The 72089-nt window shown below is 37.5% G+C and overlaps 1 protein-coding gene, 2 long non-coding RNA genes, 4 other non-coding genes and 3 pseudogenes across 17 annotated transcripts in view; all 10 read left to right on the top strand.

Moving 5' to 3' along the window:
- The window catches only part of LOC136206573 (uncharacterized), a 4904-nt gene extending 4645 nt beyond the window's left edge, over positions 1-259 (top strand). For all 6 annotated transcript variants that reach the window (XM_065997674.1, XM_065997676.1, XM_065997672.1 and 3 more), the window contains 2 exons: positions 1-27; positions 117-259. The exon at positions 1-27 is cut by the window's left edge and continues 28 nt beyond it. In XM_065997674.1, coding sequence (XP_065853746.1) covers positions 1-13 — 13 coding nt within the window. In that variant the 3' untranslated portion in view covers positions 14-27; positions 117-259. The remainder of the gene's footprint in view (positions 28-116) is intronic.
- Positions 260-31829: 31570 nt separating this feature from the next.
- On the top strand, positions 31830-34839 carry LOC136205424 (uncharacterized). The gene is made up of 4 exons (XR_010675946.1): positions 31830-32227; positions 32359-32462; positions 33635-33730; positions 33986-34839. It is a non-coding gene; the product is annotated as an uncharacterized lncRNA (long non-coding RNA).
- Positions 32018-32178, top strand: LOC136207733 (U1 spliceosomal RNA). The gene has a single exon (XR_010676861.1). It is a non-coding gene; the product is annotated as a U1 spliceosomal RNA (small nuclear RNA).
- On the top strand, positions 32780-32862 carry LOC136207841 (small nucleolar RNA snoR127; annotated as a pseudogene).
- On the top strand, positions 33227-33422 carry LOC136207527 (U2 spliceosomal RNA). Its single transcript, XR_010676673.1, has one exon. It is a non-coding gene; the product is annotated as a U2 spliceosomal RNA (small nuclear RNA).
- Positions 34840-60085: 25246 nt separating the features above from the next.
- On the top strand, positions 60086-67119 carry LOC136206964 (uncharacterized). Of its 6 annotated transcripts, XR_010676499.1 has the most exons (7): positions 60086-60576; positions 60668-60785; positions 62897-62990; positions 63692-63935; positions 65786-65956; positions 66069-66122; positions 66388-67119. It is a non-coding gene; the product is annotated as an uncharacterized lncRNA (long non-coding RNA). The 6 variants fall into 6 exon arrangements; XR_010676498.1 differs by having other exon boundaries at positions 66069-67119; XR_010676495.1 differs by having other exon boundaries at positions 65786-66122.
- On the top strand, positions 60295-60455 carry LOC136207618 (U1 spliceosomal RNA). The gene has a single exon (XR_010676750.1). It is a non-coding gene; the product is annotated as a U1 spliceosomal RNA (small nuclear RNA).
- Positions 61383-61519, top strand: LOC136207543 (U2 spliceosomal RNA; annotated as a pseudogene).
- On the top strand, positions 61994-62112 carry LOC136207859 (small nucleolar RNA snoR127; annotated as a pseudogene).
- LOC136207528 (U2 spliceosomal RNA) lies at positions 63167-63361 on the top strand. The gene has a single exon (XR_010676674.1). It is a non-coding gene; the product is annotated as a U2 spliceosomal RNA (small nuclear RNA).
- Positions 67120-72089: the final 4970 nt, after the last annotated feature.

Genomic DNA, 72089 nt, shown 5'->3' with positions numbered 1-72089 from the left:
AATAGTACCTTAAACATAAAGATTAAGGTTAGTTTATTTTATGTCAAATTAAGTAACTTCGTCCAATTATTTGAAACAAATGTACTTATTATTAATTTTTTTTATGTAATTGACAGGTCATCTGGAATGTCTCTCTAGACATTTTCCAACTACTATCTATATTTCTATCTTCATCTACTTTTGTATTGTATTGAATATTCAAGCATTGTACCTGCACTTACTTAATATGCTACTTTGCTGGAATTATTATCAATCTATTCTGAACAATTTTAAATTAAAAAAAATCAAGAATTGAAAATTTAGAATGCTAATTTATTGAAAATAATATCAATCTATTTTTTAACAATATTATTACAGATCGATATTTTCATACACTTATATATGTATCAAATTAGATGGTAATATAAACGAACTCCAATTCCACACATTATTAAGATTCGAGGACAAAATCAGCATCTCATTTATTTTTTGTGGCCTCCAACTGATCAACCACCTACATTTCTGGAAAATACATTTATCATATAAATAATGAGATTAACAAAAAAAAATTCAACTAATAACCAAACGAAATTTGTTTGGGTGAAAATATTACCTTCTCTAGATCAACGAGGACCAAGGACAATTTCAGGAAGGAAATAGGCGAATACTATAAGGAGGATGACAAGAAGAAGTTGTTGGTCCCTTATAACGTGACAAGGTTAGTTCCAAAGGGGGGGATAGGAACTATTTAAAATTTTATCCGTTAAGGCTGACTTCTTTTCTTAAGAAAAGGTTTACACAGCGGCGCTAAGTAGTTTCAAGACACAAGCTTAGTCAACTTGTGACTAAGTTTGTTTCTTTACTTAAGTCAGGAGATAACACTTAGAGTCTATTCCTGAACTCAACTTCTTAGTACACTCAACTCAGCGTGAGTTCGTTATTTAGTCAGTTTTATAGCAAGCAATATATAAAGGAGTTTAAGGGTTAGAAATATGTTACTCATCAGACATATCCTGGTTCGGCCTCTCCGCCTCCGTCCAGTCCTCGAAACGCATTCCGAGCTTTTTGAATTCTCTACTGAGCTCTTTAAAGGTAGAGCACGAAACCTTTTACAATAGAAGCTGAGTATACAAGAGTACCTTCCTCTATACCTCTACTCACTCCTATATCTACCGCTGAGTACTATAACCGAGTACTCATCCTCTCCTTTCTATTCTTCTAAAAATGATAAAGTGTTTGTCCTAAACAACAATTGCTAAGACACTTTAGATGATTGAAATCACTCTAGACTTTTACACAATAATTGGAAATTGGTGTAAGATTTTGCTTTGCTTTTCTCACAGAACTTTGAGTATGAATTTGGTCAGCGTTTCGACTAATTGAAGATCTGCATCAAATGAAGCAAATGAGAGGCCTTTATATAGTGACACTTGAGGCACCGGTAATTTCGAAATTCGAAATAACCGTTGGAGGGAAACGGCTTCCTGTCGTTGTCACTCAGTACGTGCTCAGTGTCGTTGGCCAATGAGATTCTTGCATCTTCTATCCACGGCAGTGCTCGGCAGCTTTTCGTCCGGTAAACAGAATGTTTCGACATATTTGGCAAAGTCTTCCAGACCGCTTCCTGCGCCTTCTGAACTTTACCCAAAGTAGAAATACTTTGTCTAGAAGTTGGTTCTTGTCTGCCGCTGTCTTATACTTCTTGTCGATACACTCAGCAGCTTCATCTTGAAGCAATTGAGAGAAGGCTTCTCGATCCTTCTTCATGCTGAGCTTGTGCTTTGTACAAAACGACCGCGTTTTGAAATCTTGGGCCGTGATGTCTTGATGTGTTGACTTGGGCTTGACTTCCACTTACGGGCTTTTAGACTTTATATCTTAATGTCTTATAAATCAATAAACTCAACATTGAACAAACACATTAGTATGAATAAATCAAAGCATTTAAATTTAATGTGTTAGAATATTTTTTTATCAATTACATAAATAATTTTGTCAAATCAAAATCATGTGGAAAGGTGTTTCAACAAACTCCCCCATTTTGATGTTGGCAAAAATATTCAGTCAAGAACTCAGTGTTGAGCTCCCCCATGATAGTTGACCTTATTTTACTCAGTATACTCCCCCGTAAGGGTTGAGCTGCTGACTTAGTTTTACTTTAAACATTTCAAGGTTTAATCAAGTAAGTCTAAGGTCAGTTTTCAGAATTAGGTCAGCTCATGGAACATATTCTTTTTAACTCAGTTTATGCGAAAGATTTAGATATCAGAGAGCGCTGAGTATTTCTTTGTTCAATGTGTTTAAGAAGACATATAAAAGAGGTCAACATATTGACCAACACAGCATACAGTCATAAAGCAATGTAGACAATTGATTTAATGAAGATGCGTTAACTATTCAGCACAAAACATAAGTAAGCATCACATAAGATTGGTCAATTTTAAAAAGGATAGATGCATGCATAGTTTTGTATTCTGGATCAGCACAACGAAATACATAAGGAAAGACTACAAGTTTTGAATCTAAGTCTAGCAATCCTAGCCAAGCTATTTTTTCTTGTAGTTGAGTTGAGCTTCATGCTCTTTAGCTTTTCCCTTTCCCTTGCATTTTTGCTGACTACCTGAAGCTTCCTCTGAATGATGAGTTCTTTGAGCTTGTTCTTTCTCCCCCGTTTTGCTACCATCGGGAGGAGGAGGAATGAAGGTGTCTTCAATGGCAGCTTGAGTTAGGCGTTTAGAGAATGCCTTAAGCTTTCGTGTGCTTTCATTTTGTCGCTACCGGATTTTTCGGGCACGAACACCGGAAGCTAAATCGGTTAATAGTTTTTCCTAATTAAAACTATTTTTTAGAGTCGCCACCAATCAAAATTAAGGTGTGATTGGACACCGAGAACTGTTGAATTTTAACGGATAAGGAGGTCTGCGAAATGGAGATTTTAGGTTCGTTTGTCGGTTACGTGTAGGGAAGAAAAACTTGATTAATCACCCTACCTCGCCCAAATATTGGTACTAAAAAATGTGATTTTTGTATTAAATTTATTTGATTTATCTCGATTTTATTTGTACTTAAACATAGACGTATAATTTTATTAATTTTTTATAACATCTAACTTATATTTCTATGATATAGGCATATAAATTAGTTCGTTTTAAATTTTATTACTTTTACCACTCTTACACACCCATAACATAGACGTATAAATTGAGGTATTCCGTTTGAATTAATTTTATTTGAACCACTTTCATACCCCTATGACAATAAAGGTATAAATTGATTCGCCTTAACTTCATTAGTGTGTACACTTTTGGTTTATATCTCTATGACATAGGACTATAAATCAAGTCGTCTAATTTTTATCGACTTAGTAACATTTTAATTCGTATTCCTATAATATAGAACTACGAACCATTTCGTTCACTTTTTCCATTAATTTGATGACGGTTAATTCATATTTCTATGACATAGAGCTATGAATCAACACATTCCTACATGATGTCATTGTCCAAAATCTCGAATCTTCATGGGTTTCAGCACTTTGAGTGCTCCCACCCTGTCGTTGAATAATGAATTTCGTCATCAGAATCAAATGTCATTTTACTTTGATGCTTCAATGATGCCCCCAAAGTGGAGTGTGCTGCAACTTTTGCATAAATCGCCATTTGCGTGTTTTCGACTTAACATGCCTTGATTGTTGCCTGAGTGATTCTTTGTAATTTTCTCACTCAGCGGGCTCTATTTTATTGCCATTTATTTTCTAGTTAGATTGCCCTTGCGGGTTTTCAACCTAACAGGCCAAATTTTCTTTTTTTTTCTTAATCTTTTTTTTTTGTATGCCCGCTTTTAAGATGAACTTACTCCATCCTCTGACTTGATTTATCTTCTTTCGATGCGTTGCTTGACTTCTTTGCACATGTTGTGAATGAATATACGTCATTGAACTCATTCATAGTTGTTGATCTTGATAAATTCTCAATAGTTCTAGAGTAAATGTTTTCCCTTGAATGATGAGAGTATTCCTTTTATCATTTGGCGAGGGAACACTATAACTCTTGCTCTTGTCTATGTGTTCATCTTGATCATAATTTCATCTTCCTCAATCAATGTTTATGATAACATGCAGTCTCAAATAAAATTTCGAGGTTATTGAACCAAATTAATTTTGCATTGAAACTACCATATGCTTATTTTTCATACCCCTCTCCACTAACCGTAACTAACATCATGATTAGGGATCGAAAGGACTTTTTAGGATTTGTAGGAGTTGGGGGTAGCAGTGTGCTAGAAGGGATGGACATGATATGTGAAATAAAAATGATGGATGACTTGAAAGGTATTATATCACCATAAAGGAATCCACTCTTTGATGTGAAAGATTTGAAGATTCATTGTGGTCATCATGTTGACTTCATACATCGTAGCATATGTTGTTGTCATCATATATATTCTTTCTTTTTTTCTCATTGCCTTAATTGTTGCATAGATTGTTCTTTGCGAGTTTCCAATCTATCAGGCATTTTCTTTCTTTTTTTCTCACCCTAACTGTTGCCTAGATTGCCTTTACAGGATTCAATCTAGCAGGCTTTTTTTCTTTGACTCGAGATTTTATATTGTCGAGGTGATCTCACTTAAATCGCTTTGAAGTAAGATTTTATGGTGTCAATGCTTTTTTCTGGTTCATGTCTTCTATCAATTGGCTTTCTCGCTTTGGAAAGCTTTTTTTATGAAAATTTGGTGATATGAAAGAAAGGCTATCAAGGCTCAAAGGGGTGAACAAAGGAATATAATGTAAGGGTAGGTTAAAGGTTGAATGTACGATCCAAAGAAGGCCTAGGTCATTTCCCTAATCATGATTAGTCAGGTATGTCGCCTCGAGGAATAATCAAATAAGTTCTAGAGTTTTGAAATTAATTTAATCCATTAACCAAGATAATTTTTCTAAAACATGCACAAATCACTAACATAACTATCTACAGTAGACTGAGATATCTGAAATTGAGTTTATGTTGCACATGCCTCCTTGATTTTCCCCATATTCGAGTCGATAGTCCTATGCACTTGTTCTCTGAAGATTCTTTTTTTTTACATAGACATATTCATGTATCAACACCAGTCGGAGTCTGAAAACGTCTTCACTCATCAGGCGTGCTAGAACAATGAAAATCTTACCTTTATTCCTAAACAATATAATTTCTCAAATTATTTATGGTCATTTTATAAGGTATGTACAAACATATGGCGAGTATTATGATAAAAATAAGAGAATGAAATACTAAGGCATGACATGGAAATGATAAAGTGCATTCATTATAAAATGATAATCTTGAGAACATTTGAAACGAACTCCCATTTTACAATTCTTTCCTTAAATTGAGGCAGAATTCCAATAAATCAGTGCCAATTATTTCTTCCTTTTTCTGAACAAAAAATATACAAGTTATAACCCCAAATTTGTATGGTAAGGAGAAATCAATTCTTTTCGTTCTATCAAATGTCTTGGTTCTTTCCTTTCATTTGGTTAACCAACAGAGCTTCAAAAGGCTGACGTACATCGCTCCGCTCTTCAACCAGATTCGTCATTATTTTTTCATGTTTCTCTTGTGAACCCAACATCTGAATATCTTCTCAATGTCGTCTTTCATTATTTATCGATGATCTTTGTTTTTTCCTTGGACTATATGAACGAGCCAAATAAAATGGTTATGTATTTTCTTTTAAAAAAAATTATTTATTTAAGTATTGAATAAAAAATAAAAAAAAATGCAAAAAGCTAAAAGAAATGTTGATGATTTTTTTGAAAAATTCCTCGAGAGTTTTTTTTTAATAATAGTTAGAGAGAAAAAAATTGAAGTTTCGAACCGCTTTTTATTAGAGATCTAAACTAGACTAATAGAAGATAATTTTTCATCAATCAGAACCTGACCGATAATGAAGTATATACATATTATGAGTAAGTTTATTTGATTTTTTTTAAAACAAATATAAGAGAAATTAAAAGAACACGACTTAAAAGTATATTAGTATAATTAAAATGATTTTTTTCTTTTTTTTTCGAATTTTCTCTTGAAATAAATAATAACCCACATTATGAAATCAAAGATTTTTCTTACATTTTCACGAAAGAATCAACAATTTATTAGTTAAATGAATTTGACATAAAAATGAAAAGTTACGATATTATACATTTTTTTAAGAAGAATTTAGAAAAAGTAAAATAACATATTTACTAAAATAATAATTATATAATAATTAAATAAACTAGTATTAAAACAAGTAAATAGATAATTAATGTATTTTGTCAGATATAGGACAAATACTATAATCATAATACAAATCCGGGATCCAAGTAATATCATCATAAAATAAAATAGTGCATTCTTAATGGGTATTATTGAAGAAAAATGGATAGCTTCTATGGAATAGCTTTTGGTCTAATTCTAACGGGTGGGTTCTCAAACCATTTTTTGATACTAACTCCCGAATCGGATTTAGTAAAATCTTTCCCGCTAAAACTTGGAAAGAAAGCAGTTTGAGTTGAGAACGTTTCACGGGCCTAACCAGGTTTCCCATGGCGGCACCCCTACTTTGTTCTCACCTAAAATCCTAAAAAAGGGTAAGACCAGAACCTAGCCTTTAAGTGTTCGTGTGATAATGAGGATTATGAAATATACTGAACAATGTGATAAATAAAAAATAAGATAATAATAAATCAAATAAAATAAACAAGCAAATTAACACAAACCACATCTTGGATTAGCTTGACAGTCCCCAGCAGAGTCGCCAGCTGTCGCTACCGGATTTTTCGAGCACGAACACCGGAAGCTAAATCGGTTAATAGTTTTTCCTAATTAAAACTATTTTTTAGAGTCGCCACCAATCAAAATTAAGGTGTGATTGGACACCGAGAACTGTTGAATTTTAACGGATAAGGAGGTCTGCGAAATGGAGATTTTAGGTTCGTTTGTCGGTTACGTGTAGGGAAGAAAAACTTGATTAATCACCCTACCTCGCCCAAATATTGGTACTAAAAAAATGTGATTTTTGTATTAAATTTATTTGATTTATCTCGATTTTATTTGTATTTAAACATAGACGTATAATTTTATTAATTTTTTATAACATCTAACTTATATTTCTATGATATAGGCATATAAATTAGTTCGTTTTAAATTTTATTACTTTTACCACTCTTACACACCCATAACATAGACATATAAATTGAGGTATTCCGTTTGAATTAATTTTATTTGAACCACTTTCATACCCCTATGACAATAAAGGTATAAATTGATTCGCCTTAACTTCATTAGTGTGTACACTTTTGGTTTATATCTCTATGACATAGGACTATAAATCAAGTCGTCTAATTTTTATCGACTTAGTAACATTTTAATTCGTATTCCTATAATATAGAACTACGAACCATTTCGTTCACTTTTTCCATTAATTTGATGACGGTTAATTCATATTTCTATGACATAGAGCTATGAATTAACTCGTTCAATTGCCTTTTATTAATTTGGATAACGTCCAATTCGTATTTCTATAACATAGACCTACGAACTATCTCGGTTAATTTTCCTTTTTTATTAACTTGGTGACGGCTAAACCGTATTTCTATAACATAGAACTACGAATTAACTCGTTCAATTTCCTTTTCATTTTTATTTTGGTAAAATTTAATTCGCATTTTTATAACATAGAACTACGAGCTATTTTGTGGAATATTTTTATTAATTTAGTAGCATTTAATTTATATTTCTATAACATAGGCATATAAATTAAGTCGCTTTAAATCTATATCTTTATGTGTAACATGAATAGAAGATTAGCTGATGTTTATATTCATGTTCGATTCTATACTTTATAAATGTAATTAATTGTTCTACATAAAAAGAAAACTCCAAATCTAATCACGTGATTACAAATACACTTGAAACATTATTTCATAATATATGTCTTCATTATACTTATCAATTCATGCCAATAAAAATTAAATGGGAAAGCAACAAAACAGAAAAATGAGGTAATAAAGGATTAAAGGAAAACGTTGTTTTTTACCTCTATTCTGGATCGGGCTTTCATCAAGAAGACCAACCCAAAACTTGATCCATCTCAAGTTTAGCTTAAACCCAACACCACAGCACTTCACTTTCAATGGTAGCTAATAGAACAAAACCTAATCTTCTCTCATTCACGTCGGCCCCCCTTCACTCTCCCTAATGTTAATTGTAATTTCCGGCATGCTTTCGTCTGTCTAGAAACGGTATTGCCTTCCCCTCCTAACACGAAGAAGGTCACCTTTGTTGTCAAATCCACCGTTGTGATGTAGTCATTCTGCTCCGCCGCTCTCCTGCTTAACGTCGGCGGCTTCGATTAGTGGTGGCTTCCTCTTGAACGGCGACAATGAGGGCTTCCGGCGACGACAGACGACCCCCACGATGACGACTCCTTCTTCCGATGGTTCCCCGTGGTGGTTCTTGTTGGTCCCTTGTTTAGTTGCAAGTATAGTTCCAAGGGGGGTTAGGAACTATTTAAACTTTTTTGCAATTTAGGCAGACTTCTTTTTCTAAAAAAAAAGGTTTGAACAGCGGCGCTGAGTAAAGAGTAAGGTACTGGCTTAGTCAACATGTGACTAGGTCAGTTTCTTAGCTTGAGTCAGGAGACAGCACTTAGAGTCTATTCCTGAGCTCAGACGTTCAACGCGCACAACTCAACTTGACCTCTTTACTTGGTCAGTTTTGATTATTTAAAGCAAGCAATATAAATAAGGAGTTAAGGTAAGAAATACTTCACTCAGCAGATTTATCCAGGTTCGGCTTCTTCTAAGCCTACGTCCTGTCCCCGGAACACGTTCCGAGATTTCAAATACTCTACTGAGCTCTTTAAAGGTAGAGCCTCAAACCTTTTACAATATCAGCAATTGAGTATGACAAGAGTACCTTCCTCTATACTTCTACTCAATCCTAATCTCTCCGCTGAGTACTTAAAATCGAGTACTCAGCCTCTCATTTCTATCTCTATAAATGATAAGTGTTTTGTCCTAATACAAAGATGTGCTAAGACACTTTAGACGATTTACAATCACTCTAGACTTTTACACAGATATGAGAAATGTAGTGTAAGAATTTTTGCTTTGCTTCTTGCTTGCAGAACTTGTAGATATTTGGTCAGCGTAATGGCTTGATCAAGTTCTGTGTGTTGTGAAGCTTGTGATGGCACTATTTATAGAGATGTCTGGGCGTCGGTCATTTCGAATTTCGAAATAACCGTTGGAGGGAAATGGCTATGTGTCGTTGTCATCCTGACTTGCTCAGAGCTATCGGCCAATCACAATCGTGTATCTTCTGTCCTCAGTCAGCTCAGCAGATGGTCTCTCCTTTTATGGTAAAGTCAACTGGACAGTATACTGTGTCATCTGAACTTTGCCAAAAGAGGAAACACTTTGTCTGGAAGTTTTCCTTTGCCAGCTGCTGTCTTGTACGCTTTGTCGAGACGACTCAGCAGCTTCATTGTGAAGTTGTTCCCGAAGGTCTTCTAGATCCTTCCGTTTGCTGAGTTGCGTTTTTGTTCAAAAACGGCAACGTCTTGACATACGCGGGCCGAGTGTACTGAGTTGTTTGACTTGGGCCTTGGCTTCCGTATTGGGCTTGGGCCTTTCGATTCTTATGTCTTATAGTATTTTAACTCAACATTGAACAAACACATTAGTAGAATTAAATCAAAGCATTTAAACTTAGTGTGTTTAGAATATGTATATATATTATACTTAACCAATTTTGTCAAATCAAAATTATGTGGAAAGGTGTTTCAACAAACTCCCCCATTTTGATGTTGGCAAAACTATTCAGCAAGGAACTCAGTATGAGCTCCCCCATGATAGTTGACCTAATATACTTTAGCAAACTCCCCCGTAAGGGTTGAGCTACTGACTTAGTTTTACTTAAAACATTTAAGGATTTAAATGAGTAAGTCTAAGGTCAGTTTTTAGGTATAGGTCAGCTATATCACATATTCTATTTACTCAGTGTTAAGCGGAAGTTTTAGACATATAGAGCGCGCTGAGTAATTTGTTGTTCAATGAGTTCTTATCAGAATGTTTCATAAGTACATAGGTTAATGTCAAACATGTTATCAGCATATCATTAGTCAATAAATATTATATAAATGAAGATACATAATAACTTAGTACTTAATAGCATATATCATAACTCAGTATTGGAATGAGAAAAATAAATATGATATATATTGAAAGAAGTCAGCAAGTACATAGTAAAAGAAATAAACTAGACAAATAGATTACACTGATATGGCCTAAGTTATGCTAGCCTATCTATTTCTTCTTCTTGTCCTGTGACTGACTTCGCTCGTACTGACGTCGCTCATGCTGAGCTCTGGCAGCTTGCGCTTTCTCCCCCATTTTGTCAACTTCAGGGAGCTTGAACGCATCGGTTAAGACAGCACGAGAAAGTTCTTGTGAAAGCTCTTTTAGTTTGTCAGCATTTTCATTTACGCCATCAAAGATGGCAACTCCATCAGCTGATACTTCGACTGGTACGCGAAGATCAGCAGCACTGAGCATATTTACACTGAAAGCTTGAGCTTTTGCTTGCTAAATGAGAGCTTCAGAGAGGCCAGCAAACACTTGGTGGAAAGTTTTCAAGAGAGCTGAGTCATAATGATGACGCTGGATATTATTATGACGGATGTGATTGAAGGATTGCTGTGCGAGAGACAACAACTCATTTTGCTTCAAAGTGTCAGTATCCATCTCTTGCTTGTTGAGGTTAAGTAGCCTGATGGCCTCACCGATTTGCTCGACTGAGCACTGACTATAGGACATCATTTGCTCATTTGTCTTAAGTTGCTCAGTATGAAGCTGAGCAAAAAACATCTTGAGTTCTGAGGAAGTGGCGTAGTCAGTGTTCACAGCAGACAACTTCTGAACTTGCTGATGGAGAGAGTTCAGATGTTGAATTGTTGACAGCTGTATCTCTGCCAACTTGGCAAGTGAATCCTGCTTAGCTTGCTGGGCTTGGAATGACAAGACGACATTCAGCAGATCCTTGAGTCCTTTGACTTCGTTGAGAAGTAGAGTGACCTGGGAGAGCTGAGTTGTCTCAGGAATTGAAGATCCAGCAGCAGGCGAAGCGGAATGTTGAAGATCGTGGATGAGTGCTTGCACTGAGTCAATGAGCTTTTTGCCGGACTCAGTGGCATCCTGATGTACATCAGTATGACCAGAAGAAAGTGGAGTGAAAGGAGTACCCTGGTCAGTGACTGGATGAGTTGGCTCAATCTGCACTTGAGTTGAAGGAATTGTTGATTGATCAGCAGAGAGGTTGTTGATGGAAGACATAACCCGAACACTGTCTGTGCTGACAGCAGAAAGATGGGGAGTCAGCACCATGCTTGAGGAGACAGTATGGACAGTGGTTGGTTCAACGTGACTTGTTAAAGTGGTTGAAGTGGTATGGTCGGCATGTTCCTGTTGAGAAGAAACAGAGGCTTGTTTTTCCAACGGCGTTGTGGTAAAACTCCCTTACCAGGTCAGGATATGTCTCATCTCTGACCGAGAACAGCCCAGTCCATTCGTTCTTGGAGATCCATTCGGCAAATGGTTGTTCATGTTGTACGAAATGCTCAGAGACCCATCTGGAGGGCTCAACCTTCCATTCGCGGACATTTTCGAAGACCTTGGAGTAGGTCCTGATCTTAACAGCTTTCCCTTTTCCAGAAGTTTAGCCAGTTTTACCCTTGCTCAGTGTAGAGGGGTTTTGTGAAGGTTCATCAGAGCTGGACTTTTGGTGGCCGGCACCGGAGACGTTGAAAGATAACTTAGTCATTCTTCGAAGATGGAGGAATTAGAGGAATTTGAGAGAAAAGAAGTTCTAAGTGATTTCTTTGCCTTAAGAATTGATTAAGCGTAAAGAGTAAAAGATGGGGAAATACCCATAATTTATAGACGAAATGAACGGTGTGGATCTTAATCGAATCCATGTGTCAGTTTTGCCTTGGGATCATGTACTGATAACGATCCTGGCATTTATGACACATTACGGCGAATACGTCATCCTAGGCTATATGCGTGCTTTGCATTTATGCTAACGGATTAATCACTCAGTATTTAGAATGTCAAGCGTTTGATATTCTGAGTGGTCAGTGCAATATTTAAGGATGATTTTAAGTTCAAGTTCTAAACTAAGTTTCTCAGCGTGCAAGTTTACTCAGTATTGTATATTCAGTCAGTTTCGATGAGTTACTCAGCAAACAATAAATCATTCAGCATGTAATTCACTCAGCATTCATATTCATTTAGCACAGGAATTTACTGAAGAGGATTAAACATACCAATTGCTTCTCTCAGTATGCTGAACTGCTCACGGGCCAGTGGCTTCGTGAAGATATCCGCAAGCTGTTCGTCCGTTGGGACAAAGGTCAGCTTGATCTCACCCTTGAGTACATGGTCTCTAATGAAGTGATGTCTGATGCTGACATGCTTCATTCTGCTGTGTTGAATTGGGTTCTTGGAAAGATCAATTGCACTTTTGTTGTAACATTTGACTTTAATTGTCTTCGTTTGAACACCATAATCTTCAAGTTGTTGCTTGATCCATAGGACTTGAGCAACACAATGACCAGCAGCGATGTACTCAGCTTCAGTGGTGGACAAGGCTACTGACGCCTGCTTTTTGCTGAACCAGGATACAAGACAGCTTCCTAAGAAGTGGCATCCTCTAGAGGTGCTTTTTCGTTCCAGCTTATCTCGTCCATAGTCAGCGTCAGTGTATCCGATGAGTGTAAAATCATGAGTATTTGGATACCACAAACCTGCGTTCACTGAGCTTTGCAAATATCTAAGGATTCTTTTTACAGCAATGTAATGAGATTCCTTAGGGTTGGATTGATATCTAGCACAGTAGCATACTGAAAACTGGATGTCCGGTCTGCTGGTTGTTAAGTAAAGTAGAGAGCCTATCATACCTCGATATAACTTGCTGTCTACTGACTTACCATTCTCATCAGCGCAGAGGACAGTGTCAGTGCCCATAGGAGTGGATATTGGCTTGCAATTTTCCAAGTCATATTTCTTTAAGATCTCCTTGGCATATTTGGCTTGACTGATGAAGATGCCATTCTTTCCTTGTTTAATTTGAAGACCAAGGAAGAAGTTGAGTTCTCCCATCATAGACATTTCAAACTCAGTCTGCATTTGTTTGCTAAACTCCTTGCACATTGATTCGTTAGTTGCACCAAATATTATATCATCAACATAAATTTGGGCCAGCAGGGTATCTTTACCCTTTTTCTTAATGAATAAGGTTGTATCAGCTTTACCCCTGACGTAATTTCTAGTCAGCAGGAAACTGGTCAGCCTCTCATACCAAGCACGTGGTGCTTGCTTGAGGCTGTACAGAGCCTTTTTGAGTTTGTAAACATGGTTTGGGAACTTAGGGTCCTCAAAACCTGGAGGTTGATTTACATAAACCTCCTCGTTTATAACTCCATTAAGAAATGCACTTTTGATATCCATTTGGAATAATTTAAAATTCATGTAAGATGCATATGCACATAATATTCTAATTGCCTCTAGCGTTGCCACTGGGGCAAAGGTCTCACCGTAGTCTATACCTTCTTGCTGACTGTAGCCCTAAGCTACAAGCCTTGCTTAGTTCCTGACTACGTTTCCTTGTTCGTCCATCTTGTTCCTGAAGAGCCATCTTGTTCCGATGGTCTTTTGACTCTTTGGATGAGGCACTAACTCCCATACATCATTTCTTCGAAATTGATCGAGCTCCTCTTGCATTGCGTTCATCCAGAATTCATCGTACTCAGCTTCAGCGAAATTCTTCGGTTCTTGTACTGAGACGAAAGCAACATTGCTGAGGTACTTCCTGAGTTGATTCCTCATCATCAGGGTATTCCCAGCAGAATCAAGGATTGCACTTTCGGAGTGCCCTCTTGGAATCCTTATTTCTTTGGGTAGATTTATGTCTTGTGTTGTTTCTATTTCAACAATCTCTGCAGAAGTAGATGGGTCAGTAAAAGTAATCTTAGGTTCACTCTTACTCTTGGTCAGCCTTTTCGTGAATGACTCAGTAGCTGGTTCTGGGTCAGCGATGGTTACTGAGTTTGGATCATCTTCGGTCAGCGGCTGGTATCTACCTGCAGGGTCAGTTTCATTGAACTCTACATGTATTGACTCTTCTAACACTTGAGTTCGCTTATTAAAAACTCTGTATGATTTGCTGTTTGTTGAGTAGCCCAAAAAGATAGCCTCATCAGCTTTTGAATCAAACTTTGCTAAGCTATCTTTGGTATTTAAAATAAAACATCTACAGCCAAAGGCACGAAAGTATCCAATATTGGGCCTTCGTCCTTTCCAAAGTTCATAGGGGGTTTTCTTGAGTATAGGTCTAACTAGAGCCCTATTAAGAATGTAGCATGTTGTCTTAACAGCCTCTCCCCAAAAATACTTTGGAAGCCTATGCTCATCCAGCATTGTCCTGGCTATTTCAACCAGAGTTCTGTTCTTCCTTTCCACAACCCCATTTTGCTGAGGTGTTTTAGGAGCAGAAAAATTATGGTCAATGCCGTTGACTTCACAGAATTCAACAAACTTTTGGTTTTTGAACTCTCCACCGTTATCACTACGGATATGAGCTAATTTTAGGTCGTTTTCATTTTCAATTTTTCTAACCAAATTTGAAAATGTCTCAAAAGTCTCATCCTTGCTGGTCAGCAAGATGACCCACGTATACCGAGAGAAGTCATCTACAATGACCAAGGAAAATCTTCTTCCACCCAGACTCAGCGGCTGGACTGGACCAAAGAGATCCAAGTGTAGCAACTCTAACGGACGTTTAGTTGAGACAATGTTTTTACTGTGAAAAGATTGTTTGGTTTGTTTTCCAGCTTGGCAAGCGTGGGATAATTGATCTTTTTGAAATTTAATTTCGGGCAGTCCCTCAACCAATTGCTTTCTTGCTAGTTTGGCCAGGAGGTCCATGCTTACATGACCAAGTCTCCTGTGCCATAGCCAGGAATTTTCTTCATTTGTTACTAAGCACACAGTTTTTGAAAACTTTTTCTCTAAGTCTAGCATAAAGACATTATCTATCCGAGGGGCAGTTAAAATTAACTCATTTGTTTTACCCTCATATATTTTACATCTAGTAGCATCAAATATAACTTTTCTCCCATTGTCACATAGCTGAGCTACGCTGAGTAAGTTATATTTGAGTCCGCTGACTAGGGAGACAGATTCAATAGTAGGATTACCTCCGATGGTTCTTGAGCCTACTATCTTATCCTTCTTGTTGTCTCCAAAACTTACGCTCCCTCCTCGTTTACGTTCAAACGTGATGAACTGAGTTTCATCACCCGTCATATGCCTTGAGCATACGCTGTCAATATACCACATCTTTGACTTCTCGGCACATCTCAGGCTTACCTGCATTGTAACTAGTTACTTTTAGGTACCCAATTCTTTTTGGGTCCTGACTTGTTAGGTGCAACAGGTATAGCATCATACTTTATTTTATGGCGGCATACATGGACAATATGGCCATTCTTTCCACAGAAGTCACAACTGACCTTCTGTTTAGGATTTTTTACTGACTTGTCAGCACCCCAGTGCTGAGCGTGCCAGCACACCTTAGTGGTGTGTCCTAACTTCCCACAAAAGTCACACTGGACTTTTCGCTGGGGATTCCATCTCTGCCGAGTACCTTGGTACTGAGTTCTCAGAGGAATGTTATTTTTATTTGGAACCTTTAGTTGGTTCTGGATGGTTGTGACGTCCTTCCTCAGTTTCTTTGAAACTGTCTGGACTTCAGAGACATACTCATGCATGATCTTCATGTTATCATGTAGAGTCGAATTGTCCTGAAGAAGGTATCTGAGGTCACTCAGTTTGACCTCTTCCACTTCGTCACAACGCCTGCTGAGTGCTCTAACTTTCTTATTACACTTCTTGACAAGTGTATAGAGATCACTCAGGGCATTAACCATATCGTTTCTGAGCTGGGGAAGAGAAATTACCTCATTTGATTGTTCCTCATCATCTGATGCGATGGATGGGTCAGCATGCTCAGAGACGCATGGCTCAGCAAGTTCGTCAGCCATGAAGCATATCTTCGCTGACTCGGTGGCCTCAGTTTCTGTGGATGAAGACTCATCGCTGTCGCTCCAAGTAGCCACCATTGCTTTCTTCCCACTTTTCTTGTCTTTCCTCAGCGTGGGGCAGTTTGACTTAATGTGGCCAGTTTGATGGCACTCAAAGCATGTAATGGGCTTTGAGCTGTCCTTTCTGTATTTGCTGTCACTTGAGTCAGCCTTATACTTATCAAACTTTCTATAAGGCTTTTTAGAGTATTTGTCACTCTTCTTGAATAGCCTTTTCATCTTCCTTGTGAACATAGCCATCTCCTCATCATCAGTTGAACTCCCGTCAGTGGAGTCAGCTTTCATGACAAGTGACTTCTGCTTGTTGTCTTCAGATTTTTCCTTCACCTCAAAGTTTTTCATGGATATCTCATGGGTCAGCAATGAACCGATGAGTTCGTCATATTTATAGGTGGTTAAGTCCTGAGCTTCCTCAACTGCTGTCTTCTTTACTTGCCAGTCCTTCGGAAGACTCCTAAGTATCTTTTTGACTTGTTCTTCCTCAGTGAAGATTTTCCCAAGTCTCTTGAGCTCATTTATGATGTTGGTGAACCTTGAGTTCATGTCTGAAATGCCCTCATCATTGTTCATCTCAAACAGCTCGTACAGTCTCATCTGCTGATTCACCTTGGATTCTTTCACTTTATTTGTTCCCTCGTAGGTGACTTCCAGCTTTTTCCAGATCTCTTGTGCCGACTCGCAACCTGAGATTTTATTATATTCTGCAGCATCGAGCGCACAGTGAAGCATATTGATAGCCGAAGCATGGTTTTGAAGCTTCTTAAGATCATCCTCTGTCCATTTGGCCTCAGCTTTTATAACTGTTTGGCCAGCCACAACCTCGGCAGGTACAAACGGGCCTTGGACTATAGATAGCCAGGCACTCATGTTTGTAGCCTGAATGAAGTTCTTCATCCTATTCTTCCAGAAGGTATAGTTTGACCCGAAGAATAGGGGAGGCCTAGTAATGGACAGCCCCTCAGGCAGTATTTGAGTTGTTTGGTTTCCAGGGAGAAATCGAGTGCTGTTTTCGCCCATGGTAGGGATCAGCTCAAGGTTGTTAGACCTTTTAACGTGAGCTTTTAAGCTCTGATACCACTTGTTGGTCCCTTGTTTAGTTGCAAGTATAGTTCCAAGGGGGGGGTTAGGAACTATTTAAACTTTTTTGCAATTTAGGCAGACTTCTTTTTCTAAAAAAAAGGTTTGAACAGCGGCGCTGAGTAAACAGTAAGGTACTGGCTTAGTCAACAGGTGACTAGGTCAGTTTCTTAGCTTGAGTCAGGAGACAGCACTTAGAGTCTATTCCTGAGCTCAGACGTTCAACGCGCACAACTCAACTTGACCTCTTTACTTGGTCAGTTTTGATTATTTAAAGCAAGCAATATAAATAAGGAGTTAAGGTAAGAAATACTTCACTCAGCAGATTTATCCAGGTTCGGCTTCTTCTAAGCCTACGTCCTGTCCCCGGAACACATTCCGAGATTTCAAATACTCTATTGAGCTCTTTAAAGGTAGAGCCTCAAACCTTTTACAATATCAGCAATTGAGTATGACAAGAGTACCTTCCTCTATACTTCTACTCAATCCTAATCTCTCCGCTGAGTACTTAAAACCGAGTACTCAGCCTCTCCTTTCTATCTCTAGAAATGATAAGTGTTTTGTCCTAATACAAAGATGTGCTAAGACACTTTAGACGATTTACAATCACTCTAGACTTTTACACAGATATGAGAAATGTAGTGTAAGAATTTTTGCTTTGCTTCTTGCTTGCAGAACTTGTAGAGATTTGGTCAGCGTAATGGCTTGATCAAGTTCTGTGTGTTGTGAAGCTTGTGATGGCACTATTTATAGAGATGTCTGGGCGTCGGTCATTTCGAATTTCGAAATAACCGTTGGAGGGAAACGGCTATGTGTCGTTGTCATCCTGACTTGCTCAGAGCTATCGGCCAATCACAATCGTGTATCTTCTGTCCTCGGTCAGCTCAGCAGATGGTCTCTCCTTTTATGGTAAAGTCAACTGGACAGTATACTGTGTCGTCTGAACTTTGCCAAAAGAGGAAACACTTTGTCTGGAAGTTTTCCTTTGCCAGCTGCTGTCTTGTACGCTTTGTCGAGACGACTCAGTAGCTTCATTGTGAAGTTGTTCCCGAAGGTCTTCTAGATCCTTCCATTTGCTGAGTTGCGTTTTTGTTCAAAAATGGCAATGTCTTGACATACGCGGGCCGAGTGTACTGAGTTGTTTGACTTGGGCCTTGGCTTCCGTATTGGGCTTGAGCCTTTCGATTCTTATGTCTTATAGTATTTTAACTCAACATTGAACAAACACATTAGTAGAATTAAATCAAAGCATTTAAACTTAGTGTGTTTAGAATATGTATATATATTATACTTAACCAATTTTGTCAAATCAAAATTATGTGGAAAGGTGTTTCAACAGTTCTTTCCTGAGGATCGAATCTACTTTCAACCTGCTATCTATTGTCTTCTCTTTGATGAATCTGGTTGAATCTCTGGTTTGATTGTTGATGTTGAAAATGGTTTTGTTGATAGGATTTTGATGTTGAAAAATGGGGGAGATTTAAGAGGGGAGGAAAAGAAAGGTTTTGCTCTGTTTTTTGACAGAGCTCCTCCCCAAAAACAGATTTTGGCTTGAAAGCTAGATTAAGGTGAAAATGGCGATTAAGATGAAGAAAATGGTGAAAGATGGAAATTTAGGAATGGAGAAAATGGAAATCACTGTTCTGTTCTCTCCTCAGAATCTGAAGAGCAAGATAAAACTCCTTCAAACCAGAACCCGGTGAAGATGAGGAAGAAAATGGTGAAGATGATGAGGGAAAAGAGGAAATTTAAGAAGGGAGAAGCATAGATCCTCCTCAAAACCAGAACCTGGCTTCAAGATGGATTAGGAAGGAGAAGACTTCTAAACCAGAACCTGGCTTAGAAGTAGAAGTAAACTAGAACTTGGCTTGAACAGATCAAGAAGAAGGAAATGGTGTAGGAGAAGAAAACCAAGATTACAATGAAGAAAAACAGAACTCGAACTAAATACCAAATCTTGAAGAAAATATTAAGAAGAAAAAAAGGATGAAGATGAAGGAGATAAGACATGAAGAAGGAGAAGGAAACAAAGATCACAAAAGAAAAGGGGAAGAATGAGAAGAAGACAAAGATTACAAAGAAGAAAAGCAGAACTCAGACCTGGTTGGGGAAGAAGACACAAGGAAGTTGAGGATGGAGAACTCCAGGCTTTTCTCCTCTTTTCTGTCTGATTTGGGTCTCTATTTATAGAGAACCAACAGAACTTGTTGGCTAAGTAGTATTTTTGTTTTATGTATTACTACTTGTATGTATTGTTATTGTGTATTTTGTGTGTATTTCCTATTTGAGCTTGTATTGTTTTTTAGTATTATTTGGTTGTTGTATTTCAGAATTCATAATGGGTTTGGGCTTTTGGACCCTTGTAATTTCTTAAGTTATTTAATAAACACTTATGTTTATTCATTAAGTGTTCATCACATAAACATTTAGTATATAAGTTTTATTCTTGTCTTTAATTACTTAATCAAGAGTTTACAACTAAAAATTGATTAGTATCTTATAACTTGATTATACATGTTTATATTTTTACTATAACTCTATCAATAAAATTAAATATTATTTCATTCATATTTAATTAAAGAAATAACATTCCTTTAATTAATAATGAACATCCTAATCAATCGAATTAATTTTTATAACATAAACATTTAATCGATTATAGGGATTATATACATAATTTCAGTTTCTTTTCGCAAATATTAGTTTATTAAGTAACTATCCATAATAAAAATATTTATGAAATAAATTGGTTAAAAAACGGTAAAATCACAAAATATGATAATTTACCCCGGACAAAAATGGGTATCTACACATTTATGCCATCAAAAACTGGAACACCATCATCCAAAATAGAACGTGGAATCCTGATAGCTGCGGCACTGAGCATACTCAGGATATATGCTTGAGACTTTCCAACCCAGTGTATACTGTCAGTGAGCATGGAAAATGCTTGATGAAACATCTTCAGCAAGGACGTGTCAAAATACTGACGTTGAGCATTTGAGTGGCGCACGTGGTTAAAAGTAACTCGAGAGTACTTCAGGATTTCGTTCGTTTTGAGCTGGTCAGTTTCCATCTCTTCCTTGCTTAAGTTTAGCAGATGTACAACCTCACTAATTTGCTCAATGGAGCATTGGGAGGAGGAAGAGAGTTGGTGATTGGTTTTCTCTTGCTCAGTGTGAAGCTGGTTGAAGAGTTGATTAACTTCGGCAGAAGTTGCATACATTGTGTTCGCAGTTGACAATTGATGAAGTTGACCCTGTAGAGAGTTCATGTGATTTACCATGGTCAGCTGGAGTTTGGCCAGCTTCGTTATTGATTCCTGTCTGGGCTGTTGAGACTGAAATGAAGTCATGACACTCAGCAGATCCTTAAGACCTTTGATCTCTGTAAGAAGCTGAGTGACAGACGGAAGCTGAGTTGGCTCAACATTAATAGACCCAGCGGCATCAGCGTTTGTTTGATGGAGGTCCTGGAGAAGGGCTTGAGCTGAGTCAATGAATCTTCGACCAGACTCAGAGGCAGTAAGATAACTGAAGGATCCATCATTTGTTGGCCCAGATGCCGGAAGAGGAGTAGAACCGAATGGAGGCGGTGTTTGGTTCTGCTCAATATTAGAAGTGCCAGCATGATCAACGACTGGTCTTGAGTTAAGATTTCCAGTGGAAGCTGACTGGATTAGATTCTGCACTTGGATTTATGGAAGAGGATGATCGGCAGAATGTGTTACTTGCTCAGAGTCAGGCTGAAGCTGACTGGATTTGGGAAGCTGAGGAAGTTCAGTAATGACCTGAGCAGGTATTTCCATAGATTGCTCAACATGTTGAGGAGCAAGAACTTCGAGCACTTGCTCAGGATCATCTTGGCTTAGGAGAGCAGTTAAGTCGGCATGTTCCTTAAGCTGAGAAACAAAGGCTTGCTTTTCCTGTTGCTCTGGTGGAGACTCAATAGGGTTAGAGAAGAACTTAATATGCACATCTGATATGTTAGTGATTTCGTCCCTCAAAGGCGAGTCACTCATTAGATCAATGATGGGGGATCTATGTGCCTTCTTCTTAAGTCTTCGCAGTCTCCTTGTCTTTGGAGGAGAGGGGTCAGCAGGAATAGACTCAATAGAGTCAGTAGGTGAAGTTTCCCTTTGAACAGTGTGTTCTTTTTCTGTTGGCTCAGCTTCATCTTCTTCAACCTCCTCAGTGTAGGTTGTGTCATGCTGTTCAACATCTGATGACTCATGTTGCTCATCATCCACTGTTTCCTCATTATCAAACTGACCACCCAGTTCTTTTTCATCTTGTTCATCCTGTGGTTGCTCAAAGTCATCGCCAAGACTTTGTGCATAGTGTGAATCAGCGGGAATGATGAAGTCAGTGAGAGGTGCATTGATGGGTCTTAACTCAAAAGAGAGTTTCTTCTTCTTCCTTAGTGGTTGCTCATCAGCATCCTCTCTCTTTTACCTCAGGCTCAGCTTGCCTTGGTCTTTTCTCAGCTGACCTAGGTCCATCCTGACCTTGTTGAATTTGGGGCTTAGTTCCTCTAGACACGAACTTAAGCTTTTTAGGTGGAGAGACAACGTCTCTAGAGGGGCTTTGGACATCTTTCCTCTTTCTTTCCTTCTTTCCTTTACGGGTCTGCATCCCCTCAGTTTCCTGGACAGCGACTGCTTTCCCTTTCTTAGGCACAATTGGTTGATCGTAGAATAGAACAAACAGTGCCGCTGCAGTGATCTTTGTTCCTATAGTGTGGATTTCCTCAACCAAGCTTACCCTGTGATCCTTGAGGATTCTGGTGATAATGGAGCCTAGCCTAAGGGTTCCAGTACTTCTTTGAAACCCACCGATTATGAAGACAGGCATGTTTATCGGCGTATAGGTCAGCATGTGCCAGATGAAGCACTGCTCAAAGTTTATCGCTGAGTTGGTGTAGTTGATCTTGGGGAAGATGAAATTGGTCAGTATGTAGTGGGCCATCTTCTGATTCCGACCCATGGAGGTACTCGAAATTTCCCCTACATGACCAAGAGGTTTACAGAACTCAACGGAGTAGTTGGTTTTATCTTGGTCACCAGATTTACAAAGTATTGCTCCTTCGTTTTTCAGCTTGAGTAGTGAGGCAAGATAAGCGGGGTTGATGAATATATCCTTTCCTCGAACCTGGGTGACCATGTAGTCTCGATTATCATCCGCGGCTTTTAGGTTAGCGTAGAATTCCTTCACTAACTCAGGATAGGTCTCTTCGCGAACTGAGAACAGCTCGGTCCAGTCGTTGTTTTTGATCCACTCGCAGAAGGGTTGCTCAGCTTCCACAAAACCCTTTGAAAACCATCTAGAGTGGTCAACCTTATACCCCCTCACACTCTCGTAAACCGGAGAGTAGGTGCGTTCCACGGGCTTCTTTGCTTTATCTTGCTTTTGCTTCCCTTTGGAGGAGGTGGCTTGATCAACCTTGGTTTGCTTCCTCGGTGTAGTGACCTTTGAGTGGTCACGCTGACTCGTTTCTTGAGACTTGGTGGGAGTCTCACCGTGTTCCTACTGAGCAGGGATTTGAGGATTTTCATCGGAGCGATTATCGGTGTAACCGGCACCGGAGACATTCTGAGAATCTTTTGTCATGATTCTTAGAGAGTTTGAGAAGTTTGGGAGTTTTTAGAGAAGAGTATTTGAATACCAGAGATTTCTAAGCGCAAAGAGATAAAAGTGGGAAATCATCCACTATTTATAGAGGTGTCGAATTGATCCTAAGCGTTGAGGTGGCCGTTTGACCTCGAGATACTCAATCGACAAATATTCTGGCATTTATGGCACATTCGGCGCATGTGTTTTCTAATCATCGCGCTTACGTCATCCTAGGTGGCTATTTAATTCGCGTGTTATGTATTAAATTTTGCAACGGATCTTTACTCAGTGTTAAGGATTTCAAATGTTCAAAGTTCTGAGCAGTCAGTGTTACGCAAGGAATAATTCATGTGCTTAGTAGCTCAGCTTAAGATAAACACTCAGCATGTAAATTCACTAAGCATGCATATATCACATATTATACTTGGAATTTACTGAAGAGGATTAAACATACCAATGGCTTCTCTAAGTATGTTGAATTGTTCACGAGCCAGTGGCTTTGTGAAGATATCAGCAAGCTGCTCATCCGTTGGGACATAGGTCAGCTTGATCTCTCCCTTGAGTACATGATCTCTGATGAAGTGATGTCTTATGCTGACGTGCTTCATCCTACTGTGCTGGATTGGGTTCTTTGATAGGTCAATGGCACTCTTGTTGTCACATTTGACTTCAATTGTTTTAGTCTGAACGCCATAATCTTCAAGCTGTTGCTTAATCCATAGGACTTGAGCAACACAGCTTTCAGCAGCAATGTACTCAGCTTCAGTGGTTGACAGGGCTACTAACGCCTGCTTCTTGCTGAACCAGGATACAAGACAGCTTCCAAGGAAGTGGCAACCTCCTGAGGTGCTTTTTCGTTCAAGCTTGTCTCGTCCGTAGTCAGCGTCAGTGTATCCAATAAGTGTGAAATCATGAGTATTGGGATACCACAAACCTGCATTCACTGAGCCTTGCAAATATCTAAGGATTATTTTTACAACTATGTAATGAGATTCCTTAGGGTTAGATTGATATCTAGCATAGTAACATACTGAGAACTGAATGTCCGGCCTACTAGCAGTTAAGTAAAATAGAGAACCAATCATACCTCGGTACAATCTGCTGTCTACTGACTTACCACTTTCGTCAGCGCAGAGGACAGTGTCAGTGCCCCATAGGGGGTAGATATTGACTTGCAATTCTCAAGTTCATACTTCTTCAATATCTCCTTAGCATACTTAGTTTGACCGATAAAGATGCCATTTTTCCCTTGTTTGATTTGAAGTCCAAGGAAGAAGTTGAGTTCTCCCATCATTGACATTTCAAACTCAGTCTGCATCTGCTTACTAAATTCCTTGCACATTGACTCGTTAGTGGCACCAAAAATAATGTCATCAACATATATCTGAGCCAGTAGGGTATCTTTACCCTTTCTCTTAATGAATAAGGTTGTATCAGATTTATCTCTGACATAATTTCTAGTCAGCAGGAAACTGGTCAGCCTCTCATACCAAGCACGTGGTGCTTGCTTGAGACCATACAGAGCCTTTTTGAGTTTATAAACGTGGTTTGGGAACTTGGGATCCTCAAACCCTGGAGGCTGATTAACATAGACTTCCTCGTTTATAACTCCATTAAGAAATGCACTTTTAACATCCATTTGAAACAATTTAAAGTTCATATAACTTGCATATGCACATAAAATTCTTATAGCCTCTAGCCTTGCCACTGGGGCGAAGGTCTCACCGTAGTCAATACCTTCTTGCTGACTGTAGCCCTGAGCTACAAGTCTTGCTTTGTTTCTGACCATATTCCCTTGTTCATCCAGCTTGTTGCGGAAGACCCATCTTGTTCCTATGGTCTTCTGGCTTCTTGGTTTTGGCACTAAGTCCCATACTTCATTTCTTCTGAACTGATCAAGTTCTTCTTGCATTGCATTCATCCAGAATTCATCGTACTCAACTTCAGCGAAATTCTTTGGCTCCTGGACTGAGACGAAGGCAACGTTGCTGAGGTATCTCTTGAGTTGATTTCTTGTCATCAGGGTGTTCTCAGCAGCATCAAGAATGGCACTCTCTGAGTGTCCTCTTGGTATTCTAATCTTTTTTGGTAGATTGATGTCTTGTGCTGGTTGTGTTTCAACAATCTCTGCAGGTGTAGATTGGTCAGTGAAAACAATTTGAGTTTCGCTTTTACCTTTGGTCAGCCCTTGAGGCAATGACTCAGCGGCTGTTTCTTGGTCAGCGGGAGCTAAGTGTGGATCATCCTCAGTCAGCTGCATGTCTCTTCCTGCAGGGTTAGTTTCATCGAACTCAACATGTACTGACTCTTCTAAGACCCGAGTTCGTTTATTGAAAACTCTATATGCTTTGCTGTTTGTTGAGTAGCCTAAAAAGATAGCTTCATCAGCTTTTGAATCAAACTTAGCAAGGCTGTCTTTGGTATTTAGAATAAAACATTTACAACCAAAGGCACGAAAGTATCCAATGTTGGGCTTTCGTCCTTTCCAAAGTTCGTAGGGAGTCTTCTTTAATATGGGTCTAACTAGAGCCCTATTAAGTATGTAGCACGTTGTGTTGACAGCTTCTCCCCAAAAGTACTTTGGAAGCCTATGCTCACTCAGCATTATCCTGGCTATTTCAACCAGGGTTCTGCTTTTCCTTTCAACAACCCCATTTTGTTGAGGCGTTCTAGGAGCAGAAAAGTTATGGTCAATGTCGTTGGCTTCACAGAATTCAACGAACTGTTGGTTCTTGAATTCTCCACCATTATCACTTCGGATGTGAGCTAACTTAAGGTCTTTATCATTTTCAAGTTTTCTTACTAAAGTTGAAAATGTCTCAAAGGTTTCATCCTTGCTACTCAGCAAGATGATCCAAGTGTACCGAGAAAAGTCATCTACAATGACCAAAGAAAATCTTCTACCACCCAAGCTCAGCGGCTGGACTGGACCGAAGAGATCCAAGTGTAGCAACTCTAATGGACGCTTAGTTGAGACAATGTTTTTACTATGAAAAGATTGTTTGGTTTGTTTTCCAGCTTGACAAGCGTTGCATAATTGATCTTTTTCGAACTTAAGTTCTGCCAATCCCTCAACTAGTTGCTTTCTTGCTAGTTTGGCCAGGAGGTCCATGCTTACATGACCAAGTCTCCTGTGCCATAACCAGGAATTTTCTTCCTTTGACACTAAGCATACAGTTTTTGAAAATTTCTTTTCTAAGTTCAGCATAAAGACATTATCAATATGAGGGGCAGTTAAAATCAACTCATTTGTTTTACCCTCGAATATTTTACATCCAGTGTCATCAAATATAACTTTTCTCCCATTGTCACATAGCTGAGCTACGCTGAGTAAGTTGTATTTGAGTCCGCTGACTAGGGAGACTGACTCAATAGTAGGATTACCACCAACGGTTCCTGACCCTACTATTTTACCCTTTTTGTTGTCTCCGAAACTTACTCTTCCTCCTCGTTTACGCACAAATGTGATGAATTGAGTTTCTTCCCACAGAAGTCACACTGGACATTCCGCTGAGGATTCCATCTCTACTTACTAGTACTTCGGTACTGAGTGTTCAGAGGAATATTTCTTTTATTCGAAACCTTTAGTTGATTCTGAATAGATGTGACATCCTTTTTCAGTTTCTTAGAATCTGATTGGACCTCAGAGACAAACTTTTGCATAATTTCTATATTGCTATGCAAAGTTGAGTTGTCTTCGAGAAGATATCGAAGGTCACTCAGTTTGACCTCCTCAATCTCGTCACATCGCCTGCTGAGTGCTCTAACCTTCTTGTTACACTTTTTGATAAGTGTGTAGAGGTCACTCAGGGCATTTATCATTTCATTTCTGAGCAAGGGTAGTGATATTACCTCAGTTGAGTGTATCTCATCGTCAGATGCAATGGAGGGGTCAGCATGCTCAGAAACACAAGGCTCAGCAAGCTCATCTGCCATGAAACAGATCTTTGCTGACTCAGTGGCATCAACTTCTGATGATGATGACTCATCACTATCACTCCAGGTTGCCACCATTGCCTTCTTGTCGTTCTTCCTTTCCTTCCTCAAGGTAGGACAACTTGATTTGATATGGCCAGTTCGATGACATTCAAAGCATGTAATGGGCTTTGAGTTGTCCTTCTTATACTTGATGTCGCTTGACTTAGCTTTGTACTTATCAAACTTCTTGTAAGGCTTCTTAGAATATTTATCATTCTTTCTGAACAGCCTTTTCATCTTTCTAGTGAACATTGCCATTTCTTCATCATCTGTTGAGCTCCCATCAGTGGAGTCAGCTTTCATGACAAGAGACTTTTGCTTTTTGTCTACAGACTTCTCCTTCACCTTGAAGTTCTTCATTGAGATCTCATTGGTCAGTAGCGAGCCAATGAGTTCATCACACTTGTAGGTGGTTAAGTCTTGAGCTTCCTCAACAGCAGTTTTCTTAGCTTGCTAGCTTTTAGGAAGACTCCTCAGTATCTTCTTGACTTGCTCTTCCTCAGTAAAGATCTTGCCAAGTCTCTTGAGCTCGTTGATTATGTTTGTGAATCTTGAGTTCATGTCAGAGATTCCTTCATCATCATTCATTTCAAAGAGCTCGTACAACCTCATGTGCTGGTTCACCTTGGACTCTTTTACTTTGTTGGTTCCTTCGTAGGTGACCTCCAGCTTCTTCCAGATCTCCTGCGCTGACTCACAACCTGAAATTTTGTTGTACTCTGCAGCATCTAACGCACAGTGAAACATGTTTATAGCCGAAGCATGATTTTGTAGCTTCTTGAGATCATCCTCTGTCCATTTAGTCTCAGCTTTAACAACCGTTTGGCCGTCAATAGTTTCAACAGGAACAAATGGGCCTTGGACTATAGAAAGCCATGCACTCATATTTGTTGCCTGAATGAAGTTTTTCATTCTGCTCTTCCAAAAGGTATAGTTAGACCTGAAGAACAGAGGAGGTCGAGTAATGGACAGTCCCTCTGGTAAAATCTGAGTTGTCTGATTTCCTAGGAGGAAACGAGTGCTGTTCTCAGCCATTATGGGGATCAGCTCAAGATAGTTATATCTTGCTCAGTGAGCTGTTAAGCTCTGATACCACTTGTTGGCCCATTATAACGTGATAAGGTTAGTTCCAAAGGGGGGGGGGGATAGGAACTATTTAAAATTTTGTCTGTTAAGGCTGACTTCTTTTCTTAAGAAAAGGTTTACACAGCGGTGCTAAGTAGTTTCAAGACACAAGCTTAGTCAACTTGTGACTAAGTTTGTTTCTTTACTTGAGTCAGGAGATAACACTTAGAGTCTATTCCTGAACTCAGCTTCTTAGTACACTCAACTCAGTGTGAGTTCGTTACTTAGTCAGTTTTATAGCAAGCAATATATAAAGGAGTTTAAGGGTTAGAAATATGTTACTCAGCAGACATATCCTGGTTCGGTCTCTCCGCCTACGTCCAGTCCCCGGAATGTGTTCTAAGCTTTTTGAATTCTCTACTGAGCTCTTTAAAGGTAGAGCACGAAACCTTTTACAATAGAAGCTGAGTATACAAGAGTACCTTCCTCTATACCTCTACTCACTCCTATATCTACCGCTGAGTACTATAACCGAGTACTCAGCCTCTCTTTTTTATTCTTCTAAAAATGATAAAGTGTTTGTCCTAAACAACAATTGCTAAGACACTTTAGATGATTGAAATCACTCTAGACTTTTACACAATGATTGAAAATTGGTGTAAGATTTTGCTTTGCTTTTCTCACAGAACTTCGAGTATGAATTTGGTCAGCGTTTCGACTAATTGAAGATCTGCATCGAATGAAGCAAATGTGAGGCCTTTATATAGTGACACTTGAGGCACCAGTAATTTTGAAATTCGAAATAACCGTTGGAGGGAAACGGCTTCCTGTCGTTGTCACTTAGTACGTGCTCAGTGTCGTTGGCCAATGAGATTCTTGCATCTTCTGTCCACGGCAGTGCTCGGCAGCTTTTCGTCTGGTACACAGAATGTTTTGACATATTTGGCAAAGTCTTCCAAACCGCTTCCTGCGCCTTCTGAATTTTACCCAAAGTAGAAATACTTTGTCTAGAAGTTGGTTCTTGTCTGCCGCTGTCTTGTACTTCTCGTCGATACACTCAGCAGCTTCATCTTGAAGCAATTGAGAGAAGGCTTCTCGATCATTCTTCATGCTGAGCTTGTGCTTTGTACAAAACGACCGCGTTTTGAAATCTTGGGCCGTGATGTCTTGATGTGTTGACTTGGACTTGACTTCCATTTATGGGCTTTTAGACTTTATATCTTAATGTCTTATAAATCAATAAACTCAACATTGAACAAACACGTTAGTATGAATAAATCAAAGCATTTAAATTTAATATGTTAGAATATTTTTTATCAATTACATAAATAATTTTGTCAAATCAAAATCATGTGGAAAGGTGTTTCAACAGAAGTATTTCTGAGATAACCAGGAAAGGGATGTCGTCCATGGGTTCTCGATCTTTCGGATTCGCCATTGTTTAGTGTGGATAAAGAAAGGCAAAAAGATGGGAATATGCAAATTGGTTAATGGATGCGTGGAGATGGAGATACATAAGTTAGTTTATATAGTGGGCGAATTTTAGGGTTGAGTATTTGATTATTGTCGCACGACGTCGTATTTGATATATATTCGTGTTAGGGCAGATGAGAACAGTATGCTGACATTATAATGATGTATTTTTTATAGACGAAAATTATACATTTTATTTTTTTATTTTGTTAGGTAATTTTGATGGAAAATCAATTTATAAAAATTATATATTTTCTTTTAAAAAAAAATTGTATATTTTTTTTATACAATATCATTTAATTATTTTCTGAGTTTTTGTTTACCCGAAGCAAAACAAGGGTATCTTCTAGTTCAAGTTTATATTGAAACATAACTAAATAATATCCAAATCATTATCAATTCTAACACCATTCATAGATATAGCAAGAAATCGATTTTAGAACCATCTTAATCATAATTAAATTCAAAGTAATACCTATAACAATTTTGATATGTGGATTTCTAAATATTGAATTGAACTCCTGAGAGAGAAAAAAACAAGTCATTCTTAGTAAAGTAGGACAGAAGACGAGCAGTGAGTTAGAAAAGAACGACTAAGGTTTCAATTCGAAATTGAGAGAGGGATAATCAAGGATTTTGTGGTGAGAGAGGGCCGACCAAGGATTTTATCGTGAAAGAAAAGAAAATAGGAAAAAAGAGGGCTTAGTCTGCCTACACAGTAGAGATTAGATTAGTTTAGGTTTAAATTTATATTTTTTGGAATCTTACTATGAGAAACGACATTATCATCGTTTCATTTAAGTGGAACGCGGTCGTTTTGTATAGGAAGTTTCAAAAATCAAAATTAAAACCTATCCTATCTGTCTTTTTTCTTACTTGTGCCGTAAACTTCACTCATCAACAATGGCGTCTTTAGTCCGTGATCTTTGGATGCAAACTCAAAATTTCAAAATTAAAATCTGGGTTTTATAGATTTCTAGATCTGGATGACTAAAATCTTGAAGAATTAAGCATTTAGAGAAAAAAAAGACGTATTAATTGAATTGATATTATGTTTGGTCGATTAAAATACTTTTTTTTAAATCGGACAATTTATAGTTTATATAAATTTTTAATTATGATTGCTGCATTTTGTGTATTAAGTATACTAATATTTTATAGATTATATTTATATTGTACGATAAAATTTATATTACACTAAAGAAAATGTTATTTATGATGAATATCTCCACGGATATGTGGAGGGGAATAATTTTTTCTCCATTTCATCAAAGGAGACGAGGTGGAGATTCCCCTATCTAAACATGGAAGTGGATTAGGGAGAAGTTCTCTACCCTTTACAATCCCGCTTACGATAGCAAACAATGTCAAAATGATAGATGATGATCTCAAAATAGAAAAAATTCTAAGATTTAAAGTTGTTTAGAGCCACATTTCTCATGTAATAACATTTTAGATTTCTAAATCATTATTTTCCGAATTTTCTCTATCTAGATGATCACTTTCTCTATCCTAACAAAACAACAACTAAATGATCTTACAACCAAAAAGTTTGAAAAAATTTATTTAGAATATAATTTTCATCAATATTAGAATGAATGGTAAGCTGTAGGGATGACAGAAAAAGTTCTGTACATCCAGAAAAAACAAAATATCATCATCCTCAAAAAACAAAGAATACGGTCAACGAGCAAGAACTTCAAAGCTCTAGGGAAAGGCAAAAGAAATCATCATAGTTAGTTAGATGGTCTATTTATAATCGACCGTGGAAGGCCAATCGTAGCTCGCCTTTATTAGCTGCCATTAAATAAGGATGGCTAGCGCTCCAAAAAAGGACCCGACACGCTTGCAAAACCATTATTGCTTCTGGCAAGCATGAGACATGTATCCAGAAAGGCACTATTAAAGCCCATTCTTAGACACATGTCTGAAACCCGACACTTCGCAGTCAGCTCGCATCCGCAACCTTTGACACATAAAACCAACGAGAACTGAAGACATGTCACCCTCAGACAAACTAACACATATTCCTCATTACGACTGTCCGATGGGGAGGAACTTCTAATTGAGCATTTGAGCCTCAAAGTCTAGCAACAACGCTCCATACGGAATCTAAGCTTACCAGCTAGGTGAAAGTGTCATCCGTAGTCACTTTAAAACCCAACTAGTAAAGACTTTTCTTAACCATAGCTCTGACCTATAAATATAGATGCCTTATCCCTTGTGATTACTAACTTAATCGTTAAAGTGTATTCATAGACACGTCCTTTTGGAGAAGTCAAAAGTCGAAGACTTATTTAAAGTAAAAAAAAGGCCTAATGCTCCCTTAGCCCCTTTAAGTTGTCTAAATTGGTCATTTTACCCCCCTAACTCATCTAATGTCCTATTTACCTTCTTTTAACTCCATACAAGTGGTATTACAACAGGGGTGGGCTTGGAGTGAGGGTATCGAACTAGTTTTCCCATCTTCCTTTGTCTTAGAATGAAAATCTCCATTTTTGTCCCCTTGATTTTTAATTTACAGTAGCCGGTCGTAACTCATTATAACAGTGGAAGAAAAGCCTGGAGAGAAAATCCCACATCGGAAAGCACGAGCAGGATAATGAAGCAGCAACTGTATAAATGAGACTGAAGATCGAAGGAGAAACATACTTACCTGGACGGGGTCAATGGGTGATCAAAGAGGCTTATGGCCTAGGGTTGTGACCTCCATTGCACTCTGGAGGGGTGCTTCCCTAAAGTCTCCCCAAGAGGGAGAGCTTACGTCATAATTTGTGCCAGTGGGGGCCTGCGTTCGCGCGGCCCCCTTCCAATTCTAGTTTCACTTTTATCTTCATCAAATCTACTTCATGTACAAGGTGAGTTTCTGTTATACTTGAAGTATCCAAACAATGGGTGGGTTATTTGTTGAACAATGGATAGGTTATTGATTATTATGCATATATTGGAAGATGATATTCATTAATCATTATTTCTCGTTATCAATTAGGGATTCGATTCTTTCTGTTGGAGGCTAAGTTGAGGCAATGATTATCACCTGGTTTCGTTGGCTATTTGATTCAGCTTCTTCTTTCGTGCTGTAGACATTGCAAGGTAAAATTGAACTGGTTTTAGGTTTTCATCAAATTTTGAACTCCCTTTGTTCATTATTATGTGTTGAAAAGAAGTTTTTGTTTGGGTATGTATATGAATAACTGGAAGGAAGGACTTACAGTTTCATTTTGTCCATGCTTTTGAAACTGAGCCACTTTAAAGTTCAAATCATGGTTAATTTGTTTTATTGTTTCAACATAATCAAAATATTACACTGAGGTTATTTTTTTGTTTTGTTTGCCCTCAAACTGGGCAATCTTTGTCAATTATCATATCTTCTGAGGCACTTTAATGAGCTTAATGTGTTTAGTCCCTCTCTGGAATGATGTTATTTAGTCAAATCAGAAACAGATGTGCTCCATAAGGCAATGCCTTCAAGACTTGGGTTAGTTATTTCAGAGGCAAATAGATGCTTGCTTCCGGTGTAAACTCGACCAAGCATTAGATATGGTGCGTCACTTAGGGATTGGTTGTTGGCTGAAAAGAGTCATTATCTTTTGATTGCTCTGATATACTGGGAATGTTGAGTATTACTCCATATGGAGGAATCAGCAGATAAACTTTGCCTTAGATATGGTATTCAGCTGATATAATTGTTGTTTGATGGAAATACTTTGCCTTGGGTCTGGTATTCAGCGGATCAAATTGTTGAAAGTGAGTGAGGAAGTGTGTCATTTACTTTACAAACATCCCACATTGGAAAGAAAGCTCTTTGAGGACCAAGAAGTGAGATATAAAGAGAGAAGCTTAACAGTGGTAGAAGCATACCTTTCTCGGCCTTTTGGCTAAGATCAAGTGTAGTATCTGTTCTTATCAGTTTAATATCTGATATGTGGACCAATGGTCTGCACGATATTAAATTAATTTTTTTAGGGGGAAGTCCTATATTAATGGCTTGCCATTAGGGTCTTCAAGAGTCGCCATTGTGTTGCACTATAGCATTGGCCTGGCTCACCCCTCCAATTCCAGTTACAGTATTGGCCTTCCGAGTTCTATCTTTAGAGCTTTTGGTTTTTAATTTGTTGACTTCTATTCGAAATTGGAGCTACTAGATTGATGTCAGACTCTTTTTTAGAGCGTTCCTTCCATTGAGTTAGAAGGAATTTTTTGTTTGGGTATATGAATAGCTAAAAGAAGTTAATAATTTCACTAGGTTGATGTTTGTGAAACAGGGGCACTTCAATGAAGATTTGATAGAAAGTGAGGCTGAAGTTACTGGGTCTGAGCAGTGAAAAGAAGCAGAGAAAGCAAAATCCAATAACAAGAAGGTACTCTCTTCTCTCTCTTTCAAGATATATTTATGGTTCGTAAATGTACCAATTTATCCTTAGACAAATGAATAAAATGACGCCAAATGTAATAACTAAAGTAAGATCTTAGATCTTGGCAAAATCTGTTTATGGTACATAAGTACATAAGTTTTGGTAGCATTAGCCAGTATTGTTACATTGTCTGCTGAATCTAAATGCAGCCAATTCATGTCTTGAAAAACTAAGAGTTACGCATATGATCTTTGTTAACAGAGGAAAGGGACACTTGAGAAGCGGACTCAACCAAAGCCTAGAAATTCGTCAAAGATGAACGAATCTGATACAACTTTGAACCTGCATTTACTGCTACACCCATAGTTGATTCAGCTCAACATTCATTGAGTTTGGTCTTGCACATACAAATACATTAACTTAATGGCACAACAAAGTAACAAAGGTAAATATTTATCGACGGAGCTGCAACTGCAAGTGTTACTTGGTGGATTAATTGGTCAGCAGATGGGGTTCAATCAACTCAACAACATTGCATATATAGGTAGGGAAATGCTCTTGATTTTGGATGTAATGATTTTGCTTCCATAATGTGCAAAATTTAAGCTATAGCATTAAGATTTAAGCCAAACTTTACTCTTCGAGCACAGGCTGAGTTTACAGATAGTAGCTTGTGTCATAATGTAATTTTGTAATTTTCTCCTGTTCTATACAATAATTTTTGTTTTTACGAAAGGAAATGCTGGCATGTGATGCAATGTGGTTATCTATTTCCTGTAATGTGGCGTGTGATGCAAATAAATTTCCTTTTATGAAAGGAAATGACGGCGTTCGCCCGGCCCTCTTTCAGTACTAGTTTCAGTTCTGTCAATTTGATTGATTTCAGAAACTTGCAGAAGTTGGCATTCTGTTCAAGCATTGTTTATTTTGAAGTTTGCTCAGTACAAACAGGTGTTTCTACTTGTTAACCTTGCTATATATCTCTTCATCCAATTAGTGGAGACGATTGTATTGCTATTTCTCGTTATCAATTAGGGATTAGATTGTCTCTGTTGGGGCAGTTTGATTATCTACTGGATTTGTTTATGTTTCAGCTTCCTCTTTCGTTGCTAAGACAGCCCCTCAGGCGTCCATTCCAAGGTAAAATAGCGGATATGCCTTTTACGTTTTCTTACATCAAATTTGAACTGGTTTTGAACTCCCTTTACGTACCGTGTTAGAAAGAAGCTTTTGCTTGGCTATATGAATAACTAGGGGTTAATAGTTTCATTAAACTGAGGTACTCCAAAGTTAAAATCATGGAGATCAGATGCTTGTATTTTTTGCTTTTTTTTTTTTTAATCTGTACGTATGGATCTTGCCATCGCGGAGAAGCAGTTGCAGCTGCAAAAATTCGGTTTTTCATGAGAAAACCAAACACATTGACATTATTGTCATGTGGTTAGGGATCACTATGTTTCTTGTTTCAGGAACTCCTCAAAACAAGTTAGTGATTTTCTTGTCTCTTAGCAGTTCTTAAATGATCCCTATGTTGTGCAAGCTGGAGTGTTGCAGTATGAAGATCCAAGTTGTAATTGAAGAAGAATGAAGCAGCAGCAGCAGCACCAGATCATAAGCTACCATTTTGGCAGGAAATTTAGTTAAGCTTCTTGTTTTGTGATATGCCAGCTCAAATACATGACCTTGTCTATTCTCTGTAATTTGATTGCAGTAATACCCAGTGGTAATTTTAGAACTACCATCAATTGATACAGGTCAGTTGTCCGGGCGAAGTAATTGAGAGATGCTAATTCACTTCTCCCTAAACGTCTTCTATAACCTTTAGTTTTCTCTCTATGTAATGGCAATGTGGAGATTATTACTAAATATGTATGAAGAAATGCAAATGCCATTCCTGAGAAGCGTATAAACATGATAATAATGTCTATGGATGCAATATGGTTGTCTTTTCCTTGTGAGTTAATTTTATTGTATGTCTTGTGGTTCTGTGTGAACTACCGTTATTTGATAAAAGTCAGTTGTCTTGTTGAACTTGAAGTGATTGAGAGATACTAGGTTACTTCTCATGCTCTTGTGGCATAGTCCTTTTTGTTATTTTCCTAGTATCCAAACATGTAGCTTTACTTATATTTCCTGCTTTGTATGCTGTATTTTTCATCCTTTTTGCAAAATCTGTTGTTAGTTTATTTATTTATAATGGTAGGTTATTGCTTTTTGCATTTCTGGGAAGTTGATATTCGATAATCACTGAACTCTCTTTATCAATTAGGATTGTTTAATTTTCTTAGCCTTAGGCACTAGGTTAAGGCTGGATTGTTTACTGCACATGCTTTGTCATTTATGTTTCAGCTTCCTCTTTCGTTACTAAAGGCAGTCCCAAGGCATTCCAATAGGTGAAATTGCGGAGATGCCTTTTAGGTTGTCTGGGTATATGAATAACTAAAAGAAGTTCTAAGTTTCAGTAGATTGATGCTTGTGAAACCAAGGCACTTACCAAATCATTGTTATCTGATGCCTGTTCATTTGTCAATTATTTTAACAGAATCACAATATTAGAGTCTCTTTCAAAATGTTACCGGAAAACAATTTACATTAGTTTTGCTTTCTATATCTTTTTCATTTTGGAGTGGTAGATGTACAGGCATCTATGTAGGTGGTGGAGCTTAAGAATGATGGAACTGGCAATCATATGGTGAATTTCATTTGCATGAAAGGATACACACTTGGTAAGTAATTTGCTCCTCAATCAATCAAGAGTGTTCTTTCATTTAGTTAGATCATATTACAATTCAGTGTCTATAAATTTTGATGTGCTTCATGGTCTCAATTTCCCTATAATACCAGAATATTAGAATCTTGATAAGTAATTTGCTCTTCAATCATATTACAATTCAGTGTCTATAATTCATTTGGTCAGAGAAAGCTAAGCTAATGTGATACATCGGTCGGGTATTGTACAGCGCTCTGTTCCTATTATGCTAGTATATATATTACAGGTGGTTTAGAGCTTTGTTCCACAATCAGAAAACGTTGTAGATTCAAGACACAGCTGATATTTAGTAGTAGGCTACGTCGAGTCATGATGCGAAATAATCAGAGAAGGGGGTTTGGGTGAGAGTTCAATCAACTCAACAACATTGCATATATAGGGTAAATGCTCTTGATTTTGGATGTAATGCTTTTGCTTCCGTAATGTGCAAAATTTGAGCTATAGGATTAAGATTTATGCCAAACTTTACTCTTGGAGCACAACCTGAGTTTACAGATTGTGTCATAATATAATTTTGTAATTTGCTCCTGTTCTATAGTTTTTATGGAAGGAAATGCAATGTGGTTGTCTATTTCCTGTAATATAATGTTAGAACTACCATCAAGTGAAGTGATTGAGAGATACTATTACTAGTTTACTTCTCTCGCTCTCCCTAAACGATTTCTATAGCTGATTTTTTAGAGAGTTCATTATAGGGGTGTCAAAACGAGTTGTCATGTGATAATTGTGTCACGTGATTATGTGATGTAAAGGTAACAAAAATGATAATTGTGTCAAACGACTGTCTTTGTAAATTGTGTTAATAATGGACATGCCTAGTTAATTATTGTGCAACTATTATCTGCATCTTGATAATTCGTTAATCGCTCTCTTACATTTTTTAACATGAGTTTTTAATTCGTTAATCGCTCTCTTACATTTTTTAACATGAGTTTTTTCATATTTTGATCTAATTTCTTCTTGCTGATGTTTATATTTGGCTTAACACCGAAAACTACTGTATATGCTTGTGTTGTTTCTGATGATAATTTTCTTTTTATTTTTGATAACCAGAGTTTAAGGTAAAATACATAAATGGCCTTCAACTTTAGCGTTACTAACCTGATGACTCCTGAATTTCAAAACTGGAAATCCATATGACCGTCGAGTAGTGTAAATAGTACATTAATCTTTGTTCTAAACTGACCACATGAAAGGCAACTAAATCACTTTTTGATAGTTGATTCCAACCCTTTATCTCTGCAGTTGGAGCATCTATATCCGCAACCTCATCATCGTTGTCCTCATCTTTCTCTTTCACTCACATCTTTTCAAACTCCAACTAGTCCAAGTCTGTCGACCAATCAAGAATCAAATCTTTCGACATTTTACCTACCAAAAATAAAATAAACAACAAGACAAGTTAGAAGATGCAGCCAGCTCTTCAACCGTGCAACATCTCTATTAACAACCTACTTTCTACATGAGCATATTCAACAACGGTGACTTCGACCGCCTTCAAATTAGCTAGATCTTGCTTCGTCAAACCTCTCCCAGCCATTTTGAAGACCATTTTTCTTCCACCCCTCGAGACAAGCCGCCATCTAGGAAGAATACATAAACTCGTTATCCAAGTAATTCTTAATCAATTCCTCACAGTCACGTTTTGGCCCAGGAAAAGACCTACTGGCCATCTCACCACCTCCAACTCACGCGTAGTCAGCTCTCGGGGAATCATTTGGCTTCGGGGTCCCATTCACATTAAAGGGCAAGACCAAGTCTTCAGTTTTTACTTTGAAGTAGCAATGTTTCCATTCTAGAGGCTTGGAATTTAACCTCTGGATTAGTTTAAAGTGTAGATGCCTCGAGCTCATATGTTGTGACTGCTTTGATGCCATGGGCTAATTAAAATACCGAAAAACCAACCCGATCAACCGAAACCCCTTCAGCCTACACAACGCATACATCGCCACTATCAAATGCCATCTGCTCTCGGTCATCTAGAGAGGAGCCAAATTAAATTCTTGCATCACTTCCATGAAAAATGGAAGTAGAGGAAGCCTTGTCCTCGTATCCAATTGGTCTTCATAAACCACCATCTCGTTTAGGGCGCACCATGTTGGTGTATACCTTTGTCTCGAGACGTTATATTCTTGATAGCATAGTACCCTCAGTTGCAAGGCAATAATCTATTCTATAAGTTCATTTATGTGAAATTAATGTAATAGAGTATTCGAGATTAGTGATGTGCTCACGTTTGACGGGTTGAGGATCCAGACAAGTGAAACCATGAGGCGATGGGATACTAATCTAAATATCTTTGGTCTCTTATTATCATGGGAACTAGAAGTATCAGTTCGATCTAGTTACTAATCGAATTGAATTATCGGTTAACTGAACCAATGTTTGTGTAATTTAAAAATGAACCATACCAAATAACTAAAATAACCGAATTTGACCAAACCAAAAATTTTCCGTTCGGTTACCAACCAAATGTTTAAAATGTTATAAATTATGAAATTTGAGTTTCATTGATTTGGTAATTAACCAAATACCTCACATATTCCAAATTAATTTAATAATATTTAAAACTAAAATTTTCAGTTTTATTGTAGAAATTGAAGTATCAAGAATATATAATATAAGTAAAATTATATTTTTTTTATGTAAACATAAATTCAGTTCAATTTTCGGTTAAACCGATCATTTTTCAGAATAACCGAATTGATAATCGATACCAAATAATGAAAAATTGACAGCTGAACCAAACCAAATTATTAGAATAACTGAACGAAACAAGAATTTCGGTTCGGTTATCGGTTTTTGGACTTTTTGCTCACCATTAGTGGGAACGATAATAAACTAAAAACTAGCATACGATTTAGCTGTTAATGGTGTTTCACCGGTCATGGATATTAGATATCATCGACCACTTGATTAGTGAAGCTGAGAAGCATGTGACCACACTCAGATGAGGCAATTAGATATTGCTCATTCAAACTTATTACTAGTTCAATAAGAGATCAATGAATGACCAAGCAACAGATGAGGGTGACATTGTCATGCCTCATGTTGGACATGATATCGTATAACGTGGATCACTTGAGATTACTATTAGGTTCTCGAGTTACAAATACGAGATATCTATCTAAGTAGGTAGTCATAATGGCTTGCTAGAGTCCACTTATGACTTGTGAAACAAAACTTGATGGACATAATTGATCAACCCCAAACTCTGAAGAGTTCCACACGGAAGAAGGGGCGAACACCCAAGAAAATGAAAAGGAAGAAAAACAACAACTCACAATAAGAATAGCGGAGAAGAAAACCAAGGGGACTGACCTCAGAATTGACTTCGAAACTGCTTCCAGAAAAATGGCAGAAAAAGTTCTCAAAGTCCCAAAAGAAGAAAAATCTCATCAGCCTCCAAAAATCAAAGAACACGGTTAGCGAGGAAGAAGTTCAAAGCTATGGGGAAAGGCAAAGGAAACCAACATAGTTAGTTAGATGTCCTATATATAATCGATCGTGGAAGGCCAACAACCATTCGCCTTTTTTAGCTCCTATTAAAAAAGTATCTGACTCGCTTGCAAAACCATATTGCTTCTATCATGCATGATACATTTATCCAGAAAGGCGCTATTAAAAATCGTTATTCTTACTAATCCATGCGCGCAAGACACGTGCCTGAAACCCGACACCCCATAATCAGCTCGCTTCCGCAACCTCTGACACATAAAACCAACAAGAACCAAAGACATGTCACCTTCAGATAGGGTCACACCTAGTACTCCCGGTCAGGGCTTGGTCGTCGCAATAAGACATAATGTAGCGGTAAGGGCGAAGAAAATAATAGTTTTAGTTACGGGTCAGGGGCTGGTGACTTCTAGGCACACTCGACTTCTTTTTCCCAGAGCTGGTACAAAAGCCTTACGTGATAGGGGTGCTCACCTTATAGCTTCCTGGCTGGGGCCAAGACTCTATCCCTCTCTGCTTTGAATAGCTATAGTACCTCTAGACTCAGCAAGCAAACCTTCTTTGAAGCCAAGAAAGGCTGACTATGATTGTCCAATAGGGAGGAACTTCTAATTGAGCTTTAGGCCTGAAAGCGCAACAACAACACTCCACACAGAATCTAAGCCATGAGCAGGGTCAGAGTGCCCTCTGTAGTCACCTTATGACCCAACTAAGGAACTGCGGCCTGAGGAGAACTAGGGACAATAAGGACTTTTCTTAACCATAGCGCACACATATAAATATGGGCGCATCATCCACCAATAAAGGATACAATTTCTCTCTCACGTCTCTCTATTTTAAAGACATACTCTCTATACCATGTGATTACTAACTTGATCGTCAAAGTGTATTCCATGTAATGCTCTCTCCACAGGTGACCATATACGCCGACAGATCACTACTTGACACCAACATCTCATTATTTCATAAAATACTTATTTTGTATAACTAAGAGCAAGTTTGCCATTGTTTAGCTTTTAAAGAAAGTGATTTTCCATTTACCAAATATTGCTTTTAGTTTTCCCAGCTTCTAGGGAAAATAATTTTATATTTACCAAATGCTACTTTTAGATGGAAAAACTACTTTTATTATATAAGAAACAATATCAATTTGACTCTAAGTGGATGATCCAAATCTTGAAGAATGCTCAGAGAGAAAAGAAGACATATTAATTGAATCAATACTGCACATGCTTTGTCATTTATGTTTCAGCTTCATCTTTCGTTACTAAAGGCAGTCCCGAGGCATTCTAATAGGTGAAATTGCGGAGATGCCTTTTAGGTTGTCTGGGTATATGAATAACTATAAGAAGTTATAATTTAATTAGATTGATGCTTGTGAAACCAAGGCACTTCCAGTCATGGTTATCTGATGCTTGTTCATTTGTCAATTAGTTTAGTTTTGCTTTCTTTATCTTTTACTGTAAAGTTAATTCAGTGATTCAGGCTTGTTGGAGTGGTAGATGTACAGTGTGTATTTGTGCATATATGTAGGTAGTGGAGCTTAAAAATGATGGAACTTGCAGTGAATTTCATTTTCATTTAGGATACACACTTGATAAGTAATTTGCTCCTCAATCAAGAGTGTTCTTTCATTTAGTTAGATCATGTTACAATTCAGTGTTTATAAATTTTGCTGTGCTTCATGGTCTCAATTTTCCTATAATTTCCAGAATTTTAGATCCATGGAATATGTTATCTTGGAGTCTGATAAAGAATGTGATAATGAAATAAGAGGGTAAATTGGGAATCGAATGACATATGGTTTATCGGCTTAGCTAGAGTTTGTTGAGAGAGAAGGAGAGAATACTATAGATACTATACATATGTGAGAGTTTAGATTGTGAAAGACATCTTTTGGGAATTCAGTTAGTATTCGGCTTTATGGTTGGGCAATGGAGTTTTTTCTAATGATAGTTTAGGCAGTAGACCTCTATATTGATTCTATTGTTCTGTTCCTTGTGTTTTTCTATTATGTTTGGTTGATTTGTGTTTTTCTGGTTACAGCCTAAGTTGATAGATCGATCGGGTATTGTACAGGCGGAATTGGTCTGTTCCTATTATGCTAGTATATATATATATTACAGGTGGTTTAGAGCTTTGTTCCACAATCAGAAATACAATACGTTGTAGGTTCAAGACACAGGTGATATTTAGTAGGCTACGTATCGTGATGCGAAATAATCAGAGATGGGGGGTTTGGCTGGGAGTTCAATCAACTCAACAACATTGCATATATAATGCTTTTGCTCCCATTGATTATTGCCAAACTTTACTCTTGGAGCACAGCCTGAGTTTACCTAGAACTGCCATCAATTGATATAGGTAAGTTTTGTGTTTGAAGTGACAGAGAGATACTATTACTAGTTTACTTCTCTCGCTCTCACTAAACGTTCTCTATAGCTGATTTTTTAGAGAGTTAATTATAGGGTTGTCATGTGATTTCAACGTGATTATGTGACGTAAAGGCAACAAAAATGATAATCGTGTCTGGTGATAGTCTTTTTAAATTGTATTGTCGTGTAAATAATTGACGGTTCTAGTTAATTATTGTGCAACTATTATCTGCATCTTGACAATTTCTTAACCCTCTTACATTCTTGAACATAAGTTGTTGCAGGAATTTTCACATGCACGCAAGTGAATTTATCATTCACCTTTAGATATAGGCTTATTAAATCTAAGCCTCATGATGTTTTGAATCTCCACCTTATAATTCTAATAAGCCTAGATCTAACGGTGAATGAGCAAATTCTACTTGCTCATTAAGGTGCATGTGATCAAGACTGTAAGTTGTTGATATGTTTGTGCTATGTTTGACAATACTTTTCTTCTTCTTTAATAATAATAAGGTAAAATACATCAATGACCCTCAACTTTAGTGTTATTAACATGATGACTTCTAAACTTCAAAACTGAAAATCCAAATAACTGTTGATTAGTGTAAATTAGGGATGACAACGGGTAGTGTACTCGCGGGTACCCGACACTACCCGACCCTAATGGGACTACCCGAACCCTGTTTTAGAGGGTATGGGACGGGTATGGGATTAAAAACACTACCTGTCACATGTATGAGATTAAAAACACTACCCGTCACAAGATTTGGTTTGTAATGAAAACACTTCTGTATATATTTATTTGAAATTAACTCTTTCTTTTATTATAAGCTTAATACATGAGGGGCTTCCTTCATTTGTTTAGCTTATTTAATTAACTTTTGGAATTTTAAAGATGTCTTATTAGCCCCTAGATTTTGTTTATAATATCTCATTAGCTCTATAAGTTCACGTGGCCAAACAATTGACTTCATTGGCCATAGTTAAAACATGCATCACTTTAAGCAAGTGCAAGGGTTAATAGATTTCAAAACTAGAAATCCAAATGAGTGTTTGAGTAGTTTAAATAGCACATGATTGAACTTCTAGCTTATCTGATTGACCTTCTGAACTGAACTATGAATATTGTTGGTCCCTTGTAAGGTTGCAAGTATAGTTCCAAGGGGGGTTAGGAACTATTTAAACTTTTTCGCAATTAGGGCAGACTTCTTTTTCTAAGGAAAAAGGTTTTAACAGCGGCGCTGGAGTAAACAGCAAGATACTGGCTTAGTCAACTGGTGACTAGGTCAGTTTCTTAGCTTGAGTCAGGAGATAGCACTTAGAGTCTATTCCTGAGCTCAGATGTTCAACGCGCACAACTCAACTTGACCTCTTTACTTGGTCAGTTTTTGGTTATTTCAAGCAAGCAACATATATAAGGAGTTAAAGGTAAGAAATACTTTACTCAACAGATTTATCCAGGTTCGGCTTCTTCTAAGCCTACGTCCTGTCCCCGGAACACGTTCCGAGATTTCGAATCCTCTACTGAGCTCTTTAAAGGTAGAGCCTCAAACCTTTTACAATCTTAGCAACTGAGTATAACAAGAGTACCTTCCTCTATACCTTTACTCAATCCTAATCTCACGCTGAGTACTATAACCGAGTACTCAGCCTCTCCTTTCTATCTTCTAGAAATGATAAGTGTTTGTCCTATACAAAGATTTGCTAAGACACTTTAGACGATTGAAATAATCACTCTAGACTTTTACACAGATATAAGAATTGTAGTGTAAGATTTGCTTTGCTTCTTTGCTTGCAGAACTTGTGTAGACATTTGGTCAGCGTAATGGCTTGATCAAGTTCTGTGTTGAATGAAGCTTCTGATGGCACTATTTATAGAGACGTCTGGACATCGGTCATTTCGAATTTCGAAATAACCGTTGGAGGGAAACGGCTACCTGTCGTTATCATCCTGACTTGCTCAGAGCTCTCGGCCAATCAGAATTGTGTATCTTCTGTCCTCGGTCAGCTCAGCAGACTGTCTCTCCTTTTATGGTAAAGTCAACTGGACAGCATACTGTGTCGTCTGAACTTTACCCAAAGTAGAAATACTTTGTCTGGAAGTTTTCATTAGCCAGCTGTTGTCTTGTACGCTTTGTCGAGACTACTCAGCAGCTTCATCTTGAAGTTGTTCCCGAAGGTCTTCTAGATCCTTCTCTTGCTGAGTTGCGTTTTGTCCAAAGCGACAACGTTTTAACAAACGCGGGCCGAGTTGTACTGAGTTGTTTGACTTGGGCCTTGACTTCCGTATTGGGCTTGGGCCTTTTAATTCTTGTGTCTTATAAACAATTTAACTCAACATTGAACAAACACATTAGTATAATAAATCAAAGCATTTAAACTTAGTGTGTTTAGAATATGTATTTCAATTATACTTAAACAATTTTGTCAAATCAAAATTATATGGAAAGGTGTTTCAACAAACTCCCCCATTTTGATGTTGGCAAAACTATTCAGCGAAGAACTCAGTATTGAGCTCCCCCATGATAGTTGACCTATTTCATCTTAGCAAACTCCCCCGTAAGGGTTTAGCTACTGACTTAGTTTTACTCTAAACATTTAAAGGTTTAATTCGAGTAAGTCTAAGGTCAGTTTTAGGTCAGCTTATTAAACATATTCTATTTACTCAGTATTAAGCGGAAGGTATAATCATATAGAGTGCGCTGAGTAATTTGTTGTTCAATGAGTTCTTAACAGACAATGTTTTATAAGCACATAAGTCAATGTCAAACATGTTATCAGCATTTGATTCAGTCAATAAGATTTATAAGTATAAAACATAGCTGATTTAATTGAAGATACGTAATGACTCAGTACACAGTAACATATATTAACATATATCATAACTCAGGAATAAGAATCAAAGATGCAGATATGATATATTGATAGTAGTCAGTCGTTACACAACAAAACTTATAGATAAGGCATATAGATTTCATCTGACTTAGTTTATACTGAGCTAGCCTATCTATTTCTTTTTCTTGTGTTGTGACTGACTTCGCTCATGCTGAGCTCTAGCTGCTTGTTCTTTCTCCCCCGTTTTGTCAGCATCAGGAGGAGGAAGTCTGAAAGCATCAGTTAAGACAGCTCAAGTCAGTTCTTTAGACAGCTCATTAAGTTTCTCAGCGCTTTCGTTGACGCTGTCAAAAATTGCAACTCCATCAGCTGATACCTCTTCGGGTACTTTGAGTTCAGCAGCACTGAGCATGTTTACGCTAAACGCTTGAGCTTTGCCTTGCCAGATGAGAGCTTCAGTAAGACCAGCAAAGATTTGGTGAAAGGTCTTTAAAAGGGCTGTGTCGTAATACTGACGTTGAATATTGTTATGACGAATGTGGTTGAAGGTTTGTTGTATGATAGACTGCATCTCATTCTGTTTCATTGCGTCAGTATCCATCTCTTGCTTATTCAGATTCAGCAAGCAAATAGCCTCACCAATTTGCTCTATTGAGCACTGATTGTAAGAAACCATTTGCTCGTTGGTCTTGAGTTGCTCGGTGTGAAGCTGAGCAAAGAGCATCTTAACTTCAGATGAAGTGGCATGGTCGGGGTTCACAGCTGACAAGTTCTGGATTTGTTGTTGTAAGGAGGTCAAGTACTGCACGGTTGTCAGCTGGATCTCAGCCAGTTTGGCGATTGAATCCTGCTTAGCTTGCTGTGCTTGGAAGGTAATGATTACATTCAGCAAGTCCTTGAGTCCCTTAACTTCGTTGAGAAGTTGAGTGACCTGGGAAAGCTGAGTATTCTCAAAAATTGACGACCCAGCAGCAGGAGGAGTGGACTGTTGAAGGTCTCTGATCAATGCTTGCACTGAGTCAATGATCTTTTTGTCGGACTCAGTGGCATTCAGATAGCTTTGTGAGCCTTCAGAGACATCAGTGTGACCGGAAGGAAGAGGAGTGACCTGGTCAGTGACTGGAATAGCATTTTCAATCTGCACTTGAGTTTTAGGTATAGTTGATTGATCGGCAGAGAGTTGAGTTGGAGAAGTGGTAATCCGAATACTGTCTGTGCTGACGGGGGCGGAAGTGGTTGGAGTCAGCACCATGCTTGAAGAAATAGCATGCACAGTAATCGGCTCAACCTGACTGGTTAAGGTGGCGGAAGCATTTTGGTCGGCATGTTCCTGTTGAGAAGAAACAGAGGCTTGCTTTTCTAAGGACGCTGAAGCAGTAGAGGGTTGTTGGCGTTTGAAAAATGTCAGCTTGACTGTAGAGGGGTCCTTAGTTGTCTTTGAGATGACAAAGTCAGGAAGAGTTAGTGGTGGCACAAAATCTTCACTGACAGGCTTCTCACTGGCCTTAACCAACTTTCTTCTTCTACGAGGTGGAGTGACAGTTTGACTAGGATCTCCTGAGTGAGAAGGAGAAGATTCGTGTTGCTCATCATGAGGCTGGTCAGCTTGTTCTTGGACTGGATAAACATTGTGTTAATCAAGTACTTCCTTATCTCCAGCAGCAAACCCAGCATTGGCCTGCTCAGTCTCATGTTCACTGGCTGTCTCTTCAGAATCCTCAGCGTCATCCTGACCGCTGGCCTCTTCTTCTTCTACTTCGGTATTGTCACCATCAAGTTCTTCCTCAACTTGTGAGATGAAATGATCATCCAGTTGTACCTCATGTTCTTCGGACTCAGCTATTGTACCTTGACACTGGGTGAAGTGAGAGTCACCCGGTACAACAAAGTCTGTAGGTATGGCGTTGAGGGGAGTCAGTGTAGAAGGCTTCTGCTTTTTCTGAGGTTGCTCAGCAGTTTCCTCAGTTCCAGGCTCACCTTGCCTACTTCGTTTCTCAGCTGACTTACCAGCTGACTTCTGCCTTTTTGCTGGAGACTCAACATTTTTGGAATGAGTCTCAGCAGTTTTTCTTTTGCGGGAAGCTGGGGCCTTAGTCCTTCGCCCTTTCTTTGGCTCAGCAGTTCCCTCAGCTTGTCCAGCAGCAGCAGCAGCAGCTTTACCTTTCTTCAAAGGTTGTCCGAATTTTAGAGCTCTCAGCGAGGCTGCTGTGATCTCAGATCCTCGAGTCTTCTCCTCACCTTTGAGATCAACCTTGTGGTCAAGTAGGATTCTGGTGATGAGCGATCCTAGCCTCAACGTACCAGAGCTGCATAGGAAGCCAGCGACGAGAAATACTGGCATATTGATTGGAGTGTATGTCAGCATATGCCATATAAAGCATTGCTCGAAGTTAGTTGCTGATGTAGTGCAATTGATCTTTGGGTAGATAAAGTAGGTCAGCAAATAATGAGCCATCTTCTGGTGCTGACCCATGGATGAAGCTGAGACTTCTCCTGAGTGGCCCTCAGGTTTGCAGAAGTTGTGTGCATACCCAGTGCCATCCTGATCTCCAGATCTTCTCAGCCTTGCTCCCTCAGTTTTCAACTTGAGCAGATTTCCTAAGTAGAGAGGGTTGATGAAGATGGTTTTCTTTTTCACCACTGTGCACAGGTAGTCAGTGTTGTCATTTGCAACTCGGAGGTTGTGGTAAAACTCCCTTACCAGGTCAGGGTAGGCGTCATCCCTAACCGAAAACAGCTCCGTCCAGCCATTTTGTGAAATCCACTCGCAGAAGGGTTGTTCGTTTTGTACGAAGTTTTCTGATACCCATCTTGAGGGCTCAACTTTCCATTCGCGGACGTTCTCAAAAACCTTAGAGTAGGTCCTGACTTTTACAGGCTTTCCCTGACCAGAGGTTTGGCCAGCTTGTCCTTTGCTCGGCGAGGTTACTTTGGTAGGTTCCGGCACAGAGGTTTGCCTGGAAGTGTCATCGGAGCTGGGCTTAGAGTGGCCAGCACCGGAGATGTTGTAGGAAACCTTAGTCATTGTTGAGGATGGGAAAGCTTAGAGGGATTTTTAGAGAGAAAGAATTTCTTTGCCAGAGTATTCGATAAGCGTAAAGAATAAAAATGGGGAATTACCCATTATTTATAGATGTGAGGAATGGATCTTATCGAATCCATGTGTCAGTTTTGCCTCGGGATTGTGAACCGACAATAATCCTGGCATTTATGACACACTCGACGCGTACGTCATCCTAGGTGGCTATACGCGTGCTTTTGCAATTATTCTAACGGATCTAACACTCAGCTTTTAGAATGCCAAGCGTTTGATATTCTGAGTGGTCAGTATTGCATTAATAGGATGATTTCTAAGTTTAAGTTTATACTAACTTACTCAGTGTGCAAGTTTACTCAGTATTTGATGTTCAATCAATTTCTATGAGTTATTCAGCAAAACCAATCATTCAGCATAATAATTCACTCAGCATGCATATTCATTTAGCACAGGAATTTTACTGAAGAGGATTAAACATACCAATTGCTTCTCTCAGTATGCTGAACTGCTCACGGGCCAGTGGCTTCGTGGAGATATCCGCAAGCTGTTCGTCCGTTGGGACAAAAGTCAGCTTGATCTCATCCTTGAGTACATGGTCTCTAATGAAGTGATGTCTGATGCTGACATGCTTCATTCTGCTGTGTTGAATTGGGTTCTTTGAAAGATCAATTGCACTTTTGTTGTCACATTTGACTTCAATTGTCTTTGTTTGAACACCATAGTCTTCAAGCTGTTGCTTAATCCATAGGACTTGAGCAACACAATGACCAGCAGCAATGTACTCAGCTTCAGTGGTAGATAAGGCTTTTTGCTGAACCAGGATACAAGACAACTTCCTAAGAAGTGACATCCTCCAGAGGTGCTTTTACGTTCCAGCTTATCCCGTCCATAGTCAGCGTCAGTGTATCCGATGAGTGTAAAATCATGAGTATTGGGATACCATAAACCTGCGTTCACTGAGCTTTGCAAATATCTAAGGATTCTTTTTACAGCAATGTAATGGGATTCCTTAGGGTTAGATTGATATCTAGCACAGTAGCATACTGAAAACTGAATGTCCGGTCTACTGGCTGTTAAGTAAAGTAGAGAGCCTATCATACCTCGATATAATTTGCTATCTACTGACTTACCATTCTCATCAGTGCAGAGGACAGTGTCAGTGCCCATAGGAGTGGATATTGGCTTGCAATTTTCCAAATCATATTTCTTTAATATCTCCTTGGCATATTTGGCTTGACTGAAGAAGATGCCATTCTTTCCTTGTTTAATTTGAAGACCGAGGAAGAAGTTGAGTTCTCCCATCATGGACATTTCAAACTCAGTCTGCATTTGTTTGCTAAACTCCTTGCACATTGATTCGTTAGTTGCACCAAATATTATATCATCAACATAAATTTGGGCCAGCAGGGTATCTTTACCCTTTCTCTTAATGAATAAGGTTGTATCAGCTTTGCCCCTGACATAATTTCTAGTCAGCAGGAAACTGGTCAGCCTCTCATACCAAGCACGTGGTGCTTGCTTGAGGCCGTACAGAGCCTTTTTGAGTTTATAAACGTGGTTAGGGAATTTATGGTCCTCAAAACCTGGAGGTTGATTAACATAAACCTCCTCGTTTATAACTCCATTAAGAAATGCACTTTTGACATCCATTTGGAATAATTTAAAGTTCATGTAAGATGCATATGCACATAGAATTCTAATTGCCTCTAGCCTTGCCACTGGGGCAAAGGTCTCACCGTAGTCAATACCTTCTTGCTGACTGTAACCCTGAGCTACAAGCCTTGCTTTGTTCCTGACTATATTCCCTTGTTCATCCATCTTGTTCCTGAAGACCCATCTTGTTCCAATGGTCTTTTGACTCTTTGGATGAGGCACTAGCTCCCATACATCGTTTCTTCTGAATTGATCGAGCTCCTCTTGCATTGCGTTCATCCAGAATTCATCGTATTCAGCTTCAACGAAATTCTTCGGTTCTTGAACTGAGACGAAAGCAACATTGCTGAGGTACTTCCTGAGTTGATTCCTCGTCATCAGGGTATTCCCAGCAGAATCAAGGATCGCACTCTCTGAGTGCCCTCTTGGGATCCTTATCTCTTTAGGTAGATTCATGTCTTGTGCTGTCTGTGTTTCAACAATCTCTGCAGAAGTAGATGGGTCAGTAAAAGTAATCTTAGGTTCACTCTTACTCTTGGTCAGCCTTTTCGTGAATGACTCAGTAGCTGGTTCTTAGTCAGCGGTGGTTACTGAGTGTGGATCATCTTCGATCAGCGGCTGGTATCTAAGTGCAGTGTTAGTTTCGTCGAACTCTACATGTACTGACTCTTCTAAAACTTGAGTTCGCTTATTAAAAACTCTGTATGCTTTGTTGTTTGTTGAGTAGCCCAAAAAGATAGCCTCATCAGCTTTTGAATCGAACTTTGCTAAGCTATCTTTAGTATTTAAAATAAAACATCTACAGCAAAAGGCACGAAAGTATCCAATATTGGGCTTTCATCCTTTCCAAAGTTCATAGGGGGTTTTCTTGAGTATAGGTCTAACTAGAGCCCTATTAAGAATATAGCACGTTGTGTTAACAACCTCTTCCCAAAAATACTTTGGAAGCCTATGCTCATCCAGCATTGTCCTAGCTATTTCAACCAGAGTTCTGTTCTTCCTTTCTACAACCCCATTTTGTTGAGGTGTTCTAGGAGCAGAAAAATTATGGTCAATGCCGCTGGCTTCACAGAATTCAACAAACTTTTGGTTTTTGAATTCTCCACCATTATCGCTACGGATGTGAGCTAATTTTAGGTCTTTTTCATTTTCAATTTTTCTAACCAAATTTGAAAATGTCTCAAACGTTTCATCCTTGCTGGTCAGCAAGATGACCCACGTATACCGAGAGAAGTCATCTACAATGACCAAGGAAAATCTTCTTCCACCCAGACTCAGCGACTGGACTGGACCGAAGAGATCCAAGTGTAGTAACTCTAACGGACGCTTAGTTGAGACAATATTTTTGCTATGAAAAGATTGTTTGGTTTGTTTTCTAGCTTGGCAAGCGTGGCATAATTGATCTTTTTCAAATTTAAGTTCAGGCAGTCCCTCAACCAATTGCTTTCTTGCTAGTTTGGCCAGGAGGTCCATGCTTACATGACCAAGTCTCATGTGCCATAGCCAGGAATTCTCTTCCTTTGATACTAAGCACACAGTTTTTGAAAACTTTTTCTCTAAGTCTAGCATAAAGACATTATCTATGCGAGGGGCAGTTAAGATTAACTCATTTGTTTTACCCTCATATATTTTACATCCAGTAGCATCAAATATAACTTTTCTCCCATTGTCACATAGCTGAGCTACGCTGAGTAAGTTATATTTGAGTCCGCTGACTAGGGAGACAGATTCAATAGTAGGATTACCTCCGATGGTTCCTGACCCTACTATCTTTCCCTTCTTGTTGTCTCCAAAACTTACACTTCCTCCTCGTTTACGTTCAAACGTGATGAACTGAGTTTCATCACCCGTCATATGCCTTGAGCATGCGCTGTCAATATACCACATCTTTGACTTCTCGGCACATCTCAGGCTTACCTGCACTGTAACTAGTTACTTTTAGGTACCCAATTCTTTTTGGGTCCTTGCTTGTTAGGTGCAACAGGTAAAGCATCATATTTCATTTTATGGCGACATACATGGACAGTATGGCCATTCTTTCCACACAAGTCACAGCTGACCTTCTGTTTAGGATGTTTCACTGACTTGTCAGCACCCCAGTGCTGAGCGTGCCAGCACACCTTAGTGGTGTGTCCTAACTTCCCACAAAAGTCACACTGGACTTTTCGCTGGGAATTCCATCTCTGCTGAGTACCTTGATACTGAGTTCTCAGAGGACTGTTTCTTTTATTTGGAACCTTTAGTTGGTTCTGGATAGTTGTGACGTCCTTTCTCAGTTTCTTTGAAACTGACTGGACTTCAGAGATAGACTCATATATGATCTTCATGTTATCATGCAGAGTTGTATTGTCCTAAAGAAGGAATCTGAGGTCACTCAGTTTGACCTCTTCCACTTCGTCACAGCGCCTGCTGAGTGCTCTAACTTTCTTATTACACTTCTTGACAAGTGTGTAGAGATCACTCAGGGCATTAACCATATCGTTTCTGAGCTGGGGAAGAGAAATTACCTCATTTGATTGCTCCTCGTCATCTGATGTGATGGATAGGTCAGCATACTCAGAGACGCATGGCTCAGCAAGTTCGTCAGCCATGAAGCATATCTTCGTTGACTCGGTGGCCTCAGTTTCTGTGGATGAAGACTCATCACTGTCACTCCATGTAGCCACCATTGCCTTTTTGCCACTCTTCTTTTCTTTCCTCAGTGTGGGGCAACTTGACTTAATATGGCCGGTTTGATGGCACTCAAAGCATGTAATGGGCTTTGAGATGTCCTTTTTGTATTTGCTGTCGCTTGAGTCAGCTTTATACTTATCAAACTTTCTGTAAGGCATCTTAGAGTATTTGTCATTTTTCCTGAATAGCCTTTTCATCTTCCTTGTGAACATAGCCATCTCCTCATCATCAGTTGAGCTCCCGTCAGTGGAGTCAGCTTTCATGACAAGGAATTTCTGCTTCTTGTCTTCAGATTTTTCCTTCACCTCGAAGTTCTTCATAGATATCTCATGGGTCAGCAATGAACCGATGAGTTCGTCATATTTATAGGTGGTTAAATCCTGAGCTTCCTCAACTGCTGTCTTCTTTGCTTGCCAATCTTTAGGAAGACTCCTGAGTATCTTTTTGACTTGTTCTTCCTCAGTGAAGATTTTTCCAAGTCTCTTGAGCTCATTAATGATGTTGGTGAACCTTGCATTCATGTCTGAAATGCCCTCATCATTGTTCATCTCGAACAGCTCGTACAGTCTCATCTGCTGATTCACCTTGGACTCCTTTACTTTATTTGTTCCCTCGTAGGTGACTTCCAGCTTTTTCCAGATCTCTTGTGCCGACTCACAACCTGAGATTTTATTATATTCTGCAGCATCGAGCGCACAGTGAAGCATATTGATAGCCGAAGCATGGTTTTGGAGCTTCTTAAGATCATCCTCTGTCCATTTGGCCTCAGCTTTTACAACTGTTTGGCCAGCCACAACTTCGACAGGTACAAATGGGCCTTGGACTATAGATAGCCAGGCACTCATGTTTGTAGCCTGAATGAAATTTTTCATCCTATTCTTCCAGAAGGTATAGTTTGACCCGAAGAATAGGGGAGGCCTAGTAATGGACAGCCCATCAGGCAGTATCTGAGTTGTTTGGTTTCCAGGGAGAAACCGAGTGCTGTTTTTGCCCATGGTAGGGATCAGCTCAAGGTTGTTAGACCTTTTACAGTGAGCTTTTAAGCTCTGATACCACTTGTTGGTCCCTTGTAAGGTTGCAAGTATAGTTCCAAGGGGGGGTTAGGAACTATTTAAACTTTTTCGCAATTAGGGCAGACTTCTTTTTCTAGGGAAAAAGGTTTTAACAGCGGCGCTGAGTAAACAGCAAGATACTGGCTTAGTCAACTGGTGACTAGGTCAGTTTCTTAGCTTGAGTCAGGAGATAGCACTTAGAGTCTATTCCTGAGCTCAGATGTTCAACGCGCACAACTCAACTTGACCTCTTTACTTGGTCAGTTTTTGGTTATTTCAAGCAAGCAATATATATAAGGAGTTAAAGGTAAGAAATACTTTACTCAGCAGATTTATCCAGGTTCGGCTTCTTCTAAGCCTACGTCCTGTCCCCGGAACACGTTCCGAGATTTCGAATCCTCTACTGAGCTCTTTAAAGATAGAGCCTCAAACCTTTTACAATCTTAGCAACTGAGTATAACAAGAGTACCTTCCTCTATACCTCTACTCAATCCTAATCTCACGCTGAGTACTATAACCGAGTACTCAGCCTCTCCTTTCTATCTTCTAGAAATGATAAGTGTTTGTCCTATACAAAGATATGCTAAGACACTTTAGACGATTGAAATAATCACTCTAGACTTTTACACAGATATAAGAATTGTAGTGTAAGATTTGCTTTGCTTCTTTGCTTGCAGAACTTGTGTAGAAATTTGGTCAGCGTAATGGCTTGATCAAGTTCTGTGTTGAATGAAGCTTCTGATGGCACTATTTATAAAGACGTCTGGGCATCGGTCATTTCGAATTTCGAAATAACTGTTGGAGGGAAACGGCTACCTGTCGTTATCACCAGGACATAGACTTAGAAGAAGTTTATAGGGACTGAACTATGAATATGTCTTATTAGTTCTTTGATTTTTTTTTAAATATATCATTAACCCTCTAAGTTCACATGGTTAAACAAGGACAAATTTGGACAAGTTAAAATATGCATCATTCTAAGTAAGTGCAAGGGCTAATAGATCATTAACCTCTTTAGGGGATCAATTGAGCATTTTAAGCAAGTTTAGAGATCAATAAATATCATCATAAACAAGTTTATAAGGCATCTTCAAAGTTCAGGGGTTAATTAAATAATCTAGCCAAGTACAGTCTTTGGTATATTAAGTCTTTATTTTATCCACAATGAGCACGTATGCAATTGAAAATTCTAAAGGATAAGGTTGTTTCAACGACGTATGTAAAATCTCCATTGTTTTTAAATGTATATTCTAAGATTCTCTCTTTTCTCTACTAGGATTAACAGAATTTCGTTCCATTTTATCATTTTTATGCAAGTTCAAAACTTCATTGGCCATAATTAAAAAAAACCACCAAAAAATGTAGTTAGTCAGATGTCACATATCCTTAATAGCTCGTTTTTTAACTATATGTTCATATATGTAAAATTTATAGATTTAACACTCAGAATTTCCAGAATTCTAGAAAATGAATTCGATTATTAGTAGGAAATTTACTGTAAGTGTCCCCTTGTAGTATTGGAATATATCATTCCCACGAGAAAAAACAGTTATTATTCATTATTATTTAATTTGTTTCTCTTGTTTACAGAAATCAGAATTTGTTGAATAGATTATTATTTGACTAATCTAAACTAAATTATCGAATTAAGAAGATCAAACTAAAGTTTTGCAAATGAAGCAATGAAAATAAAGTCAAATGATAAAATATTTCTTGATTTGCTTTAATGTAGTTACTAGACTTTTTTTTGATAGATTTTCCGATTACTCGGTTCTAGACTCATCAATCACCCTTTAGATGGATCCTTTAGTTTTCTATATACACTAGGACTCAAAGCCGATATCACTAGCTTAAGTGACTGAGACCCTTAACCACTCAAGACAACCTTGATTATATCTTAAGTTGTAATGATTTCTAATTTACTCTATCGACATAAATTAAACTATTAAACAATATAATATAAGGAAACCAATTTTCAGTTCTCACTGGTTGAATGAGTTAATAAAATTACATATACTGCAAGTATTGATCAACATTCTATTGTCTCTCCAGTTGTAGAAGATAATTAATTCTTCATATATTTGATTAAGAATAAATCTTTCAATTTAATTCCTAACTTGTAAAGGTTAATAAATAGATTAACTGAAAATACTAAAACGAAGAAACTTTGTAAAAGTAATTCTATTAAGTAATGAAAACAATATAAACTGCTTGGTGGTTAGCATACAGATATATCAACATAAAATGTAATGGAAGTACAAAAAGAAAACAAGAAGTAAAATAAATATGATGACTCTGACTTCAAAACCAAACATAAAGGTTTATGGACTATTTCTTTTATGTGTCCGCACTAGGTGAATTCGATGGTGTTGGAGAAAATTTCATGTTTTGCTTTCAAAAGTATGACATCAAGTTTCGTGCCAATGACTTGTGTGCAGAATCTCTATTAACAACATGCTTTCTGCAGGAGCATATTCAATGACGATGACTTCGATCTGATGAAGCATCTAGGCCCAAAGTTCCATGTACGACTCCCTAACAAGGAATTATGCCATTAGCGAGAACCTCATTCCCCTCCCGCTCGCACGCATTTGAGGATAGTGATCGTTCCACCCACTAAACCAGGGGCATTAAGGACCTTATACCGCCCCACATACCATGACTATAAATAAAGGGGTCCCATCCCATAATAAATGATCTAATCTTTCTCTCTACATACATTGTTATCTTACCCTCACTGCCTACTAACTTGATCATCAGGGTGTATCCTAGGGACCGCTCCTAGCACATGTATAAGAGATGAACCCAACATAAAGCCATCAATCCCAACTTCTCATTATTTGGTGCGATGAGCATGTATCTAACACTTAAAACTCCTTTAGATTCATCTGAAAAGCATAAAAGAAATAACGAGATGGTAAGAATGCCTCCCTCGATGGGACCAACCCCAGTAAAGAAATAATCGACACCAGCCAGTTAGAGAAACAAAAGGAAGCTGAAGCGACAGTAGTAACACTCAACTTCGAGGACATGGTGATAGTAGCAATGGACTTTGAGGACAAGTCCCATGATCCCACAAATAGGGCTGATGAAGACACTTTGAGACTTTTAGGCATGGTAGGAAGAGGCACAATGGCAGATGATGGTAACTTAGAAAGCCATGCAAGAAGACAACCGAAAACTGTGAGATCCCTTACAGACTAAAAACTTCTATAGGCCCATGTACATATGTAAAACAATTATTGCTTCTAGCATGCATGAGACACGTGTCTGGAAAGACGCTATTAAAAACTGTTATTCTTACTAATCCACGCACGTAAGACATGTTGGAGTTTAGTGTCCTAAAGACAATTGTTTTAGGATATTAATATTAATGAATAAATTGTTTATTTGATCATTTGATTAATCAGATATATAGCATTAAAATGAAACTATATATAAAGGCAAGAATCTTTCATAAAGAAAGTAACCCTAAGTTTATTTAAGTAGTTATAAAGTGTTCATACAAGCATGAAGTGAGACTGTACTTTATAATAGACCAATAGGCTTAAAGTAAACCCAAGTCAAGTGATATGTTATAGGGGTTGACATATTACTGTTGAGACTTGCATGTAACATTGTTTTCTATCGAGACAGAAAGCTGATCTCACAAGCTTTAGATATTTGGATATCTAGACAGTTACATGGATTCGGTGAAGGAGTTCATTAGGATTGGGACCCGACTTGAGATAACAGAATGGCTTGATTTATCTAATGTGTCAACTGTTCATCTCATTGGTATTAGTAGGTATAACTAATCCTCAGACTCAAACATTCGTTAATTAGTGATTCTGGATTATGGAGTCTGATACTTTGATTCTGTGCGAGCACGATCCAATAGGTGAGAGCCTAGGGTGTGTGAGAGCAGGGTTGGGTATCACACAAAGTAATTGCAGAATAGTTAATGTCAGATTGAGCATTCGTCACTCCCGGTAAGTGGGAGATATATCTAAATGGCCGCTTGTGGTGAATTGACTGAAATCCTTGCAAGGTGATACAGTTAAGAGTAGAAATGAACATTTCACTTAACTTATCCTTTCAGAGTGAATTCAACCTGTATAAGTAAAATCGGACTCTTCGTTATATGTAACCTTGACACATTCCATGGTTATAAGAAATTGACCGACAGGATATAGTTGATGAAGGATCGTATTATACTGTACCTAATACAGAAAGGTTAACGTCAGTTATCAACATGACTTCTTAATTGCTCTGGAGGAATATCATAGGTTCTGCTAGTAACAGCTCGCGACGGTATTCCGTTATATATATGTTGGAATTAATCGTGATGAATAATTTCAAAGGATATATACAGCTAGTGGCAATAAAGAACCTAATGGGTCGCATATGGGACTTGGAATCGGAGGACGAAAATGTAATTAGTAAGATACAATATAGGGGGCCAAAATTTATATATATATTAATTAGGGGATAAATTAATTTGATTAATAATTATAATTTGATTATGGTTATGAATTAAATTAAAAGATTATCTGATAATATTAATTAGAAGTTTTTATGTAATTGAAACTTTAATTAATTATCCCTAACATTAATTAATAATTAATTTGATTAATAATAATTATCTAGATATAATTAGTTATTATTTAGATAATAGTAAAATGTTTATTTAATTATCTAATTAGGAATCCTATTCCGAATAAGATTCCAATTATTTAATTACCTAACACAACTGGGATTAGGGTTCTGAGAAGTCTATAAATAGACTCCCTAACCCCATAATTTCGACTGACCTACACGCAAAAGAGGAGAAGGAATTGTTCCGTCGTCGTCTCGGCTAATTTACTTTATTTCTTACCCCCTCTTTGATCTCGTATCGATTTCTGTTAGAGGCAATAATTGCGATTGCTATTTATTAAAGGTTGATTACTGATTAGTTTTGTTTTGTGTTGAATCAAACGTTCGTGGTTCACGAGTTGATAATAACAAGTTGTGGGCACTTCGTTTGCAACGGTAGATAGTTCTTCGATAAAGGTATTACTTTCTATCCCTCTTTATATGAAATAACAATTAACAGATCTTGGAAAAAGGAAATAGATAAAATTTTATTATTCCGCTATGCCTAGACTTGTCTATTTTCCTTCAAGACACGTGTCTGAAATCCGATATCCTGTAGGTATGTCGCGTCCGCAACCTCTGAGTCATAAAACCAATAAGAACTGAAGACATGTCGCCCTTAGACAAGCTAGCACTTAGTGCCTCACTACGACTCTTTGATATGTATGGGACTTTTGATTGGGCATTTGGGGACAACTTAGGATATTCTATTTCGCTCTCATCTTTCTTTCCCTACTTTAAACATATTCTATTTATGCTACGTGATTACTAACTTGATCGTTATAGTGTATTTCAGGGACCGCTCCCGGTACAGGTGACCGTATATAAAGACAGAACACTACTCGATCCCAACATCTCATAATTTCATAAAATTCTTATTCTGTATGTCTGAGAACGAGTTTGACATTGTTGTAACCAAAAGTTCAATTCTAAAGTTGTTTTTCTCAAAAGCTACAAATTGCAGCTTATACTAAAAGCATTTTTTTACAAGTTTCTTAGCTTTTAAGAAAAACGTTTTTTTTTTTTATCAAAAAAATAAATAAATAAATAAAAACGATTTTTTATTTACCAAATATTACTCAGCTCTTAAGGTAAATAATTTTGTATTTACTAAATGTTACTTTTAGATGGAAAGCTATTTTTAAGGTATAAGAAAATAATGTCAAACTTATCTATATTATGAGCATTGAACCAATGTTATGTTTGCTAGGTTAATGTAGTTTTTTAAATTGTATAGTCTATAGTTGATATGAATTTTTAAATGTTTATTTTTAATTACGGTTGATGTATTTTTTGTATTAAGTATACTAATATTTTATAGATTATCTATAATTTAAGTAATGAGGAACATCTACACGGAGATGCTGAGGATTCCAACTCTACCCTTTGCAACCCGACCTATGATTAAGGATAGCAACGGGTAGGATACTCGCGGGTAGTGTCAATCCCAAACCATTATCTTTTTTTTAATTACCTGTGCACATCCCATTACCTTAACAACTATATGTTTTGCATCTCATACCCGGTCCATTTAATTCACGGGTACCCATTAAAAATCAATAAATAAAACAACAATTATTACAAAATTAACAAAGTATAAGTTTAATAAATCATTCATCTAAAAATTGAACAAATTGAACCTTAATCAATAAAAATAAATTAGCTTAGTGGTATCATTATCGAAGAACAAAAGGTTGGCGTTCAAATCTCATATCTTACATCTAAAACACAATAATATTTTTAATATATAAAAAGTCATGCCAAGTAACGGATATTTTACGGGTATTTCTATACCCATCTCATTATCGTAACGAGTATAATCGAATAATGTCGATCATTATCCTAAGGAATATAATCGAATAGGCTTTCGAACTTCTTTTTCCCCTTGTCCTTGTTGCTGTTTAGAATGAAAATCTCCACGTTTGTCCCCTTAAAGAAATCATTATTCCTCCAACTGATTTTTCAATTTTAATTTTCAGTAGCCGGTCGTAACTCGTAACAGTGGAAGAAAATCCTTGAACGCCAATCCCACATCGGAAAGCACGAGCAGATAATGAAGCAGCAACCGCATAAATGAGACTGAAGAGCGAAGGAGAAACATACTTACCTGGACGGGGTCAATGGGTGATCAAAGAGGCTCATGGCCTAGGGTTGTGACCTCCATTGCACTCTGGAGGGGTGCTTCCCTAAAGTCTCCCCAAGAGGGAGAGCTTACGTCATAATTTGTGGCAGTGGGGGCCTGCGTTCGCGCGGCCCCCTTCCAATTCTAGTTTCAGATTTGTTCATTTGATTGATTTCAGAAACTTGCAGAATTTTGTTGTCTTCTGTTCAAGCATTGGTGATGTTGAAGGGTGTTCATTAGTTTTTAAGTTTCCGAACAGGTATTTCTACTTACTACTGTACTTCTAGCTAATATATCTCTTTAATTTTGCTTCTCTTGGAATCTGATATTCGTTTCTCGTTATCAATTAGGGATCGATTGTTTCTGTTGGACGCTATGTTGGGGCAATTTGATTACCTACTGGATTCGTTTATATTTGAGTTCCTATTTCGTTGCTAAAGACAGCCCTCGGGCATCATCCATTCCAAGGTAGAAAATAGTGGATGTGTCTTTTATGTTGTTTTACATCAAATTTGAACTTCTTTAAGTACCGTGTTACAGAAAGAAGCTTTAGCTTGGGTATAGGAATAACTAGAGGAGGAGTTATAGTTTCATCTTATGATGCTTTAGCTTGGGTACTTCAAAGTTAAAATCATGGAGATCAGATGCTTGTATTTTTGTTTTTTGTTTTTATTGTTTCAACAGAATAAAAAATTAAAGTTAATTCAATGCTTCAGGGTTGTTTCACTGGTGAAGCTGAAGAATGATGGAACTTGCAATGTGCATTTCATAAATTTCTGTTTTGTTGAGTGATAAATAGTTAAAAGGTAGTTTTCTATTTTGCTCACTCAAGGGAGCGTTCTTTCATTGAGTTATAATCAATTGTGATTCAAAGTATGCAAAAATGGTTGTTTTAGGACTACACGATGATTGTAAGAAATAATTTGGTAGTGATTGATGGAAATACGGTGGTAAAGTGACTGAGGAAGTGTGTCATTAACTTTACATAAATCCCACATTGGAAAGAAAGCTCTTTGAGGACCAAGAAGTGAAATATAAAAAGAGAAGCCTAACGATGCTAGAAGCATACCTTTCTCGGCCTTTTGGTCCACACGATATTAAATTAATTTTTTTAGGGGGAAGTCCTATATTAATGGCTTGCCATTAGGGTATTTAAGAGTCGCCATTGTGTTGCACTATAGCATTGGCCTGGCTCACCCTTCCAATAACAGTTCTATCTTTAGATTTTTTGATTTATTGTTTGTTGACTTTTAAATAAATAACTAAATAATGTAAACAAATTATTTCAGTTTTGCTTTCTTTACCATTTTGTCTAAAGTTAGTCCAGTGATTCAGGATTACAGTTTTATGTTCGTGCATAAATGCAGCTTAAGAATGATGGAACTTTCGTTAGTGATACAAAGTTCAAGGGTAGTTTGCTCAATCAAGAAAGTATTATCCTTTTCAACGAAGTTAAATTATATTGTGATTCAAGGAGTAATATCTTTTTGTCGTTCATGGTCCCATATTACCTGTGATGCTAGAATTTTACATACATGGAGTATTACTTATCTTGGAGTCCTTGATGATGTTATATTTTTTTTTTTGTTTTCTTTTCCTTCAAACTGTCCAATCTTTGTCAATTATAATATCTTCAGAGGCATTTTAATGAGCTTAATGTGTTCACCCCTCCTTCTTTGAAATGATGTTATTTAACCAAATTAGAAACAGATATGCTCCATAAGGCAATGCCTTCAAGGGCCTGGGTTAGTCATTGCAGAGGCACATAGATGCCTCTCGTGTAACCTCGACCAAACATTAGATATGGTGCCTTATGTAGAAGCGCATCCTCTGTTGATCACTTAGGGACAAGTTGTTGGCTGACCAGAGTCATTATCTTTTGTTTGCACTGTTGATTATTACTCCATATGGAGGAAGAACGGCAAAGCCATTGCTGAAAAGCGGATAAACAAAATCACATTGTGTATTACTGGGATTGCATGCGTCAGTTAGTGGATGGAATGTTGTCGTCTTTTCCTTATAACTTAATTCTAGTGTATGCTTTTTGATTCTGTGTAAAGTACCATTAGTTGATACAAGTTAGTTGTCTGGTTGAAGTGATTGAGAGATACTAGTTTACTTGTCCTGCTGATTTTCTAGGGACTATCAAATTATTATTCTGGACTTCTACTATCAGAATCTTGACCCGTTGTGTCTCACATTCTTGAACTAAGTTTGTTCATCAGATGCTTATATTTGGCTTTGATACTTCTGTGTCACCAATACCTTATTGGAGGCTAAGTTCTCTCAATGTTCAGGGGAATTTAATTACCAGGGGCGCGGTTTCCATCAATCATGCCAGAGAGGTTCTGAATATAGACTAATTGAAAATACTCATATGAATATAAAATAGTTGGTTTCCTGTAGGAATTTGCTCTCCATGTGTGGACCCTTTTTGCATCAATTTTTATCACATCTTCTGTGGAATGAAGTTAATGTTGTTTAGTCTGGAATGATGTTGTATTCTTATCTGTTAATTATTTAGGGATTAGTTGTTGGCTGACCAGACTCATTATTATCCTTTGTTTGCTTTGTATCAGGCCAGTGTTGATTGTTTCTCTGTATGCAGTGATTAAATGGAGAATTAGCCCTGTGCAGACCTTCTTTTTTACCATGAAGATTTCTTTAATGAATGTAAGCTATTTTGTTGTGAAGCATTATGGCCATCTTGATATGCTAGATGATGATACTAACTTACTAAGGGGATTAGAGGGAAAGCTAGTTGTTGCTAAAAATCCCACATTGGAAAGAAAGGTTCTTGAGGACCAAGAAGTGAAATATAAAAAGAGAAACCTAACACTAGTAGAAGCATACCTTTCTCGGCCTTTTGGCTAAGATCAAGTGTAGTATCTGTTCTTATCAGTTTAATATCTGATATGTGGACCAATGGTCCGCACGATATTAAATTAATTTTTAAGGGGGAAGGCCTATATTAATGGCTTGCCATTAGGGTCTTCAAGAGTCGCCATTGCGTTGCACTATAGCATTGGTCTGGCTCACCCCTCCAATTCCAGTTCTGTCTTTAGAGTTTCTGATTTATAATTTCTTAGACTTTTATTTGAAATAGCAATGTATTAGTCATCTTTAGAGTTTTCGATTTATAATTTGTGGACTTTTATTTGAAATTGTAAATTATTGGTTGATATTGGTGCTAATAGATTGTCAGACTGTTTTTGGGGTAAATAATTAATTAGTACAGATTTATTTTATTAAGATAATCAACTAATAAATAAATAATATAAACTAAATTAATTCAGTTTGGCTTTCCTTACCTTTTTATCTAAAGTTAATTCAGTGATTCAGGCTTACAGTTTTATATTCCTGCATTTATGCAGCAGGTGGAGGTTAAGGTGATGGAAGTTGCAATCTTATGGTAAATAGTGATAAAGGTTGGCCCCGTACACTTGGCATCCCCGCTAAGCAAGGGTCCGGGGAGGGGTCCCACCACAAGGGTGCACTGGGGGCAAGCATTCCCCTGCCAATTTTTTGGCAAGAGGCCGCTCCTAAGACTCGAACCCGTGACTTGTCGGTCACACGACAACAACGTTTTACCGTTGCGCCAAGGCTCGCCTTCATATGGTAAATAGTGATACTTGAATGAATTTCATTTTCATGAAATGATGCACACTTGATAAGTGATTTCATCCTCAATCAAAAGTGTTTTCTTTCATTTCACTGTGCTTCATGGGCTCAATTTTCCTATAATTTCCAGAAGTTTCCATGAAATATTAATTATCTTGGAGTCTGATAAAGAATGTGATAATGGAAAAAGAGGGTAAATTGGGAATCGAATGACGTGGTTTAGATTGTGAAAGATATCTTTTGGGAATTCAGTTAGTATTCGGCTTTATGGTTGGCAATGGAGTTTTTTCCACTGATAGTTAGTTTAGGCAGTACATCTCTATATTGATTCTATTGTTCTGTTCCTTGTGTTCTTCTATTCTGTTTGGTTGATTTGTTGTTGGGGAATAGAATTTCTAGTTCCAATTCATGAAGCTCAGTTCATTTTCTATTTTCAATGTCTTTGTATCGCGTTATCCATCAGAGTATCCATGAATGAATCCTTGCTTTTCATGGAAGAATACTGCTTATTGTAATGTCTGAAATGAAAGTTTGATTGCTGAGAAGCTATGTTGCATGGACAATTCTCTTTAGTAGCGTTTCTGCATTTTGTGTCGGTGTTGCTTCCGTGTATGCTTTTGTTTGAAGGGTTTTTTAGGAAGGTTGTGTTGTAGAAGTAACGTTCCACTGTTCGTTTCTGTATCCGTCTGTTTACATAGCTGAGAAGTGGTTGAAAAGATCACATTTTTTTGTGTTACTTGGAGTGTGTGCTAACAGAAGATTTAGTTCTATCAGTTACCAATCGTTCTAATTCTTTTTGAAGGAATGGAGATAAAAAAAAGTTCATAGAAAATCTCAAACTGGGCCTTTTCTGACTTGATTTCTTTTTTCTTTTTTTTTTAATTATGAAAGGAAATGCGTGCATGTGATGCAATGTGGTTGTCTATTTCCTGTAATTAGATTTTAGTAATACCTAGTTGTAATGTTAAAACTACCATTACTAGTTTTGTGGTTGAAGTGATTGAGAAATACTATTACTAGTTTGCTTCTCTCGCTCTCCCTAAACGTCCTCCATAGCTGATTTTTTAGAGAGCTAATTATAGGGGCATCAAAACGGATTATCATGTGATAATCGTGTCATGCGATCTATAGATTCAACGTGATTACGTGACGTAAAGGCATAAAAAATTGTAATCTTATCAGACGGTTGTTTTTGTAAATTGTGTTGTCGTGTTAATATTTGTCAGGCCTAGTTAATTATTGTGCAACTATTATATGCACCTTGACGATTTGTTAACCCCTCTCTCTTACATTCTTGAATGTAAGTTTCTTCATATTTTGATCCACTTTCTTCTTGTTGATGTTTTTATTTGGCTGTGACAGAATACTGAGATCATATACTGCTGTATATGCTTGTGTTATGTCTCACAATAATTTTATTTTTCTTTTTATTGTGATGATCAGAAATAATAATAATAATGGTAAAATAAGGTAAAATATATACACCAATAGCCCTCAACTTTAACATTATTAACATGATGACCTTTGAATTTCAACATTGGAAATCCAAATGACATCTTCTATGTACTCTTTTACAATAAGAAAATTAAAACTTTATACACAGTTCAGTAAAGTTTTCCAACAGTTTCATTAAAGTTTTACTGCGCGCGATTAGTGAATGATCAAGCGACCTTCCGTTTCCTCTAAATCCCAAGGCAGTCAACTTGATGTAAGAAATGCTTTGTGGTACATCATGTGCCTCCTTTGTCTAGCTTATTTGATTGATTTTCTGAACTTTAAATTTATTAACTTACTGAATTTGTTCATCTGATGCTTACATTTGGCTTTGATACTTCTTGTTCATTCAGTGGCGCAGTTTATCATTCATAGGTATTGCCAGAGAGGTTCTGAATATTTATTCTCTGTTCACGTGGCGCCGTCCATCTCTAGTTTCAGTTTTTCTTTTTGGATCCCGCAACCTTTCAAGGATCTTATTAAATGATGATATAGATGATGAGCTGAGGATGGAGCTTTTGTTGGTAAGTAATGTCGTTTGTTCTAGCATTATTTGTTTTGCAGCTTGCTCCTTTGTGTTAAGTGTAGCCAAGGTTTCTCTCGTATTGTATACCTGGGTTGCAATTTTTGTTTTAGGTTTATCCGTTCTCGCCAACTGCTCAAGTTTATTCTTCTCTAGACTCTTCAAAGGTATAGTCCTTTTGTTATTTTCTAGTATTTAAACATGTAGCTTCACATATATTTCCTGCATTGTATACCTGTATTTTTCATCCTTTTTACAAAATCTATTGTTTATTTATTTATTATGGTAGGCTATTGCTTCTTTTGCATTTCTGGGAAGATGATATTCGATAATCACTGAACTCTCTTTATCAATTAGGATTTTGATACCTAGCCTTAGACACTATGTTAAGGCTTGATTGTTTACTGCCCATCTTTGTCATTTATGTTTCAGCTTACTCTTTCGTTACGGGGAAAAAGCTGATTTTCCAAGAAGCAGAGTTTCCGTGCTTTTGTAAAAAGCTACTTTTCAAGTTCCCTTCAAAGTGAAAAAGCAAATAGGGGTTGAAAAGGAAGTAAACCAAAACCCCGGCTTAAAAGGCAGTCTTGGGGCATTCCAATAGGTGAAGTGAAATTGAAGTTGTTTAATCTTATGGCAATTTTACTTCACCTTTGTTTGTTATATATATATGGCAACTTTTTATTTTCAATCTCTGTGCACGGAGAGATGCAAATGCGATCGCTAAGCAGAGGTTACAGCTGCAAATCCGACTTTTCACGAGAAAACCAAACACATTGTAACGTGGATAGGGATCACTAAGTTTGTTGTTTCATTGAAAATCACTTCTTAAAACAAGTTAGTGATTTTCTTTTCTCTTGTTAGCTCTTAAATGATCCCTATGTTGTGCAAGCTGGAGTGTTGCAATATGAAGATCTAGGTTGTAATTGAAGAAGAATGAAGCAGCAGCAGATCATAAGCTCTACTTTACCATTTTGACAGGAAATTTAGTTTGTTATTTTGCTCAAGCTGATATGCCAGCTCATATATCTGATTTTGTTATTTCATTTTGTAACATTTTGCAGTTTGGCACCCTGTAGTTATACTTGCACCTATCACTGGCGCGGTCTTAAACATTTTTTGTGCTTGTGTTAAATGAAAAAATTAGGGACTATTCATTTAAAAAAAATTAATAACATTTAAGATGAAATACCAAAATACTTCAACTTGATTTTGATATAATAAAAATAATTTGATTAGATATTCTACAATAATAATAATAAAAAATTTGGGTCTCTTAATTTCTAAGTAAGTTAACATTTACCAAATATTTGACATAATAAATAATGAAAATAATTTAGTTAGACATTGTATAATAAAAAATAAATTGGATTCTATGCGTGGAAGTTGTTTATACTCTCTCCTCCTTAGAGATGTAAGTAAGACAGGGTTCTTCCACAAGGCTGGATACAAGAACCTTAATTACTAAAAAAATGTCTTCGTCTCAACTGCGAAATGCATTTTCCATCCCCATCCCCGACTAGTCGGAGATTCACCATTCCCATCCCCGTGAACTAAACGGGGACAAACTGATCCCCATCTCCATCTCCACGGGGATCCTTATTTCCCGTTTACAAATATTCTAAAAACGTTTCCACATTTTCAGTTCACCATTCACTACGGGAATCATCGTTTATGTTTAAAAAATCAGTAAAGGTTAAAACGTTTAAAAAACAGTGACTAATAATACCAAGTATTAACAATCATTCTCAAATTTTACAAATAAAAATTGAAAACAACCAATTACCTAATTAAAATATACTTAAATCATCCAAAAAAATCAATTATCACGGGGAATAATCGGGGATCCTCATCGGGGATTAACGGGGTGAGGACGGGGATCCCCGTGGGGCGGGGATACCTTTCCCATCCCCGTCCCATGGGGATCCTTATCGGGGATTCCCCGTCCCATTTGTATCCCTACTCTTATGCTACTGCGTATTACACCCTTAAACTTGTAACTTTAGCGGTTTGGCACCCTTTAACCTGTCAATTTTGGGTCTTTAAGATGCTGGATAACTCAAACAATGTAGACGTTACAAAAAATGATTTTATATTAAACCTTCATTTACCATGGTAATTACCAAACTAATTATGTAATTCTTGCATCAATCAATGAGAACCCATTTCATTCTATTATCTTTCTCTTAGCTCTATAAATTACAAGAGGAACTGAACTGTCTTAGTTCTCTTATCCGAATAACAAAATTTTTTCTTTCAGGCCAAGTGATTCATGAAAAACAAAAGCTTTAGTTACTCGGTCAATTTGATTTAAGAAATGCTTTGTTCTACTTCACAACCCAATAATGTTGATACATTCCATTATCAGACACAAAAGAGTATTTTTGGGTTGATACGAGATTGATATGCAAATCCTAACAAAAGAGTTTCTTGAAGATGCTCTTAGTTTTAAGGAAAACGATTTTTCATTAATGTTAGTTTTCACATTTTTTAAGAAAAGCAATTTTGCATTTACCAAATGGTATTTTTAGGCATGTGAAAACATTATCAAACTAGCCTGAAGAGAATGATCCAAATCTTGAAGAATTAAACATTGAAAGAAAAGAAAATATATTAATTGAATCACTATTATTTTTAGTAGATTAATGTATTTTATTAAATTAGACTATTTATAGATTGCTTTGATAGAATGAGCCAGATTGAACTCCTGCAACACTTCCACAAAAATTGGAAGTAGAGCGAGCCTAATCCCCGCATCCAGTCGATCTTTATAAACCACCATCTCGTACAAGGCGCATTGAGTTGGTGTATGTCCTAGTTTCGAGACATTACAATCTTGATAGTACCCTTAATATTAAGGCAATAATCTATTCTATCAGTTCCCTTGTGCAAATTAATCTAATGGATTATCTGAGATTAGTGATCTACTCATGTTTGACAAGTTGAGGACCTAGGTAAGTGAAACCATGAGGCAATGAGATACTAATATAAATATCCCTAGTATGTTATTACCATAGGAACAATAATAAACTAAAGATCCGTATGTGCTTTAGTTGTTAATGGTGTTTCACCGGTTATGGACATTAGATATCAGTCAAAAGCATATGGGCTTATGAAATAGTAAGCACTAGATCAGTCCGCTATGAGAACATCACATCGTAACAATGTCATAGGTGGTTCTTATGTAATGCTCATAGTTGAGTTCTTAGACCCAAATTCACTATGGGGCCTAGATGAGACATATCATACTTAGACTATTCGTCTACTAGGCCGATGACAAGGTGCCAAGTATGAGTTTAGTTGTATATTCTGAATCATGTTGAGGAACCATGAGTGAAGTGCATGGAAATCTACTCTCCTATAAGAGAGAAGATATCACCGACCATTTAATTAGTGAAGATGAGAAGCGCGTGGCTACACTCGGATCACTAAGGGATCAAGGAGTTTTCAAGCAACAAATGAGGGTGACATTGTCATGCCTTATGCTGGGCATGATATCGTATATCAGGGATCACTTAAGATTACCATTAGTTTCTCAAGTTACAAATACGAGATATCTATCTGATGAAGCATCTAGGCCCAAAGTCCCATGTACGACTCCCTAACAAGGAATTATGCCCGTTAACAAGAACCTCATGACACTCCTGCTCGCGCGCATTTGAGGATAGCGATCATTCCACCCACTAAACCAGGGGCATTAAGGACCTAATATCGCCCCACATGCCATGACTATAAATAAGGGGATCCCATCCCGTAATAAATGATCTAATCTTTCTCTCTACATACATCATTATCTTACCCTTACTGCCTACTAACTTGATCATTGGGGTGTATCCTAGGGACCGCTCCTAGTACATGTACAAGAGATGAACCCAACATAAAGCCATCAATCTCAACTTCTCATTATTTGGTGCGATGAGCATGTATCTAACACTTAAAACTCCTTTAGATTCATCTGAAAAGCATAAAAGGAATAACAAGATGGTAAGAATGCCTCCCTCGATGGGACCAACCCCCAGTAAATAAATAATCGACACCAGCCACCTAGAGAAACAAAAGGAAGCCGAAGCGACAATAGTAACACTCAACTTCGAGAACATGATGACAGTAGCAATGGACTTTGAGGACAAGTCCCATAATCCCACAAATAGGGTTGATGAAGACACTTTGAGACTTTCAGGCATGGTAGGAAGAGGCATAATGGCAGATGATGGTAACCTAGAAAGCCATGCAAGAAGACAACCGAAAACTGTGAGATCTCTTACAGACTAAAAACTTCTATAGGCCCATGTACGTATGTAAAACAATTATTGCTTCTAGTATGCATGAGACACGTGTCCAGAAAGATGCTATTAAAAACTGTAATTCTTACTAATCCACACGCGCAAGACATGTGTCTAAAATCCGATACCCCGCAGGTATGTCGCGTCCATAACCTCCGAGTCATAAAACCAATGAGAACTGAAGACATGTCGCCCTCAGAGAAGCTAGCACTTAGTGCCTCACTAGAGTGTATTTCAAGGACCGCTCCCAGTACAGGTGACGATATATGAAGACAGAACACTACTCGATCCCAACATATCATAATTTCATAAAATATTTATTTTGTCTGCCTGAGACCGAGTTTGACATTGTTGTAACCAAACGTTCAACTCTAAAGTTGTTTTTTTTCAAAAGCTACAACTTGCCGTTTATACTAAAAGCATTTTTACAAGTTTTTTAGCTTTTAAGAAAAACGATTTTTCATTTTACCAAATACTAGTCGAAAACCTGTGCGATGCACAAGATATGGAACTTTTATATATAATTTGGATAAATAAATAAATTGACATATTTTACTTTTGAGTAATTTTATATTATGCTATAAAAAAATTGTATACTATGTATATTTGAATTTAATATATATTTTTATTGATACTTCAAATCAAATTAAATTAATTTTAAAAATAAAAATTTGATTAATTGTTTTATAAAATTTTAATTAAAGGTGAATGATTTATTTATTTTTACAAAATTTAATGATTTGTACTTTTTAGTAGTTTTAATACATTTTCAAAAAATTTTCTAATTGGAATTCTGTGAAACAATGATAATAAAATATGAGATTAATTAAGAAATATATTAGAGTACAATAGAAAACCAAAAATTGAATTAAACTACAATTAAAATTAAATATTTTATCTACTATACAAAAGAATTACAATATATATGTTGAATGGAAGCAACATCAATATATTATAAATTAGTACAATTAGTACTTTTCTAATGGTACACATGAAGACTTTATCAATTCAATATGTTACATATATATATTTAGCATTTGTCTTAAAAAACTTCAAATACATATAAAAAAAATCATCTTGATGATAATCATTTTGCTTGATGATATTTTATGATCACCAAGTATTCGAATTCAATTATTCATTAGGCTACAATAACCTAATATATCCAATTGAATCAGCTTAAGGTGATGATTTCTCCTATTTTCATCTCGTAATATCTTATCAAGACATTCAATCAATTTGTTCTTCGTTATTTCACTAATAGAATATCAGCATGCTCGCAAATATCACTTCTTTGACTTTATTAATATTTTCTAATAATTATAGTTTCTTGAATTTCGTAAGCAAGAACATGAAACAAAAAAAGGAATAGAAAACAAAAATGAAAGGGCAAAAAAGACAATTAGGAGAGAATTATCTTTCTCTCGTTTTTGTTATTTCGAAAATAAAAGAGAATGTCAAGATATATGCATATAAAGAGGAGAGTGAAAATATTTTTTGCCCATTAATTAAAAAATTTATTTTTTTCTTAATGAAGTATTAAGTCCATAAATTAATCCCCTGGTTCACCCCTCCCCGGTTAAAGAGGTCCAGTTAGTTGGTTGGAGGAAGCCCAGGGAAGGGGTTGTCAAGTTGAATACGGATGGCTCCTGCCTTAGTAATGGCAGAATTGCTGCTGGTGGAGTTCTTCGGGATGCTGGTGGCGCCTGGCTGGCTGGGTTTACCCATAACTTAGGTACGGGCTCCTCCTTTACTGCAGAGCTCTGGGGGATCTTGTCTGGCATTAAACTCGCCATTCGCATGGGTGTTAAAAGACTTTCGGTGGAGTCTGACAATTTGGAGGCTATCAACAGG

This window comes from Euphorbia lathyris, chromosome 9 (genome assembly GCF_963576675.1).
Source record: "Euphorbia lathyris chromosome 9, ddEupLath1.1, whole genome shotgun sequence".
NCBI lineage: Eukaryota > Viridiplantae > Streptophyta > Magnoliopsida > Malpighiales > Euphorbiaceae > Euphorbia > Euphorbia lathyris.
The sequence above is the reverse complement of the archived record's forward strand: the minus strand, read 5'-3'. Positions and strand labels throughout refer to the sequence as shown.